General features: G+C 40.7%; 6 gene segments (V, D, J or C); all 6 read left to right on the top strand.

Moving 5' to 3' along the window:
- Positions 1-9,775: 9,775 nt before the first annotated feature.
- LOC101132759 (immunoglobulin heavy variable 3-74-like) lies at positions 9,776-10,363 on the top strand. The segment is given in 2 exon segments: positions 9,776-9,891; positions 9,995-10,363. Coding segments are annotated over 2 exon segments (411 nt in total).
- Positions 10,364-17,529: 7,166 nt separating this feature from the next.
- On the top strand, positions 17,530-18,145 carry LOC109023159 (immunoglobulin heavy variable 3-73-like). The segment is given in 2 exon segments: positions 17,530-17,641; positions 17,745-18,145. Coding segments are annotated over 2 exon segments (447 nt in total).
- Positions 18,146-30,420: 12,275 nt separating this feature from the next.
- LOC101132386 (immunoglobulin heavy variable 3-72-like) lies at positions 30,421-31,042 on the top strand. The segment is given in 2 exon segments: positions 30,421-30,538; positions 30,642-31,042. Coding segments are annotated over 2 exon segments (447 nt in total).
- Positions 31,043-46,078: 15,036 nt separating this feature from the next.
- LOC115930561 (immunoglobulin heavy variable 3-49-like) lies at positions 46,079-49,156 on the top strand. The segment is given in 3 exon segments: positions 46,079-46,124; positions 46,228-46,648; positions 49,021-49,156. Coding segments are annotated over 3 exon segments (603 nt in total).
- Positions 49,157-50,609: 1,453 nt separating this feature from the next.
- Positions 50,610-51,206, top strand: LOC101131658 (immunoglobulin heavy variable 2-70D-like). The segment is given in 2 exon segments: positions 50,610-50,719; positions 50,806-51,206. Coding segments are annotated over 2 exon segments (447 nt in total).
- An 8,457-nt stretch (positions 51,207-59,663) lies between these two features.
- Positions 59,664-60,207, top strand: LOC101146493 (immunoglobulin heavy variable 1-69D-like). The segment is given in 2 exon segments: positions 59,664-59,758; positions 59,845-60,207. Coding segments are annotated over 2 exon segments (363 nt in total).
- Positions 60,208-72,089: the final 11,882 nt, after the last annotated feature.

The following is a 72,089-nucleotide window of genomic DNA, read 5'->3' as shown; positions in this document are numbered from 1 at the left end:
TAGTGTACCCAGATGGTCTTTCTCTCAGAAATGAAAGAGAAATAAACTATTTCTCAGGTGAGATAAACTAAGGTATTTTCTTCACACTTGACCAGTCATACAAGAAATATTCAAGGGAATTTTTGTATAAAAGCCAGCATATGAAAACCATCAGCTTGGAAAAAAACACACAAAAATTATATTTCAATGGTAGAAACAATTAAAAAAGAAAAGAAACAAACATTATTACTACAAAACAACATCAAATCATAAAACCAAACAGAAAGAGAATAAACAAAGATAGAGATATATACATATATACAAACAATCATAAAACAATAAAGAAAATAATTTGAGTAAATACTTATAAATAATAACCTTATGTAATAAAATTCCTCAATTAAAAATACACTATAAAAATTGATTTTATTAAAGTCCCAACTCTATGCTGCTTACAAGAGACTCAAATCATCTGAGAATCTACACACAGACTGAAAGTGAGTGGGTGGAAAAAAGATATGCTACAAAAATAGAAACCAACAGCACAAACAGCTCTACTCATATCAGACACAAATTTTAAGTCAAATGCTGCAAAGGGAGACCAAAATGGACATTATATAATAAAAAATGATCAATGTAGCAAGAATACGTAACAACTGTAAATATATATATACATATATATAATGTTATATATATGTAACAAGCACACATAATTGTATAGATATACATATATAAATACATATATATACACACACATATATATATATGTACCCACACCTGAGAACTCAGATATGTAAAGCAAATCTATTACATAGTAAGGGATAGATACTAACCTTATATAATTATAGTTGGAGAATTTAACACGTTACTTAGCATTGGATATGTTACCTAGCCAAAAATTAACAGACAAACATTGGATTTAAACTGCACTATATTCCAAATGGACCTGAATTTACAGACCATTGCACCAAACAACTTCAGAACACATATTCTTTTTTTTTTTAAGAATTAAATGGATGTGTTTATTTATCTTTTTTTATTATTATTATACTTTAAGTTTTAGGGTACATGTGCACAATGTGCAGGTTAGTTACATATGTATACATGTGCCATGCTGGTGTGCTGCACCCACTAACTCGTCATTTAGCATTAGGTATATCTCCCAATGCTATCCCTCCCCCCTCCCCCCACCCCACAACAGTCCCCAGAGTGTGATGTTCCCCTTCCTGTGTCCATGTGTTCTCATTGTTCAATTCCCACCTGTGAGTGAGAATATGTTTGGTTTTTTGTTCTTGTGATAGTTTACTGAGAATGATGATTTCCAGTTTCATCCATGTCCCTACAAAGGACATGAACTCATCCTCTTTTATGGCTGCATAGTATTCCATGGTGTATATGTGCCACATTTTCTTAATCCAGTCTATCATTGTTGGACATTTGAGTTGGTTCCAAGTCTTTGCTATTGTGAATAGTGCCGCAATAAACATACGTGTGCATGTGTCTTTATAGCAGCATGATTTATAGTCCTTTGGGTATATACCCAGTAATGGGATGGCTGGGTCAAATGGTATTTCTAGTTCTAGATCCCTGAGGAATCACCACACTGACTTCCACAATGGTTGAACTAGTTTACAGTCCCACCAACAGTGTCAAAGTGTTCCTATTTCTCCACATCCTCTCCAGCACCTGTTGTTTCCTGACTTTTTAATGATCACCATTCTAACTGGTGTGAGATGGTATCTCATTGTGGTTTTGATTTGCATTTCTCTGGTGGCCAGTGATGGTGAGCATTTTTCCATGCAGAACACATATTCTTTTCTTCAGCGCATGTGATACTCTTCAGAGTTGATCATATATTAATACAGAAAATGTATCAAAAAATTTAAATAAAATTATACCGACTTTTTATCTGACTAAGAGTCAAAGATGGAATCAAACTAAACATCAGTAACTGGAGGAACTTCTTTTTTTTTTTTTTTTTTTGAGATAGACTCTTTCTCTGTATCCCAGGCTGGAGTACAGTGACAGAATTTCGCCTCACTACAACCTCCACCTTCCAAGTTCAAACCATTCTCCTGCCTCAGCCTCCTGATAAGCTGAAATTACAGGCACCTGCCACCACTCCTGGCTAATTTTGGTATGTTTAGTAGAGAGGGGGTTTCACCATGTTGGCCAGGCTGGTCTTGAAATCCTGACCTAAAGTCATCCACCAGCCTCGGCTTCCAAAGTGCCAGGACTACAGGCATGAGCCACCACCCAGCCTGGAGAAAATTTCAAAAAAATATAAACACAAAAATTAAACAAAACACTCTTACATGGCCAATGGGTGAAAGAAGACATTAAGAAGAAAATACAAAAATGTATGAAACAAACAGAAACACAACATACCAAATCTTATGGCATTTAGTCAAATCACTATTATGAGGCAAGTTTAGAGCAATAAATGCCCACGTCAAAAAGTAGAAATATCTTAATTAATCAAAATAACAATGCATGTTAGAGAACTTGAAGAACAAGAAAAAGCTAAATTCAAAATTATTTTTAAAAACAATACAGAGCAGATTAGATATAAATGGAATTAAGACTAAAAATACCAGAAAATATTAAAGTAGCAATAGTCTTTTTAAAAAAGATAGGCAAAATTGAAAGCCATTAGCTGGGCTAACAAAAAAAATATAAAGAGCTAAGACATGAATAAATGAGATAGAAACAGAAGGTGTCTCAACTGATATCCCAGAATTAAAATAAATTAGGAAATACTATAATAAATTATGTGATAAATGTGAAAACCTAGAGGAATTGGATACATTCCTGGCCATATACTACCTAACAAGATTGAAAAAGGAAAAAATAGAAAGCCTTAACAGAGCAATAAAAATTAATGAGAGGGACTCACTTAAAAAATCTGTATCCTATTGAACATAAATAAAAAAACCCAAATTACTAGCACAGCAAATCAAACAGCATCTAAATACTAATACTAATACTAATACAGCATGACAAAGTAGAATTCAACCCAGGGATTCAATTATGCTTCAATATACACAAGTGAATAAACATGATATATCACATATATACGACAAGGATGAAAAACATATTTTTACTTTAATAGATGCAGAATAAGTACTTTATAAAACTCAAAACCTCTTCATGAAAAAAACTCTCAATTATGTGTAGAAAGAACAACACAATAAGACCACATGACAAGTTCATAGCTGACATCATACTTAACAGAAAAAAAGTTTAATGCTTTTCTTCTGAAAACTGGAAAAGACAAGGAAGCCAACTCTCAGCACTTATTCAACACAGTACTGAAGGTACTAGCCAGAGTAGTTAGACAAGAGAAAGAAATAAAGGGGATTACAATTAGAAAAAAGGTAGCCAAATTACCTCTAATTTCAGATGACATAATCATATATATACTAAAGACTCTTGTAAATGCTCTTAGAGCTGATGAATTTAGTAAAGTTTCAAGATACAATATCAACATAGAAATCTCAGTGGGGTTTCTATACACAAACAATAAACTAGGTAAAAAAAATCAAGAAATCCCATTTTCAATAACTACAAAAACTATTAAACACCTAGGAATACATTTCACCAAGGAGGTGAAAATCCGTAAATGAACAAACTATGAAACACTGATATAACTAATTGAATGAGACAAACACAAAATAAGAAGGACAATCTATATTCATGAACTGGAATAATTTATATTGTTAGAATGACCATAATGCACATGACAATCTACATATTCAATGTCATCTCTATGAAAATACCAGTGGTATTATTCACAGAAATATTAAAAAGCATTATTAAAATTTGTATACAATTGAAAATACCCCAAATGACTAATGCAGTCTTGTGGATAAAAAACAGAGGTGGAGGTATCAACAACCAGATTTCAAAAAAATTATAAAACTGTAATAACAAAAACAGCGTAGTGCTGGCATAAAAATCCATGGAAAAAAGTAGAGAAACCAAGACATTAATCCATATATTTATAGATAACTTATTTGCAACAGAGGCACCAAAAATATTTATTGTGAAAAGAAAAGTATCCTCAGTAAATTGTTTTGGGAAAAACTGAATATCCATATGCAGATGAATGAACTTACATTCCCACATTTAACTGTATATAAAAATGAAATAAAAATAAGTTAAATACTCAAATGGAAGACCCAAAACTATAAAGCTGCTCTTAAAAACTTAGAAATAATGCTTCATGAAATCTGTCTGGAAAACAATTTTATAAATAAGACCTCAAAAGTACAGCCAACTAAATAAAACACAAAAGAATTAAATTTTATCAAACTAAACAGTGTTTACACAGTAAAATAATCCAAATATTGAATAGATAACATAAAAGTGGTAAAATGTATTTTAAACTATTAATTAAACAGGCTATTAATATCCAGAATATACCAGAAAAATAAATGTCTCAACCACAAAAATATAAATAATCTTATTTTATAACAGACAATTAATCCAAATAAGCAGACGTTTCTCAAAGAAACACATACAAGATGCCAGAAAATATTTGAGAAAAAATGCTCACCATCACTAATAATCAGGAAAGCACAAATTTAAACTACAATGAAATATTATCTCACCCCAGACAGAATAGCCATATTCAAATACATACAAATAGAGCTAATGTGGATGAAGATAAAATGGGACATGTATACACTGTTGATGAGAATGTACACTCATACAGCCAGTATGGAGAGACGTATAGAAGTTAGTAAAACCGCAAATGCAACAATCATATAATACAGAAATTTTATGACTGAACATTTGTCCCAAGGACAGGAAATTAATATATTGAAGAGGAAAATCAATATTTTGATGAGATTTCTTCACTCCCATGTTTATTGCAGCCCTGTTCACAGTAGCCAAGTAATTGAATCAACCGAAGTGTTCAATATAAGGTGAGTAGAGAAAGACGATGTGGAATACGTACATAATGGAATTCTACACAGCCATGAAAGATTAAATTGTGTCACTCATAGAAACTTGCATGTAACATATAAGACCCTATGTTAATTGAAAGAGCCAGGAACAGAAAGCTAAACACCACATGTTTTCACTCCCATAAAATAGTCAAGAAATATCCATAAAACATAAATAATTGAAATTGGACATGAACTATAGAAACAATAATTGTCACCTGAATATTTATTTTCCTTCAAATAATATATAATTCAATGATAGTAAGAAGAGTCCTGATAAATAAATCATGTTGAGATAAAGAGCTACTGAATTGTGCATTCCACAGTAAATGGAAACAATGCCATAAGATCCAGTGTTGTGTAGGATCTGTTTACCTTTTTACCTCAAATACTACAAGTCACTTCCTTGTTCTAATCACCCCGCAAAACTGATATTTTGTTGCTTTATGTTATGTCAGTAAAAATGATTCCACATTGGAAGCTTCATGTGTTGCTCAGAAATCACCCTGTTGATAAAATGAGCACAACTACAGTTACAACCTTTCTGTAGATATTTTCTGCACATGATCCTCACTTTTTATTTGTTGTTTTTGTTCACAGTTTCTTTAAGCACTCAGAGTTATATAGCATATTTTCAGCATATTTTAATTATTTTCCATTGTTATGGTCAGTGCTCCTGTGGGCTCAAGAGTCAGGTGTTGTGTGACTGTCAGTTGACTTCACTGCCACCTTTACCTACACAAAACACTGCAAGATGAACCATGATGTGTAAGAACCCATCCACAAAGTGCTTCAAATAAAGACAGGGTGACTTGTGTATAGATTTAGTAAGACTGGGGAACAGTTCACGGTGTTATGTTAGAGAGGAGCAGAAATGTGAATCTCTCTCGGAGTTATTGAGGGTGTAAGAGCTGCAGTTTTGGAGGGTGGTGAAAGGCACTTTTGAGTGTGAAGCCCTAGAGCATGTGTGAAAGCTGAAGGAATGATCACCATGCACATGGACGCTGATGAGGCATGTGGTAGGGTCCATTCCCTCCAGATGTTCCTGGATGGGCAGTTGTAGGATGGCTCATGTATATGAAAATGTGGGCAGGGATGAAATAGGAACAAGGCCATCATCCCACGGGAATGCGAGAAAGCAAAACAGAGATGGACACCCATGAAGAGAGCTCATTAGACCTGGTGAAGGAAAGATAGGAATCTCTTCCAAAGGCTCCACTGTTCTTGGCTAAATATGAATTGTGGTGATAGACTGAAAATGAGGAGGGGAAGGGAGATATGACTCAAGAGAGGAAAAACCCTAAGACAGCATAAAGCAAATCTACACAGAACAATCACATGGTAGATGCCAGGGTGGGGCTGAAACAGGAGCTTCAATCTACTGGGTACCTAGTCGAGATCCTTTGACATTTCTTGTGAGGTAATTCTAGTGATGATGAATTTCTTCAGTTTTCCTTTGTCTGGGAAGTATTTCTCTATCCTTCATTTCATAAGAGATGTTTTATCAATTTTAGGTTCTTGGTTGGCTGCTTTTTCCCCCCAGAAATTTAAATCCAGTTATTTGCTGTGTAACAAAGTTTCTGCCAGTAACAGATGGTGGTTCCACAATGCTATACTTTCTGCCAGTAACAGACGGCATAAACCATGGTGGTTCCACAGTGCTATACTTCCTTACTTATCTATATCTTTTTATGTTTAGATACACAAATAATTACTACTATGTTTCCATGGCCAACAGTATTCACTACGGTTGTTTCTGAGTCACTGGGGTGTTGCTTTTTCTGGCCAGAACCCTCTGTGGCCAGTGGCACTTTTGCCTGAGTTCTTGCCCTACATGTGGAAAGAATGAAGTATGCAGCCATGTGGAGGGTAAGCAAGACAAAGCCTAGCTTCATTAAGCATTAGAGCATCTCAGAGGAGACCCCCAGTGAGTAGCTCCTCTCTGTAGGCAGGTAGACTGGTTGAGTGTTCAGCTCTAAGCAGAGAGGGTAGCTCCTCTCTGCAGCCGGTTTTCCTGTGGTCTTCCCAGTTCTCAGGAGAGAGGGTAGCTCCTCCCTGCAGCTGGTCGTCCTGTCGTCTTCCCAGTTCTGAGGAGAGAGGGTAGCTCCTCCCTGGAGCTGGTCGTCCTGTCTCCATCCTCTGTCCTGCTCCAGCTGAGCCCAGGGGTTTTTACGGACCTCCGAGGGGAGGAAGTGCACGCCCATTGGTCCGTGGGTGGTCATGGGTGGGCCGTAGGAAGCACCACAAATCCAGACTCTGGTCTGAGGATCTGGGAGCCCCGGCCCAGCCTTCAGGCCCTTCCTGGGGACCCGCCCCTGTGCACAGGAATCTTCCTGCCTCCTGTTGCAGTTCATGGTCCCCGGGGCTCCGCCCTGACTTTGCTCCAAGATCAGAGCAGGCACCAACAGCAGGAAGAAGCCAGGAAGTGGGAGCAGGCACTTCGGAGCTTGCAAGAGCACAGGACTTTTCCTGGGGACCCCGAGAGTGCAGGGACGCCTGAGGCTGCAGCCCCCGGTTTGCGGAGCAGGGGCTTCTGCCGGCTTCATGGAGCCAGAGGCCCGTGTCTCCAGCCGCGGTTTGGGTGGCTGCTGCCTGCTCCCGACTCCCACTGGCTCCGTGGAGCATCAGCCCCCTCCACCGCTCCTTGCAGCCTGGGCAGGGGCTCCTGATCCTCTCCGGGCCCTGGCCGGCGTCCAAGGCAGGAGTGACATCTCCACAAGCTCCCCCCATTGCCCCGGTGCTCAGGGAGGCCCGGGCAGAGCTGATCACGACCCCGGCCGGTAGTCGGGAGTGGCGGCCTCCATGGTCACCCTGACATGTGGCTGAACCCTGGGGACGCGGCCCAAGCAGCCTGCACGGAACCTCCCAAGGCCCAGGAGCCCCGCACCCTTGGCGGGGTGGGCACAGCGGCTGCTCCGCTGCCCGGGTTTTCAAGGCGGCGCCACTTCCACTTCCCTCCCTGGAACCCCGAAGTTTGACATGGGGGCTCCTTTCTGCCTTGCTCCGCAGCTCCCCCTCCCCTGGAGTAGAGCCCCCTGTTTCCCCGGGTGTTCCCTCCCACAGCTGCAGTGTTCTCCATCGGTGTCATCGCCTTCCAGATCTGCTGCCCTGCTCTGCAGACTAAGGCTCTGATTCCATAAGAGAGAGGAGCTGCTTCCCGGTAGAACCTTGCTGGGGAGCTCTGTTCCCATCTCAGTTCCTGAGGGGTTAAACCAGTGCATTTAGGATACTGGTTTTGGTGGTTTGCCCCTGTTGAGTAATTTCTTAGTTCTCTAGTGGGTGTAAGAGACTTGCCTCTGGAAGCATTTCAGAAGTGTGGGCTCTGATACACCCCAGACAGACACTTTGGGAAGGGAAGATTTTTGTGACTATTCTCATTATAAGGGAAAGGCATTCAAAAGAATAGAAAAACTCTCCAGTATGTGGTTCCTGAGAATTTCTCACTAAAAACATGCTTATCACACTCGACTCAAAACAGTTCAATGTATATTAGTGTATTTTATCTTGTACTAGCCTTTATTGCATTTGGTGAACTCTGCCCCAGTTCAGCTCATACTCTAGCTTTGATTCTCCCTACAAAAACTTGTCTCTCTCTAGATTTCAGGTTTGTTGATTGTCTTAAAATTTCAATGATCTGAAGTATTAAAGAAAATTTGCAAAACTCCATTTTCTCTGATTAACAGTTATTGTTGATTTTATTCTTGTTGTAAAAAAAGAAATTCTCATCTATGTACATTTCAAATCTGAATAACAAAATTTTTATTAACACCAAAAATAATAAAAGAATCCAAATATTTATCAGCTGCCTAATAGAAAAACAAATCACGGTAACATTGTTCACTGGAATATTATCCATCATTCATAATAAGGGAATGTCTGATACACAAAATAAGAAGATAAAATTATCAAGTATTTAAATTGAGTAAAATAAGCCAAACAAATAAGAGTATATATGATTCTATTTTTAAAAATTCTGGAAAATGAAAACTGATCTAAAGTAATATAAAGAAAATTAGTAGTTGCCTGGGAATATGTTGGCAGAAGGGAAGGAGAAAGGATAAGGAAATAGAAATAGGAAGTAGAAGGACAGAAAAGAAGTTGAGGGAATTTCACTTGTCCACCTTCCTTATAATGGTAATAGTATGTCGTGATTATCAATTTTACACTTTAAATATGTAAAGTTTATAATCTGTCAATCAAGTCATAAAATGTATTATGAGGAAACAAGTTGAAAATTAGGCAATGTAGGAGTGACAGAAAGATAGATACGAGTATGTTAAATGTCAGAGATACCTGAAAGTTTATCTACCTGAACCCTAGTTCTCTCAATAGTTTAAGGTAAACAGGAGAGTGCAGCAAAATCACACATATTCTGATTAGGCAGTGGCTTCTGCAAACCACACTAGGCATGTCCAGCTCTGTTCTGGAGTTGGGTAAGGGAGGAGTAAGGGCCAGTTGTGAGAAGCGCAGGTACCCAGATACCAGAACTCACTCATCCCAGACATGAGCTCTTAGATACATACAGAGCCCATCCATGTGTGGATTTATTTTACATCTGTAAATAGAGAACATTGACTCTTACAGAACATAATTTACACACGTAGGTAAATCTGAAATAAGGTGATCAGTGCGAAGATTTTATCACAGCACAGTTTCATAATAAGCACAATTTCTCAAATCCCATTGTTGTCGCCCATCTTCCTCAGGACACTTTCATCTGCCCTGGGTCCTGCTCTCTCTTCAGGTGTCTCACCCCAGAGCTTGCTATATAGTAGGATATATGCAAATAGGGCCCTCACTCTGCTGAAGAAAACCAGCCCAGCCCTGATCCTGCAACTCTGGGAGAGGAGCCCCAGCCCTGGGATTCCCAGCTGTTTCTGCTTGCTGATCAGGACTGCACACAGAGAACTCACCATGGAGTTTGGGCTGAGCTGGGTTTTCCTTGTTGCTGTTTTAAAAGGTGATTTATGGAGAACTGGAGACATGGAGTGTGAATGGACATGAGTGAGATAAGCAGTGGATTTGTATGGCAGTTTCTGACCAGGGTGTCTCTGTGTTTGCAGGTGTCCAGTGTGAGGTGCAGCTGTTGGAGTCTGGGGGAGGCTTAGTACAGCCTGGGGGGTCCCTGAGGCTCTCCTGTGCAGCCTCTGGATTCACCTTCAGTAGCTACTGGATGCACTGGGTCCGCCAGGCTCCAGGGAAGGGGCTGGAGTGGGTCTCACGTATTAATAGTGATGGGAGTAGCACAAGCTACGCGGACTCCGTGAAGGGCCGATTCACCATCTCCAGAGACAACGCCAAGAACACGCTGTATCTGCAAATGAACAGCCTGAGAGCCGAGGACACGGCTGTGTATTACTGTGCAAGAGACACAGTGAGGGGAAGTCAATGTGAGCCCAGACAAAAACCTCGCTGCAGGGGCATCTGAGACCACGAGGGGGTGTCCTGGGCCCTATGAACTGGGCTGTTCTCCGTGGCAGGGGCTGGTGGTGCTAAAGGCTGATTTTCTCTCAGCATCTGGGGCTGATTCATCAAGTTTCCTCAGAGAACCTTTCAGATTTACAATTCTGTACTTACGTTTAATGTCTCTGAATGTGACACTTTCCTTCCCTGGTGTGTCTTTGTTTTTGTGACAGAAGGACACATTCTCACCTCCACAGAAGCCCGAGTATCACTTTGGGAACAGAAATGACCCTGCCCTGGTCACCAGAATCAGAGTCCCGAGGAAGCCCAGGAGGACCTGGGAAGTGTTTTTCAATCAGACTCAGGGCAGGCGTCTCCATGGGAATCTCTGATTGGAACAGGCTTTGGGATTCAGATTGGGACCAAGAGGGAGGCTCACCCAGGGCCAGGGTCCTTAGAATCCTGACAGTTTTCACAGTAACCCCATCGTCCGTTAAAACTGAACATCTAACTCAGAACTGACCCATTTGGTCCTTTCTCTGTGATCCATTTTCCTTTTCTCTAGGCTTCATTCTTACACTTCCCTTTTCACCTTCATTCTGAAAATGGAGAGTGTGCTTCCTGTGGTCTAAACCACAGGCCTCAGATGCATTACCTGGAACTCAGGTGTGGCTCTGGCTGGGCTCCTGTGGACCTGGCAGGCTAAGGGATCTTTCTCATTCCCTGGTGCCTGGATGCCCCTGCTGTCTTCTATGTGTGGATGCATTTGGGAAATGCAAGTGGACACTCATAGTCGTTTCCTCAAATGGGATACTGTTGTAGAGCTGATCTTGTGCTCCTCACCCTGTCACAGAGCCCCCACTCTCACTTGTGGATTTTTGGGAGAGCTGAGGATGGACACTTTATTGGGCTGTGAGCTCTGCATGATGGCAATCGTGAGGTCTGGGTAGGCACAGCCAGAGCCAATGGAGCTGGCCAAAAGGAAAGACAGGACGGACTTCCTGGGAAGTCCTACAGCTGCTGTCTACCATAGAGTTCCATTGCCTTCTCCTCTGCTAGGATTAAATCAGACCGACCAAGTTCATCTAGGACAATCTTCCTGACCTAGAGAAGTGATGACAGGCTTTAATAACACCTGTATTATACATCAGAGCAACACCTAGATTAGTGTTTGATTGAATAACTGAGACTATGTCCTAGTCAAGGTGACACACAAAATCGATTATTACCATGATTAATATTTTATATTGATTAATATTTTAATACTAATATTAATCAATGCAATATTGCTTTAATATTAATTAATATTTTATATTTGACAATAGAATCAGACTCATGTTATAAATAATTTTGCAAATATATGTGTATTATTATTGGTCTTCTCAGCATAAATCTCCATTAGCCGATTAAGTGTGCATGCACTGGTCGAAGGAGGGCATCCACCCTTTTGAGGGAAAATGCATGGAGGGTAAATGAGGCTGGGAAGCTGATGGCATATGATGGAAGCCTGTCCCTGAGTGAAGGAGAGAGGGAGGCAGGATTGGGTGGAACTTTCCTACATTTCTGTGCTGTGCAAAGAAAGTCCAGATTATCACTGAGTCTCCTGCAAGTCAAAGTTGCCCCTCAGGAAACCCCCATCACTCCCAGCAATGACTCTGCCCCAGATGAGTGCAAGGCTCACTCTATTCCTGAGAATGGAGCACAGGATATGGGATTTAGCATGAGCCATGTCATGGACGTCAGAGAGCAGGAGCTGGGTGCATGATCCAAGTGCACTGTTCTGCCTGTAGGTGGAGGGAGGAAGGTGCATTCCCAGAGCTAACACACTGTGGATTTTTATACAGAATACACGTTTTCACCTGATTTATTGGAAGACATATGAAAAAATGTGCAGTCCACAAACAATTGTAATTTCCAAATTTACCACAATTGCATTATTTCTTCATTCTGCATGATGTCCTGGAACAGAGTTGCATTTTTCATGGGTATTGCTTCATGGATTGAGGACATGAATTTCACACCTGCATTCTTAGCCATGTGCAGAGACCTTGAGTAGAGCATGTCTGGACTTCATCTACACTATTTCTCATGCCCCAAGGGAAAGAGTGGAGACTTGACTGACTGCAGACTTTGGGGTGGGAGCTGCTCCTGCACACCTCAGAGGCTGCAGAGACCCCAAGTGCAGTTTTATTGAGTTGGGGTGTCTTTCTATGTGGGGGAATTATGGGCTGCCCCACTCCTGGTGATTGCTGGTCAGCTCTAAAGACAGGTTCAGAATGAGGTCACCTGGTAACCTTTCTCACTGCAGCTTCATTATATAAATTACCACTACCAGATTCCAGGTAATAATGCAAGCTCTATTTTTGCGACCTCATTTTCTTATCTTTTTTGTTCATAAGTTTGGTTATAGAAAATGTTACCACCTAGTTTGCTGATTCAAATCCTATAATTTGCTGAACTACTCAGGATTTTTTTTAATGTGCCCAGTATTTGGGAAATATAAATGAACAGCCATGTGTGGTTCACTGAGTGGACATAGTCAGTTAAGTACATTAGTAAAAACATGATTGCTGAATTGTATAGTGAAACTACAATTAGATTTGCAGAAAATTGCCTCCAGTAATGTCTGAAGGGAGAGCCCAGCCAATCCCGTCTCTGGGCTTGGAGGAAGCTCACTACACAGGCCAGGTCACATGGGTGATATCCAAGGTGCAGCTCCCAGCGTTACTGTGCTATTTTCCAGGAACCAGACATACAACTTGGCATCTCAGAAGAAGATCTCCAAGACTTCCTTTACCTGGGCTTCATGAGCAGCACAGGACCAGCAGGAGATGCTCAGAACTCACCCAAGGCAGAACCCCAGTGAAGAGCAGGTGCGGAGAGGAACCAGCCAGGGAGCCTCTGACCACCATCTAGGGTTGTCTTCTTTTCCTTCACAGCATGGAGCCCTCAGGAGACCACCCACTAGGTTGTCTGTAACTCACATCCTTCTTGTCTTGAAGGAAAACAGAGATAAATATGAATTTGCAGTTAGCCCCTTGAACCTGGGTCAATTTTTTCTGAGAATGCCAACTTAATCGTCAACATCATGGGCATTATATCAAAATCAAGATGGATATTTAGTCACCAGGAAGACAGTTTGTCTCATGGTAGAAATGCTTATTCAATTAAAAATTACATTTTAATGAAAAGGTCTCTAAGTGAGGACTGTTCAAATAATAAAGTATTAGTGAAGTATCAGAAAAATAAATGGCACCATTATCTTTGGTATCCAGTTAATCTATAAAGCATATCAATATTCATGTTGTAAGTGGCCTAGGACAAGTTATGGCAGTATTTAGGCTATAAGGAGACAGTGCTTTCCTTCTTAGATAGGAATGTCCTTTTTTATCATACTTTAAGTTCTGGGGTACATGTGCAGAATGTGCATGTTTGTTACATAGGTATACAAGTGCCATGGTGGTTTGCTGCACTCATCAACCCGTCATCGACATTAGGTATTTCTCCTAATGCTATCCCTCCCCTAGCCCTCCACCCCCCGACAGGCCCCAGTGTGTGATGTTCCCCTCCCTGTGTCCATGTGTTCTCATTCTTCAACTCCCACTTATGAGTGAGAACATGCAGTGTTTGGTTTTCTGTTCCTGTGTTAGTTTGCTGAGGATGATGGTTTCCAGCTTCATCAATGTCCCTGCAAAGGACATGAACAGGAAATTCCTTCTAAATGAACTGTGTTTTGACAAATATTATCCAGTGACTCTTCCTACGTGGGGCTTCTACATGATCTATTTTTCTTTTCCAAAAACAAATCACTCAAGTTTCTCATCTCCTGAGTGAGAAAAATTTTCACCAAACACAATCTCAGTCTAGGTAGACACCTTCATGAATGAGCCTTCATTCTCAGACAGGCACACACTGTCCCCATGTGGATGCTTCTCTCAGACAGGCACACATATCCCCACATGGTTGGGATCATCTCCTGGGACTCTGCCCCATGGGGATCTCTATTATCACTGGGGCAAGTTAGCACCTCGATCCTCATCCACACTGTGGCCTTTGATGTCTGTGACCTGCCACACCCTGTCTGTCCCTCAGTGTCTAGAATGGTGAAGTAGTCCACCCCAGGGATGGAGGAAGATCCCAGATTTTCCTGTGAAGGAGACAGAATGCCAATCACAGAGATGGAAATCTCTCACATCCCTCCTGGGTCATATTCTGGGCAGGGTCTCTGAAGTCACCCCTGGATCAGTGTCCTAAGATGTCTCCCTCTATTTCCATGGGAAGAACCCATAGAAAGACAAATAAGTTTTTCTATTAGGGCATCGTAGAACTTGTGCTTTCTTGTGTGACAAATATAGATATTTTGACTATTTTAAAAATTAGATATAATATTAAGTCTACCAAATATGTAAATATATAAACTTTATAATGTATCCCTACAGGGATGTCTCCTGGAATTGAGAATTGAATATATATATATATATAATATATATATTATATATATATATATATTCCAAGATAAATCTTGGTGAACATTATAAAATTGACTCTAATATTTATGTTCGAGATGATCATTTCAAAAAAGTTTTAACAACAGAGACCAGATGTATCTTTCCACCAGAAATAACTGTAAAACACAGTGAAATTTTTTAAACATGATTTTAAGGTATTTGACATCAAATAACAAGGACAGTGATTGCTGAGGTGGGGAAAATATACAAAAGGAGCCCTCTGATGAACGCATGCTTTGCTACTTTTTTAAGAGAGTTTCCAGGCCACAGTGCTGAAGAGGAACCAGGTAGATTTGAAGTTGAGGAAAAGGAGCTGAGATCCCAGACAGGCCAAGAAGTGTGGAGACCACAGACTAGACAGTGGATAGCAGAACACTGTTCAGAGAGTGAGCCCCGTAGATGGCCGGAGAGAGACCCAGCCTTGGTAGAGTGTGGATCAGTGTATGTGAACCCTGGAAAGTTGTACATGAGAACACACCTTACTATAGGGGGCTTGCCTTAAAATCTAAAATTACCCTAAAATTTAAACATAATCACTTACAAATTTTAAAACATAAAGAAAGACACCATGTTAAAGAAAGATAAAGGAAAGTTGGATTTGCAATATTAAAATATAAAAAGTGTATTTCTGAACAAATGATAATACTGATGAGGGGGGACAAGTTTATTCCATCACGGCAAATGATTTAAGAGAAGAACATTCCAAATGCTTATGGCCCTAATGAGGAAGCTTCAATCACGAATATAAATAGAGTTATCTCGTTACCAGTGTGATGGTGTGAGAAACTTCAAGATTTCCAAAGAGACAACCTAATCTGGTAAAAATTATAGAAACCCAACCTGTACTATCAAGGAAAATTATTCTGAGAACACACAGTAAATGAAATCCATTGACTGACATAAAGTCCTCCTGTTGACTGAAGGGTTATGACCCCCCACAAGGCATCTGTTGGAATCTCAACTCCATCGTGACGGTGGCAGGAGGTGGGGCCTTTGGTCTCCTTTGAAAGGTGTTGAGGCTCCGTTTCATGAATGGAATCAGTGTCCTGATACAATACCCCAGAGAGCTCCCTCTTTCCTTCCACCAGGTGTGGTCACAGTAGGAAGGTGGCAATCTATAAATAAAGAATTGGGACATCACCAGATACCAATCTTTAAGTCATCTTTATCTTGAACTTCCCAGCCTTGAAAATTGGGACAAATGCATTTATGTTATTTCTGAGCCACCCAGTCCATGATACCCTCTTATAGCAACTCAAACAGTCTTAGCAAGTGCAGTGAGGATCACAATACTTGGGAGAAGAGCATTACCTCTTCTTTACATCTCAGGATCACAGAATCTTGACCTTGGGCTGAACTGACAAGAAGGTGGTTCTTCCCTCTCCCCCAGATCTCAGTTGAGGTCATGATGTCAGATCTTTATGGTGGAGACTAAATTCCAGCCTGTGATTTGATGGATGCCTTTCTCCTCCCCGCCTCACTCACAAGACATAGTTTCCATGTCAGGTGTTATAGACCAAGAACAGGTGGACCCCGATTATTCTCACCCCAGCTCACTTGTAGGGCAGAGGTTCTGGGAGCTTCCTGGGAGAGGCACAGTGAGATCATAGGAGTTCATCACTCCCATGCAGTTTTCTGTACTTAAAGCAGGAGTGTCCTTCTGAGATGCTTGAACCCTTTCTTCTGCACCAAGGCAGAGACTGGCATGTTTTTCTAGTGATAGAGTCAGGGCATAAAAACAGTGATAGAAAGCTCTCTCTAAAGGGCGTGACTAGATTTGCAGTAGAATGATAATGATTTCAATCCTAAAGTTCATCTAAAATGTTAGCGGTTTTCATGGTAAGTAATTAACAGAAATCTGACAGCTCCATGACAGCAATATAGAAATCAATAGTCCACTCATTTTAACAGAGAGAATTACAAAACCTATAATTTAAGAATAACCAGCTGGGCACTGTGGCTCTGCCTGCAGTTGAATTTACTTGGGAGTTTGAGGTGAGAGGATCACTTGAGCCCAGGATTTCAAGCGCAGCCTGGAAACATAGCTAGACTTAATTTCTTGAAAAAAATCAGTGCTATTTTGGGGTCAGAACAATCCTCAAAAATGGTCCCCGGAAAAAAGCCCAAATTTAATTGCACCAGATTGTTGAACGATTTATGCTACAAAGCAGTGTCACACGTCAGAAATGAGCACAGTGTAACATCTACATGGTTTGTTAAGAGACACAAATGGTCAAGTAGAACAATCAGGTAATTAGGCTGTCGAAGGCAATACTGCCAAATGACAGCATTTCCGTGGAAACTGCGTGTACAGCCAGGACTGCAGCTGTGAACGATAACATCATACCCTTCACATTGTAGAGGAAAGAGACATCACTCAAACAGACAAGCCAAGGGACTTCAGAAAATATAAGGGGAAATACAGTGTGCAAATATGTAAAAAGTGCAATAAGATGATTACTCCTAAATGAATATCAAGGCACAATCACATAATATGAAATTAAATTTTCCTGAATGATAGGATTACTACCAATCACCCCCCAGGACACCCTCATCTACTCTGTGCACAGCCTTCTCGTCAGGCGTCCCAGCCCAGACCTTGCTATGTAGCAGAAGACATGCAAATAAGACCCCCCTTTTTGCTGATGAAAAGCAGCCCAGCCCTGACCCTGCAGCTCTGGGAGAGGAGCTCCAGCCTTGGGATCCCCAGGTGTCTCCACTCGGTGATCGGCACTGAATACAGGAGACTCACCATGGAGTTTGGGCTGAGCTGGGTTTTCCTTGTTGCTATTTTAAAAGGTGATTCATGGGGAACTAGAGATACTGAGTGTGAGTGGACATGAGTGAGAGAAACAGTGGATGTGTGTGGCACTTTCTGACCAGGGTGTCTCTGTGTTTGCAGGTGTCCAGTGTGAGGTGCAGCTGGTGGAGTCTGGGGGAGGCTTGGTCCAGCCTGGGGGGTCCCTGAGACTCTCCTGTGCAGCCTCTGGGTTCACCTTCAGTGGCTCTGCTATGCACTGGGTCCGCCAGGCTTCCGGGAAAGGGCTAGAGTGGGTTGGCCGTATTAGAAGCAAAGCTAACAGTTACGCGACAGCATATGCTGCGTCGGTGAAAGGCAGGTTCACCATCTCCAGAGATGATTCCAAGAACACGGCGTATCTGCAAATGAACAGCCTGAAAACCGAGGACACGGCCGTGTATTACTGTACCACAGACACAGTGACGGGAGGTCAGTGTGAGCCCAGACACAAACCTCCCTGCAGGGGCGCGCGGGGCCACCAGGGGGCGCTCGAGACTCACTGAGGGCGGGACAGGTCCCAGGAGCAGGTGCAGCGGTAGGTTTTCTTTCTCTTCAGCTGGAGAAGTCAGGTTTGTGTTTTCAGAACTCTGGAGTCTTACAGGTTGCTACATTTTCATACAGTTATTAGTATGTATTTATTATCATTGTATTTAAGTTTTAATAATTTTAAACCTTTTATGTAGTGTTATTTTAAAAAACTGTTTACTTTCATTTGCAGTTATTCTTCCAGAGTTTCATTAACATCTATTGCTATGAGCAACTACATAGCTATGAGAGCATAAATTTACACCTATAGACATAGGTCTAAATGCCACAAACCTGTGCATAAATGTATAGTGACTTATATTTAACATTATAATAAGATAATTTTTAAAATATATCCTAAACGATCAAACTTATTGATGAACTAAATATAAATTATCGGAGTAATGCATAATTGATTTCAATAATTTTATATTGTTTATATTAATTAATATCTATTTCTTTACTGAAACGTAATATATTGGTCATTTCAAAATAGCTACGATACATTTCAAATGGCCTTGATGCTAATAATGAAAAGATTTTGAGGTGATTAATATGCTAATTAGTTATATTTAATTATTCCATATTGTATTAATATATCAAAACATTGCTTTGTACCTCATAAATAGATACAGTCGTAATTTGTCAATTTTCAAGACAGTTATTTAATCCATCCTGGGTCATAATCTTTTTTTCCCCTGTCCATGGCTGATTGGATTGTCCTGATAAACCCATCCACACGCCTGCCTCCCGCAGGCTTCTGAGACGGGCTCCATGAAGGCCAGAAGCAGGCACCCTGTGAGAGTCCACACGACCTGGAGCCTCCCTCTCCTTGGATTAGGCCATCTCCTCGGGATCGCAGGGCTCTTCATTATCCTCACCCCCTTGTTGTACCAAACAAGCAACATCACACTTTAATTCGTCACGCTTTGCTTTAATTTTCCCCCAAAAAATCAAGGTAATAATTTTAGCAATAAACATCACAACCTACTATGAGTAAGTCCTTTCCAACGTACTAAGGTTTCTTCTGAGGACTTTACATGTATTACACAGTTTAAATTTCTTTATGAAATGAGATACCAATATCTCTATATTAGAGATTGTTTTTCTAAGTCGTTTCTGACAATTAATTTGTCCAAGGGCCTGTAAGGATTCTGTTAGAAATCCAGGATAAAATTTGAAATTTCAGCAGTAATATCTGGAAAAACATTGAGACTATATTTAACTTCGTACACGTGCTCTCAAATATCCTTATTTCCCTAAAGGTTGTTCTCAGTTATTATTTCACACATGATATCTATAAGTAATACTAATAACACAAGTTAAAATATTATCTCAATTATTTAACAACTTTTGATAATAACAAAATACATATTCCACATATTTTTGACCAGTTTGTTTTCTCTATGAAACACGTGTTTATTAACTTATTATTATCAGATGTCACCCTTATCTTTCTGATTTCTGGGATTTAATTCCAGCAGGTATCGTTTAGTATATTTTATTAATTCATATTATATTGTTCACATTTTCAGTATGATTTTATTTGCATTGTTTATTGAATTTGAAACTTTCTTACATAATTTTTTTAAATTTTTATTTTCATGAGATGTAATTTCAATATAAGTAATAATGCATAGATCTGCAATGTACCATTACAGGATTTCTGGCAAATGTAAACACACTTGCCCCCAACAGCCAAGGTTGGATGTAGAGGAGGCCCATCCCCCCAGCACAAGCGACCTTCTCTGTGCTTCCAGTCAGCTCCCACATTTAACACAATGTTTTGATTTCTGCCACTGTAGATTCACTGTTCATGTTTTGATTTTCATACAAACGGATTCAAACATTATAGACCCCTTTTCTGGTAAGGGGCTACTTTTGTTATTTTTGACGTTTATTTATGCTATTTCATATGTAAAATTGCATCTGTATATTGTCATTTATTCACTTAACAGACTGCCTCTGATATAAAATCTCAAAGTTTTGATATATATGGAGAAAGAGAGAGGGAGAAAGAGAGAGAGAGAGAGAAATTTTATACTTGAGTCAGTCCATTTAGCAATAAACGACAGTAAGCTGATCCATTTCCCTGTCAATGCACTTTGAATTTGTTTCTGGTTTATTAACATCACAAGCAAAGCTGCTGCAAATATTTTTTGTTTTTCTATTTACCTTTTCTCATTTTTATTGAGAAGATATGTGGAAATATGCATTTCTTCATCATAAAAGTAAACTTAATTTGTTCAGCTTCATGGAACTATGATTGACAATAAAATTGCATATATTTGAGGTGCACCACTTGATATTTTGGTATAAATTGTGAAATTTTCACTATGCCCAAGAGTTAGCATGTCTGTTACCTTACAGTTACCATTTTCTTCCTTTAATTTATTATGTGTGTGTCTGATGAGAGCACCTGAGATCTGTCCCTTTACCAGAGATCAAGTTTGCAATACAGTGTTGACAGCTATAGTCCCATTGCTTTACATTAGACCTCCAGAACCCATTCAACCTGCACAACTGAAACTTTATGCCCTTGACAAGCATCACTCTATTTCCACTCCTCCCAGCCCTGGGAACCACTTTTCTACTCTCTGCTTCTAAGAATTTGAATATTTTAGATTCCCCATATAAACGAGATCCTGCAGCATTTGTCTTTCTGTGTCTGGCTTATTCCACTTAGCATCATGTTCTCCAGGCCCATCCATGTTGTTGGAAATGTTATAATTTCCTTATTTTTAGAGGTCACATAATATTCCATTGTATGTGTATACATTTCCTTTATACACCCATTTACCTATGGTCACTAACTTTAAAAAAATTCTAGGCCATTATGAATAATCTTGTAATAAACATATTTTTTACTTACTGATTTTATTTCCTTTGAATACACAGCCAGAAGTGGGATCACCAGATCACATAATAGTTTTACTTTCAATTTATAAAATAACTTTTACTACCACTCCACTGAATAATTCCCTTTTCACCAGCTAACTGTCAGCATTTTGTTATCTTTTGTGTCTGTGATAATAATCACGGTAACTAACGTGAGGTGATATCTCATTGTAGTTTTGATTTGGATTCCCCTGATGATTAGCAATGTGGAGCACCTTTCCATGTCCTGCTGGCCATGCATATGTCTTCCCTTGAATACAATGTCTATGTACAGTTTTGCCCTCTTAAAAATCAGGTTATTTTTTGCTATTGTAAGGGTTCTTTACACATTTAGATAGATCCCTTTGTCAGATATATAGTTTCAAATAATTTATTTGTCTATGATTTTGGTGTCAAATCCAAATAAATCGTTTTCCAGATCAATTCCAGAAAGCTTCCTTTTTCCCTATTTTCTTCTATGAGTTTACAATTTTAGATATCATATTATATCCAAGCCTTGAGTACATTTTTAGGTGATTTTTGTATACGAGATGAGATAAGGTCTCATTATTTTCTGCATATGGATGCCCAGTTTTTACACCATTTGTTAAAAAGGCAATCTTTTCCTCATTGTGTGTCCTCAGAACACAAAATCTGGAAGATACACAAAAGAGGAAAATCTTAGACCAATATTCCTGAGGATAGACCTAAAAATCTTCAAGAAAATACTAGCAAATTGAATATAGCAGCACATTAAAAAGTTATTACATTATGATCCAGTAGATTTTACTCCTTTCATGCAAGGCTACTTCAACATACACAAATCAATAAAAGTGATTCACCACATAAGCAGAATCAAAAGCAAAAACTGTATAATTATCTCAATAGATCCAGAGAAACTTTCAATAAGATTCAACATTCTTCATGATAAAAACCCTCAACAGACTAGACATCAAAGAAACTTAGCTTAAAATGATAAGAGCCATGTATGACAAACCCACAACTGACATCATACTGAATCAACAAAAGCTCAAATCATTCCCCTTCATAACTGGAACAAAACAAGAATAACCACTCCTCACCACTCCTATTCAATGTAGTAGTGGATGTTCTAGCCAGAGAAACCAAACAAGAGAAAGAAATAAAAGGCATCCACACAAGTAAATAAGAATTCAAACTATCTCTTTTTGCTGTTGATAGGATCCTATGCATAGAAAATTCTATAGACTCTGCCAAAGAATCCTAGAATTGATAAACAACTTTAGTAATGTTTCAGGATACAGAATAAATATACGAAAATCAGTAGCTTTTTTATACACCAACGACATCCAGGCATAGAGAAAAATAAATGACACGATCCCACTTACAACATCTACAAAAAAAGAAATACCTAGGAATACAGCTAACCAAGGAGGTGAAAGATCTCTAGAAGAAGAACTACAACCTCTCCAGCACATGTTGTTTCCTGACATTTTAATGATCGCCATTCTAGCTGGTGTGAGATGGTATCTCATTGTGGTTTTGATTTGCATTTCTCTGATGGTGAGTGATGACGAGCAGTTTTTCATGTGTCTGTTGACTGCATAAATGTCTTCTTTCGAGAAGTGTCTGTTCATATCCTTCACCCACTTTTTGATGGGGTTGTTTGTTTTTTTCTTGTAAATTTGTTTGAGTTCATTGTAGATTCTGGACATTAGCCCTTTGTCAGATGAGTAGATTGCAAACATTTTCTCCCATTCTGTAGGTTGCTTGTTCACTCTGTTGGTAGTTTCTTTTGCTGTGCAGAAGCTCTTTAGTTTAATTAGATCCCATTTGTCAATTTTGGCTTGTGTTGCCATTGCTTTTGGTGTTTTAGACATGAAGTCCTTGCCCATGCCTATGTCCTGAATGGTATTGCCTAGATTTTCTTCTAGGGTTTCTATGGTTTTAGGTCTAACATTTAAGTTTTTAATCCATCTTGAATTAATTTTTCTATAAGGTGTAAGGAAGAGATCCAGTTTCAGCTTTCTACATATGGCTAGCCAGTTTTCCCAGCACCATTTATTAAATAGGGAATCCTTTCCCCATTTCTTGTTTTTGTCAGGTTTGTCAAAGATCAGATAGTTGTAGATATGTGGCATTATTTCTGAGGGCTCTGTTCTGTTCCATTGGTCTATATCTCTGGTTTGGTACCAGTACCATGCTGTTTTGGTTACTGTAGCCTTGGAAACAACAGGTAACAACAGGTGCTGGAGAGGATGTGGAGAAATAGGAACACTTTTACACTGTTGGTGGGACTGTAAACTAGTTCAACCATTGTGGAAGTCAGTGTGGCGATTCCTCAGGGATCTAGAACTGGAAATACCATTTGACCCAGCCATTCCATTACTGGGTGTATACCAAAAGGATTATAAACCATGCTGCTATAAAGACACATGCACACGTATGTTTATTGTGGCACTATTCACAATAGCAAAGACTTGGAACCAACTCAGATGTCCAACAATGATAGACTGGATTAAGAAAATGTGGCACATATACACCATGGAATACTATGCAGCCATAAAAAATGATGAGTTCATGTCCTCTGTAGGGACATGGATGAAGCTGGAAACCATCATTCTCAGCAAACTATCGCAAGGACAAAAAACCAAACACCGCATGTGCTCACTCATAGATGAGAATTGAACAATGAGAACACATGGACACAGGAAGGGGAACATCACACACCGGGGCCTGTTGTGGGGTGGGGGGAGGAGGGAGGGATAGCATTAGGAGATACACGTAATGCTAAATGATGAGTTAATGGGTGCAGCAGACCAACATGGCACATGTATACGTATGTAACAAACCTGCACGTTGTGCACATGTACCCTAAGACTTAAAGTATAATTAAAAAAAAAACAATTACAACGAAAATCCTTAATGTCTCTTGAGTAGGTAGAGAACTTATATTTTATCTAAGTAACTTGCTCTAAACTGCAAACCACAATAAGATGATTCAATAAAGTATTTTGTAAACTAGTCTTTAGCAAAAAAAAAAAAAGAACTACAAAAGACTGAAGAAAGAAATCAGAAAGTAAACAAATAAATTGAAAAAAAATTCCATGCTCATGGAATGGAAGAAATAATATTGCAAAAATGGCAATATTATCATTCAATTTTTACCGATTCAATGTTATTATCAAAATACCAGTTTTATTCTTCTAGAAATATAAGAAAAGTATTCTAAAATTTGTATGTAACCAAAAAAGAACAAAAACAGCCAAAGTAATCCTCAGCCAAAAGAACAATGCCAGGGACATCACACTATTTGACTTTAAACTCTACTATAAAGCCACGGTAAAAAAATACTGTTTGGTACTTGTACAAGAATAAACACATAGACTAATGAAATAGAATAGAAAACTCAGAAATAAAACTGCACACCCACAACCATCTGTTTTTTGACAACCCTGAAAAAAACAAACAAGCAATGGGGAAAAGACAACCTAGTCAATAAATGGTGCTGGGATAACTTGCTAGCCATATGCAGAAGATGGGAACTTGACTCGTGACTATCACCATATGAAAAAGAAAATTAACTCAAAATGGATTATAGCTTTAACTAAGACTTCAAACTACAAAAAACTAGGAAGGCAACCTAGGAATACTCTTCTCTGCATTGGCCTTGGCAAAGAATTACTGGCTCTGAGACCAGGCATTTTTTATAACAGTGATTTATTTTCTGGGGTACATATCATGGAGTGGGATTGCTGATTGAACGATAGATCTATTTTAGTTGCTTGATAAGCCTTTACAAGGCTTATCAAACCTTTGAAGCTTAAAGGGAGTAATAATTTGTCTCATGTGCCAAAGTCTATGCCATAATCCACAGACGCAGGTTAAACTCCAACTTTTTGAATGAAGAAATATCAACAAAATTTTGTGTAATTATACTGTTTTAGATAAACATCCTTCTTCTCTCATAAATTTTTTCATTTATTAATAACAGGATGTTTTTATAAATATTAAATACTTTGGTCAAAATCTAATTCCATGTTATTTATTATATTATTCAAAATGTTCCAGCTCTTTGGAAATTGGGAGCTTCTTCGAGTTGCCCCCTTCATCTTTTTGACATATCCCATTTTTTGTGTGTTTTTTTTTGTCTTTTTAAGTTTTTAAATAATTATGTGGGGTACATTTGTGTTACATAAATATATTGTATAGTGATGAAGTCTGAGTTTTTAAAGTAAGCTCACCAGATATAATACCTTGGAACCATTAGTGATTATTGATCTCATTCTCAAGTCTTATGAGTCTTCCATGTCTATTATTCTACTCTCTATGTCTATGTGTACCCATTATTTAGCTCCTACTGATAAGTGAGAAAAAGACATATTTGGCTTTCTGTTTATGAGTTGTTCGACTTAAGACAATGACCTCCAGTTCCATCCATATTGCTGCCAGAGATATAATTTCATGCTTTTTTATGATGAAATTATTTTTCATGGTGTATATATTCCACATTCTCTTTATCCAATTATCCATTACTAGACACTTAGGTTAAATCTATGTCCTTGTTATCGTAAATAGTGCTGCAATGAACATATGAGTGCAGGCATTTTTTGACACAGTGATTTATTTTCTGGGGTACATATCATGGAGTGGGATTGCTGATTGAACGATAGATCTATTTTAGTTGCTTGATAAGCCTTTACAATTTTTTTCACATAGGTTGCACTAATTTACATTATCAACAACAGTGTATAAATGCATTTTCTCTGAATTCTCATCCATATCTATAATGTTTTGACTTCATAATAATAGGCACTTTGACTGATGTAAAGTTGTGTCTCACTGTTGTTTTAATATTAATTTATCTAATGATTAATGTTGTTCAGCTTTTTATTTCCATATGCTTTTTGGCCATTTGAATATCTTCTTCACAAAATGTCTGTTGATGTCTTTTGCCCACATTTTAATGGTGTAATTTATTTATTTCTTGTTGTTGCTGAGTTGTCTGTGTTCTTGTTAGATTCTAGATATTAGTTATTTATTGCACAGTAATGTAATAAATCTAAAAGTCAGGAAACAACAGGTGCTGGAGAGGATGTGGAGAAATAGGAACACTTTTACACTGTTGGTGGGATTGTAAACTAGTTCAACCATTGTGGAAGTCACTGTGGCGATTCCTCAGGGATCTAGAACTAGAAATATCATTTGACCCAGCAATCCCATTACTGAGTATATACCATCCCATTACTGGGTATATACCCAAAGGATTATAAATCATGCTGCTATAAAGACACATGCACACATATGTTTATTGTGGCACTATTCACAATAGCAAAGACTTGGAACTAACCCAAATGTCCAACAATGATAGACTGGATTAAGAAAATGTGGCACATATACACCATGGAATACTATGCAGCCATAAAAGATGATGAGTTCATGTCCTTTGTAGGGACATGGATGAAGCTGGAAACCATCACTCTCAGCAAACTATCGCAAGGACAAAAAAACCAAACACCACATGTTCTCACTCATAGGTGGGAATTGAACAATGAGAGCACATGGACACAGGAAGGGGAACATCACACACTGGGGTCTGTTGTGGGGTGGGGGTAGGGGGGATGGATAGCATTAGGAGAAATACCTAATGTTAAATGATGAGTTAATGGGTGCAGCACACCAACATGGCACACATATGCATATGCAACAAACCTGCACATTGTGCACACATACCCTAAAACTTAAAGTGTAACAAGAAAAATTAAAATGAAAAAAAATCAATTGCAAAAAAACTGTTGAAACTATAAAAATACGAGGTAATTAAACAACACAATTTTGACCAATCATTGGCTCACCAATAAAATTAAGATATTAATTTTTAAAAATACAAAGAAAAATGAAGCCACAACATACCAAACCCTCTGAGATACAGGAAGAGCAGTACTAAGAGAGAAGCTTATAGTTCTAAATGTCTATGAAAAAATAGAAAGATTATAAACTAGCAATCTATTGATTTACTTCAAGGAACTAGATATTTTAGAACAAACCAACCCAAGAGCTAGAAGAAGAAAATAAATAAAGATCATGGCAGATTTCAAAAATATTGAAACAAAAAAGCAAAATATAAGGAATCAACAAAACAAAATGTGGTTATTTTAAAACATGAACACAATTGATAGAGCACTAACTAGGTCAACAACAAAAAAAAAGACAGAAGATTCAAGTTAGCACAAGCAGAAATGATAAAGGTGGTATTACAACTGACCCAACGGAAACACAGAAGATTATCAAGACATACTGAATATGTCTATGCTCACAAACTAGAAAATCTAGAGGAAATCAATAAATTTCTGGAAATATTCAACTACCCCAAATTGAACCAGGAAGGAAAAGAAATCCTAAATAGACCAATGCGAGTAATAAGACTGAATCAGAAACTGAAAATCTCCCAACCCCAAAAGCCCAGAAACAGATAAATTCAAGGTCTAATTTTACCAGATGTACCATTCTTACTGGAACTATTCCAAAGGATTAAAGAGAAGAGATTCTTTCCCACCTTTGTCTAAAATACTCGTATCACCTAATACCAAAATCAGGCAAGGATACAACTACAACAACAAAAAGCTACAGGGAAATATCCCTAATGAACATAGATACAAAATAGTAAACAGAATACTAGCTAGCTGAAACCAACAGCACAGTAAAAGATAATACATCATGACCAATTGGGTTTTATTCCAGGGATGCAAAGCTTGTCTAAAATAAACACATCAATAAATATGATTCAACATATAACATAATTAAAAACAGAAAACATAAGACCATCTCAATGAATGCAAAAAAGTCATTCAATAAAATTCAATATCCCTTCATGAAAAATTCCTCAACAAGCTTAGCATCAAAGAAACCTACCTCAAAATTATAAAAGCCACATACAGCAACCAACAAAAAACTCTTAAATAAATCAATAGAACAGGGATCTTCTTAAATTTAGTAAAAACCTATGCAACTGATTTATTCAATATGCTGGACTTGGTAGTGAAGAAATGAATGACTTTAAAAAAAAGCCACATATAACAAAACAACATTATATGGAATGAGAAAAAGTTGCAAAAATATTCCTGAAGAACGTGAGCAAGAATGCACACTTTCACCACTCCTACTGGACGTATTACTGAAAGTCCTAGCCAGAATAATCAGAAAGGAAAAAAGAAATGTGTGTTTCAAGTTCCAAGCTAAGGAATCCAGGAGTGGCAGACCCAGAGACTTGTTTTTTAATCTATGAATAACATCCAAACCCCTGACCTATCCCTTGGAACACAGGATTTAGGGGTGATTGAGGCTCTTTCTTTTGGGTTAAATGGAAGTTGCTAGGTGGAGGGTGTTAAGTAAAAATTACTACATAAGCTGCATAGTTTTGTCAAATGGTTGTAGTTTTCTTGTCCAGCCTGCTGTTCCTGAACCACCCTATATGAAAGCCCTCAATAAACTATATGTCTTGTTCACTGGTTTGGCCTGTTGTACAAGATGCCAGTCCTATTGGAGTCCATATTGGTCTGGCGTGACATCCAGTCAACCTGGTAAAAGGTCCAAAAAAAATCTCATGAGCACCCAGACAATGGAATCTAAAAAGAGGAGACCCCTGCCGAAACCCTGGGCAGGCTGTTAATTTCTACGTGGGGCCCAACAGCCGCTATCCATGATGGATGGGGCACAGTGAGTGAGTATGGGGATACTGCCACAATGCCAAAAGTTCTGGAAGAACCACTTCAGTGGGTGCATCTTACAAAGTGAAAGTCAGATGTCCAGGCTGTTGCATTATCAGGTGGGTGGTTCCTCCTGACTGCACTCTGAGCAGCCACTGAGACAGTGCTCACTGTGTAGGCTACAGTGTGTCAGTCACAAGAAGAGCTACTCCTAGAAAAACATGCCAGACTAGCTCAGACTAATCAGAGACCTTTCTGTCCTGCCTGTGGAAGCAGAATGGCAAATTGGGGACCGCGGCTTGTGGAGCAGCACATTTGAAGGATTTCTGGCCATCACACGAATTAGTTACGGCTGTGATGACTAAACTGTCATGGGACCCTAAGACCTAGTTCCCATGAAGAGCTCTAGGGGAGGAGGATGAAGTTTGGGGTAAGCCCATGGGGTTCCTGTCCTCTCTACACATCTGGTGGCTACCAGCAAGGTAAAAATGGGCCAACTGCACCAGCAGAGGCGAGCCCCAGAGACATTTCCCACCTGAAATAAGGAAACACACCACAATGTGGGATTCCACCACTGCGGAATTGCTGACACTTAGAAATGGGTTCAGACAGAAGAAGAGAGAGTTGATCACAGGGTGGCTTCTTCATCTGTGAGGCATGCGGGAGGAGGGCATTATACTCCCTGAACTCAAGATTAGTAAAGTGACATCCATCACAAACCATCTGGGCCTGAGGCAGCACCTCGATGGTGTCAGTCATGGAGATTGGACCACCCCTCTCCTTAGCTGGGTGGTTGCAGACTGCAAGGGACCCTGGTGAAACAAGGGAGATGTCTGCTTTATTAGTGTGTTCTCGTATTGCTAGAAACAAATACCTGAAACTGAGTAATTCACATAGAAAATAGGTTTAATTTACTCATGATTCTGCCGGCTGTATGGGAAGCATGATGAAAAATCTGTTCAGCTTCTGGAGAGGCCTCAGGAAATTTACAATGATAGTGAAAGGCAAAAGGGGAGCAGCCACTTTATATGGTGGGAGCAGGAGCAAAGAAAGAGTGAGGGTGGAGGTCCCACACACTGTTAAACAACCAAATCTCATGAGAACTCATTTACTATCATAGCAAGGGGACGGTGCTAACCATTATTCATAAATCTGGACCCATGATACAACCACCGGGCCCTGCCTCAAACATTAGGGAAGCAAAATCACATACAGTTGTTATGACAGGTGGGACATCCTGAAAACCTCTCTAGACATGTCCCACACCGCCCTGGAGCTGTCTCAGGGGAGCAGTCTCCTCCAGTGTTTAGAGGCACAGGCACGGATAATAGGGCTGACGCTGTCCAGATGTGTGATATTCAACACATTGCACAACTGCTCTGTTCTGTAGGTAATTTATCTTCTTTAAAGTGTAACATTGACACTTCAATTAAATATATTCTGCAAATATGTAAAAATAAAATAAGATGATGATTGCTAAACGATTATCAAGGCACAATCACATAATCCGAAGTTATAATTTCCTGAGAGATAGGATTACTGCCCATGCTTACCAGGACACTCACATCTGCTCTGGGCACTGCCCTCTCCTCAGGCGTCCCACCCCAGAGCTTGCTATATAGTAGGAGACATGCAAATAGGGTCCTCCCTCTGCTGATGAAAACCAGCCCAGCCCTGACCCTGCAGCTCTGAGAGCGGAGCCTGGCCCCAGAATTCCCAGGTGTTTTCATTTGGTGATCAGCACAAAACACAGAAGACTCACTATGGAGTTTGGGCTGAGCTGGGTTTTCCTTGTTGTTATTTTACAAGGTGATTTATGGAGAACTAGAGATGTTAAGTGTGAGTGGACGTGAGTGAGAGAAACAGTGGATTTGTGTGGCAGTTTCTGATTACAGTGTCTCTGTGTTTGCAGGTGTCCAGTGTGAGGTGCAGCTGCTGGAGTCTGGGGGAGGCTTGGTACAGCCTGGGGGGTCCCTGAGACTCTCCTGTGCAGCCTCTGGATTCACCTTCAGTGACCACTACATGGACTGGGTCCGCCAGGCTCCAGGGAAGGGGCCGGAGTGGGTTGGCCGTATTAGAAACAAAGCTAACAGTTACACCACAGAATACGCCGCGTCTGTGAAAGGCAGATTCACCATCTCAAGAGATGATTCAAAGAACTCACTGTATCTGCAAATGAACAGCCTGAAAACCGAGGACACGGCCGTGTATTACTGTACCACAGACACAGTGAGGGGAGGTCAGTGTGAGCCCAGACACAAACCTCCCTGCAGGGGCGCGCGGGGCCACCAGGGGGCGGTCGGGAACCACTGAGGACGGGACAGGTCCCAGGAGCAGGTGCAGGGGGAGGTTTCCTGTCTCAGCTGCAGGAGGTGGGTTTGTTTTTGCAGGACTCTGGAGCCTTATGAGGTTGCACTATTTTATTATGGTTATTTATTATGTGTTTTTTATTGATATTTGTGTTTTAGTAATTTTTACATTTATATGTAGGGGTATTTTTTAAAAATACATAACTTCAAGAAATAATTCTTCCTAATAATTTGCACTTATTCCTCTAAAGTTTTATTAACATCTGTTGATATCAGCAACTACATAGCTATGCGACATTAATTTATGTCTATAAACATGTGTGAATACATGAAACTATGCATACATGTGTAGTCATTTATATTTAACGTTATAATAAAACAATAAATTAAATAAAATAATTGAATTAAATTAAAAGAATTAAACTTAATGATGAACTAAATATAAATTAGAGTAATCCATAATTGATTTCAATCCTTGTCTATGGTTTACATAAATCGATGTCTACTTGTAAGCTTAAGTATAGTGAATTGGTCATTTTAAAATAGCCAAGAACAAATTTCAAATGTTCTTGTCACCAAAAAATGATAAGGATTTGAAGATTTGAGGTGATATATATGTCAATTAGCTCGATTCAATTATTCCACATTGCATTCATAAATCATAACATAGCTTTGTACCCCATCAGTATATGGGGTACAACCAAAATTTCTCAATTTCCAATGAAATTTTAATTACATATTTTTTAATTTGATGCCTCTCTATGCATCAGGCCACCTCCTCAGGATTACAGTGCTGTTCAGTTTTCTCAACATGCTGTTGTACCAGATAAGCACAAAACACTTAATTTCATTATGCTTTGCTTTAGTTTTTCAAAACAACATAAAGGTAATAATTTTCCCAACAAACATATTACAGCCTATTTTACACTTTTTTATTTTTTGTTTTTATGAGATGAAACTTACATGTAAGAAAAAATTTATAGATCTGAAATGTGTCACTAGAGAGTTTCTGGAAAATGTGAATACCCTTGTCCCGAACACCTGAGGTAGACTAAAGAGCAAGTCCGTACCCACAACATGCGTCTTTCTCTGTGCCTGCGGTCAACCCCTACATGGGGAAGTGTTTTGATTTCTGACACCATAGATCCATTTTTTTCTGTTTTGAGCTTTATACAAATGGAATCAAACATTATAGACCTTTTTTTGGTAAGGGACTACTTTGCTATTTTTTAGGTTAATTCATGCTATTTAATGTATGAAATTAGGTCATCATAGTGTCATTTACTCAATTAATGGGCTGACTCTGATATGAAACCTCAAAGTCTTCATGTACATATGGAGAGAGAGAGAGGGAGGAAGGACAGAGATTTTATATCTGAGACAGTCCGTTGAGTAAATATATGACAATATATTGATCTATTTTTTTGTCGGTGGATTTTACGTTTGTTTCCAGTATATGAATATTATAAGCAAAGCTGTTACAAATACATTAGTGTAAGTTTTTCTATCTATGTTGTCTCAATTTTGTTGAGAAAATATGAAGTACGTTTTTCTTTATTGTAAGAGGAAGTTTAATTTTTTTCAGTTTTATTGAGGTAAAAATAAAATATTTTTTTAAATGTATAGGTTTAAGGTGCCCCACTTGACTTTTTGATGTTGTATTAGTCCATTCTCACACTGCTATAAAAAATGCCTGAGACTGAGTAATTTGAAAAAAAATATGTTTAATTGGCTCACGGTTCTGCAGGCTGTACAGGAAGTGTAGTGGCTTCTCCTTCTGGGGAGAGTCAGGAAAGTTAGGATCATGGCAGAGGACAAAGGGGAGCAGGTGCGTCACATGGCCAGAGCGGAAGCCACAGGAAGCGGACCGGGGTGTGGGGGGACTGCACACTGTTAGACAACTAGATCTTGTGAGAACTCAGGCACTGTAGTGAGAACAGCACCAGGAGTCGGTGCTGAACCACTCATGAAAGACCCACCCCACGAGCCAGTCATCTCCCACCAGGTCCCACCCCAGGACTGAGGATTATAATATAACATGAGATTTGGTCCAAGACACAGATCCAAACCATATCATATGCACATTGTGAAATGCCCATCATGGTTAAGGTAATTTGTATATTCATCTTCTCACTATTTTTTGTTTGATTTTTGAGACAGAGTTTTGCTCTTGTCGTCCAGGCTGGAGTTCAATGTCACCATCTCAGCTCACTGCAACCTCCAACCCCTGGGTTCAAGGGATTCTCCTGCCTCAGCTTCCCGAGTAGCTGGGAGTACAGGAGCTCAACACCACACCCCGCTATTTTTTTTTTTTTTGTACTTTTAGTAAAGACAGAGTTTCGCCACGTTGGCCAGGCTGGCCTCGAATAGCTGACCTCAAGAGATCTGTCCGCCTCGGCCTCCCAAAGTGCTGGGATTACAGTTGCAAGCCACTGCGCCCAGCCAATTTTATTATTTTAAAAATGTACTGCGTGTGAGTGTGTGCGTGTGCGTGTGTGTCTCATGAGAACACCTAAGATCTGCCCTTTTAGCAAAAATCACTTTTACAGTACAGTATTAAATACAGGAAAATTGGTGTACGTTAGATCTCCAGAACTCATTCACCCTGCACAGCTGAAACTCTGTACCCTCTGACCAACTTCACCCGATTTCCCTCTCCTCCCAGGTCCTGGGACCCACTAGTCTACTCTCTGCTTTCAAGAGCTTGGGTGTTTTAGATCCCACATGTAAATGAGATCCTGCAGCATTTGTCTTTCTGCATCTGGCTTATTCCACTCAGCATCATGTCCTCCAGGCCCATCCGTGTTGCAAAAGCCAGAACTTCCTTCTTTTCAAAGCTGAATAAAATTCAGTTTTATGTGTACCCATTTTCTTTATACATTCTTTAATCTATGGTCCTTAAAATCTTTCACAAATCTACACTATTATAAATAATCTGGCAGTGAACATGTGTTTAACATAATAATTTTATTTCATTTGAATATATAACAAGAAGTGGGATCACCAGATCATACGATAACTTTATTTTTCAATTTATTGAGTAACCAATCCTACCACACCATATCATGATTTCCTTTCCCAGCACTCTTGCGAATACTTCTTATATTTTGTCTTGCTGATAATAGTCATTTTAAGTGGTTTGAGGCGATATTTCATCGTGCTTTAGATTTGAATTTCTCTGAAAATTAGTAATGTTGGGAACCTTTTTAGGCTCTGTTTTTCATGAGTGGGTTATCTGAAAAAAAAGTCTATCCAGGTTTTTTCCCTTTTATCAGGTGGTTTGTAATGTGCACATAGTTTTTTTTCCTGTGCTTTTGGTATTAAATTCAAATAAAGCATTTCTGAATCAACAACAGGAAGTTTTTCCATGTTGTCTATGAGTTTGTGGTTTCAGGTTTTGCTCATTTTTAGTTGATTTTTGTACATGGTGTGAGAGAAGGTCTAATTTTATTTCTTTTGCATATAGATGTCCAGTTATACATCATCTGTTGAGGAGACTGTCTTTCTTCACTGTGTCTTCTTGGCATACAAAATCAGGAAGAGACATAATTAAAAAAGAAAATATCAGATGAATATTCCTGATGAACATAGACCTAAAAGTTCTCAACAAAATACTAGCAAATAGAATCCAGAAGCACTTTAAAATATAATACATCATGATCAAGTGGGCTTTACCCTGGGATGCAAGGTTCATTCAACATCCTCAAATCAGTAACTGTGATTCATTGTGTGAGCAGAACAAAAGAAAAAACCATATGTTATCTCAATAGATGCTGAGAAAGCTTTTGATATGATCCAACACTCACTCATAATAAAAACCCTCGGCAGACTAGGCATCAAAAAACATACCTCAAAATAATAAGAGCCATCTATGACCAACCCACAGTCAACATTATACTGAGTGAGCAAAAGCTCAAACCCTGTGAGAACTGAAACAAGACAAGGATGCCCTCTCACCACTCCTATTGAACATAGCACTGAAAATCCTAGTCAGGGCAACCAGGCAATAGCAAAAATAAAAGACAGCCGATATGGTTTGTACTAGTGCCCCCATTCAAATTTCATGTCAAATTGTAATTCCCAGGGTTGGGGCTGGGGCCTGGTGAAAGGTGATTATGTCATGAGGATGGGTCTCCATCTCTTGTGCTGTTCTCGTGATGGTCCTCAGGAGATCTGGTTTCAAAGTATGTGTCATCTCCCTCCTCTCTCTTCCTCCTGCTCCTGCCCTGTAAGACATGATGCTTCCCTTTCTGTCATGACTGTCATGTTCCTGAGGCCCCCCCACCAGCCATAATTCCTGTACAGCCTGCAGAACCATGAGACAATTAAAAACCTTTATACATTACACAGTCTCAGGTGTTTCTTTAGAGTGTGTGAATGGACTAATACAGAATCAAAATAGGAAAAGAAGTCAATGTATCTGTCCAAATTGATGATATAATTCTATACCTAGAAAATTCTAAAGACTCTGCCAAAATAATTCTAGAATAGATAAACAACTTTGGTAAAGTGTCGGGATACAAAATCAATGTACAAAAATCACTAGCATTTCTATACCCCAACTACATCCAAGCTGAGAGTGAAATCAAGAACACAATCCTATCCCACTTACAATATCCACAAAGAAAAGGAAATGCCTGGGAATACACATAACAAATAAGATGAAAGATCCCTGCAAGATGAACGACAAAACACAGCAGAAATAAGCCATAAATGACACAAAAAATGGGAAAACATTTCATGCTCATGATTGGAATAATCAATATTGTAAAAATTGTCATACTGCCAATAGAAATTTACAGATTCAATGCTATTCACATAAAACTATCACCATCATTCTTCACAGAATTAGAAAAAAAAAGTATATATATTCTAAAAGTTATATGGAACCAAAAAGCCCCTGAGTAGCCAAAGCAATTCTAAGCAGAAATAACCATGACAGAGGCAACATGATACCTGACTTTAAACTACACCATAAAGTCACAGTAACCAAAACAGGTTGGAACTGGTACATGAGCAGACATGCAGAAAAATGGAACAAAAGAGAAAACAGAAATAAACCTGCACACATAAACCATCTGATATTTGATAAGGCTGACAAAAACAAGCAATGGAGATAAAACTCTGTATTCACTAAATGGTGCTGGGATAACTGGATTCTGTCAGATATACAGAATGCAAAAGTGAAGGAGGCTGGGCAGCTTCGACTTAGATTTCAGAGGATATGTAGAGGGCCCTGCAGGCCCAGCAGGAGGCCGGCTGCAGCAGTGCAGCCACCACAGACAGCCTCTACTAGGACAGTGCCAAAGATGGGGAAAGAGAGGGTTGGAGCCCCATTTCACAATCCCCACTAGGGCATTTTACACTAAAGCTGTGGGAATGTGGCCACGACCCTCAAGGTCCCTGAATGGTAGAACCAAAGGCAGCTTGCACTCTCAGCCCGGAAAAACTTCTGGTACTCGACTCTAACCTGTGAATGCGGGCCGATAAGCTGTGCTCAGCTATAAGGATGAAATGCCTGAGGTTTCTGGGACTCCTTCAACCCAGGGTGCCCTGGCTGAAGTACATCAAGTGAAGCGAGATTATTTTGTAGCTTTAAGATTTAATATCTGCCCAGACAGGCTTTAGGTGTGTGGGGGGCCTATTGGCCATTCCTTTGAACATTTTTTTCCTTTTGTATTAACAATATTTAACCAATGTCTGTGGCAGTCTTGCATGTTGGAAGTAAATAACTCTCTAAAACATTTTGCCAGCTCATAGCTGGAGGGAAATTGCCTTAAGACTCGATGAGACTTTGGAATTTTCAGTTGGAGGTTGACCAAGTTAAGACTTTCAGAAACTATTAAAAAAAAAAAGATCATTTTGCAACCTATGAAGGACGTAAAATCAGGGGGCACAAGAGTGAAATGATATAGTTTAGATGATGGTCCCCTCCAAATCTCATGGCGAAATGTGCTCCACAATATTTGAGGTGGGGCCGACTGGGAGATTTTGGGACATGGGGAAAGATCCTTCAGGAATGGCTCAATAACCACCCCATGGCAGTAGGTGAATTATTCCTGTATTAACTACTGGGAGATCTGATTATTAAAAGGAGTCTGATGACCCTCCTCCCCTCTCACGTCCCCCCCTCACCATATGACACCGCCTGCTCCCCCTTTGCCTTCCACCATAACTGTAAGCTTCCTGAGGCCCTCACAAGAAGCAGATGCTGGTGCCATGCTCCTCACACAGCCTGCCGAACTTTAAGCCAAATGAGCCTCTTTTATTTGTAAATTACTTGGCCTCAGGCATTAATTTAGAGCAATGCAAAATAGACTAAAACACACTGCCCAAAGCAATATACAGAGTCAACGCAGTTTCCGTCAAATAACCAATATAATTAAGTACATTATTTTTAAATGTCCTAAAATTTATATGGAAGCAAAAAAGAGCCTTTTGATTCCATATAATAGCAAAAGCCATCCTAAGACAAGGAAACAAAGCTGAAAGCCCCACATTCCCTGACTTCAAATTATACTACACAGATATAGGAAGAAAGACAGCATGGTACTGGTACCAAAACAAAACAAAAAATATCAGACCAGGTGTGCCTGTAATCCCAGCACTTTAGGTGGCAGAGGCTGGTGGATCACCTGAGGTCAGGAGCTCAAAACCAGCCTGACCAACATGGTGAACCCCTGTCTCTAGTAAAAATATGAAAAACTAGCCGGGCCTAGTGGCCCGTACCTGTAATCTCAGCTACATCGGAAGCTGAGGCAGGAGAATCACTTGAACCCGGGAGGTGGAGGTTTCAGTGAGCTGAGATCTTGCCATTGCACTCCAGCCTGGGCGACAAGAGCAAAACTCCATCTCAAAAAAAAATTAATGTAACAGAACAGAGAGCCCAGAAATAAAGCCAAATATCTACAACCAACTGTTCTTTGACAAAACTGACAAAAATATACACTGGAGAAATAGTCCTCTATTCAGTAAGTGGTGCTGGGAAAATTGGATGGCCACTTGTAGAAGAATAAAACCAGGCTTCTGTCTCACCACAGACAAAAAATAACTGAATATGGATTCAATAATTAAATGTATAAACTGAAACTATAAAAATACTTGAAGAAAATGTATGGAGAATTCTCGGGACATTGGCCTAGGCAGATAAAATATGACTAAGACTTCAAAAGCAAATGCAACGAAAACAAAAATAGAAGAAGAGGACTTAATTGAACTAAAGATCTTCTGCAGAGAAAAAGAAATAATCAACATGGTGAACAAACAGCCTACACAATGGTAGAAGGTATCACTTCATCTCAGTTAAGAGGGTTCTTATCAAAAAAGAAAAAAAAAAAAAGCCGGGCGTGGTGGCTCATGCCTGTAATCCCAGCACTTTGGGAGGCCGAGGCAGGTGGATCACTTGAGATCAGGAGTTTAAGACCAACTTGTCCAACATGGCAAAACCCCATCCCTCCTAAAAATGCAAAAATTAGCTAGGCGTGTTGGCCGGCACCTGTAGTCCCAGCTGCTAGGTAGGTTGAGGTAAGATAATCGATTGAACCTGGGAGTTGGAGGTTGCAGTGAGGTGAGATCACGCCACTACACTCCAGCCTGGGTGACAGGAGTGAAACTCCGTCTCAAAAAGAAGGAAGGAAGGAAGGCAGGAAGGAAGGAAGGAAGGGAAAGAAAGAAAGAAAGAAAGAAAGAAAGAAAGAAAGAAAGAAAGAAAGAAAGAAAGAAAGAAAGAAAGAAAGAAAGAAAGGAAGAAAGAAATTAAGAAAGAAAGAAATTAAGAAAGAAAGAAGAAAGAAAGAAAAAGAAAGAAGGAAAGAGAGAGAAAAAAGTAAAGGAGAGAGAAAAAAGGAAGGAAGGATGGATGGAAGGAAGGATAGAACGAAAGAAGGAAGGAAGGAAAGGAGAAAGAAAGGGAAAAAGGAAGGAAGGATGGAAGGACAGGAGGAGGGATACAAGGAAGAAAAGGAAAGGAGAAAGAAAGAAAAAAGAGAAAGAGATAAAGAGAAATAAAGAGAGAAAGAAAGAAAGAAAACTAACAAATGCAGGTAAGGTTGGGGAGAAGGTAAACTAGTACAGTCAGTCACTATGGAGAGCAGCGTGGAGGTACCTCAAACAACTACAAATACAACTACCAAATGACCCAGCAATTCCACTACTGCAAATGTATCCAAAGGCATGAAAATAATTATGTCAGAGATTTCTCACTCCCAGTGTATATGGCAGGACCTTTCACAATAACCAAGATATGAAATCAAACCAGGTGTCAGAGCAGATGAATGGTTAAAGATTATGTGGTGCATATACATGATGAGATGCTCATCATCCATAAGAAAGGAAATCGTGTTGTTTTTGGCAACGAAGATGGACCTGGAGGACATTATGTGAAATGAAATAAGCCAGGAACTGCAGGTAATACACCTTGTTTTCTCACTCATACGTGGAAGGAAAAAGAAAATTTGTCTCATAGAAATAAAGAGTAGAACAGACGACACTAGAATCTGGGAAGTGTAGGGGAAGAGACAGGCAGAGATTTGTGAAGGAATACATTAGAGTTAGGTGGGAGGAATAGATTAGAATGTTCTTTACCACTGTGGGATAAATGTATTAAACAATTATATGTAGTTTCAAATAGTTAGAAGAAGGATATTGAGTGTTCCCAACAAAAAGAAACTGTTTCAGACGACGGATATATTAATTATCCTTATCTGACCCCTACACACTGTTTCACAACGTCGCTATGTACCTCATGAATATTTACAGTCATTTTGTCTATTAAAATTATATTAGAAAACACAAAATTCACTGGAAGTGACATAAATGGAGGCTCTGGGATAGACCTGGAGATAACGGAGGGTCTGGGATACATTACAGGCCTAGCATTCAATGGTCAGAGGAGCTCCCATTAGCTTTTTGTATTTGTAGCACTGAGTAAATCTAACATTTCTCAAAGCTTCCCTTTGCAATAGAGACGTGAGGCCTAGGGAGATCTTGCAGATGGTCAGATATGCAGAGGGAAGAAGCAGGGGTAGAGGGTTGCTGGCCCATTCAACAATAGTTGGAATGATAATTATGCATGTAGAGAAGCCAACATTGATTTAAATAAGTTGCCTCACTGAAAGCCATGAAAAAAAATCCAAAGGAAATCTTTAAATAAAATTGAGAGTGAAACTGTTTTGGGTGAAGAAATGTTCACTGAAGTTAAGTGTGCCAGTAAAGCTGTTAAGAACTACAGTAACCACTGGATTGGATTCAGCTTTGTCTGAATTCAGTGTGATTATTACTGGCTCAGGCAGGGGTCAGAAATCAACATGGATAGGTGGTAGCAACCCAAAAAAGCCAGGGACCAGAAAGATTCACAGCCGAATTTTTTCAGATGTATAAAGAAGTGTTGCTACCAATCCTAGTGTAACTATTTCCCAAAAATGAGGATAAAGGACTCCTCCCTAAATTATTCCATGAAGCCAGCATCATTCTGATAACAAAACCTGGCAGAGACTTAATTAAAAAAGATGACTTTAGACCAATATACCTGATGCAAAAATGCTCAATGAAATACTCACAAACTGAACACAGCAGCACATCAAAAACCCTAACCTACCAACACTTTGTTCCTGGGATGCAAGGTTGGTTCAACATATGCAAATCAGTAAATGTGATTCATCACATAAACAGAACGAAAAACAAAAACCATGTTAACAGGCAGGGCACGGTGGCTCACGCCTGTAGTCCCAGCACTTTGGGAGGCTGAGGCAGGCGGATCATAAGGTCAGGAGCTCGAGACCATCCTGGTTAACATGACGAAACCCCGTCTCTACTAAAAATACAAAAAAATTAGCCAGGCGTGCTGGCGGGCGCCTGTAGTCCCAGCTACTCGAGAGGCTGAGGCAGGAGAATGGCGTGAATCCAGGAGGTGGAGCTTGCAGTGAGCCGAGATCACGCCACTGCACTTCAGCCTGGGCAACAGAGTGAGGCCCTGTCTCAAAAAAAAAAAGAAAAAAAATGTTAACCATAGACACAGAAAAGGTTTTGAATAAACTTTAAGATTCTTTCATGTTAAAAACCATCAACTAGGCATGAAGGAATACACCACAAAATAATAAGGGCCATCTATGACAAACTCACAGCCAACATTATACTGACTGAGCAAAAGCTGGAAGCATTTCCTCCTGAAAACTAGAACAAGAAAAGGACACCCATTCTAACCACTCCTGTTCATCATTGTCATGGAAGTCCCAGCCAGAGCATGCAGGCAAGAGAAAGAAATAAAAAGCGTCAAATCAGGAAGAGAGGGTGTCAAACTATCCCTGCAGATGAAATGATCACATTCCTGAGTCTGTAGTTTGGTGACTGACATTAATTTAAAATATTGTCAGTCATCATTGTTTAAACATTTCTTCTTAGCCTTTCTCTATTTTTTTCTATTTCCCATTATGTGCATGTTATACCTCTGTCACTGTCTTACCGTTCTTGGGTAAGCTGTTCTGATTTTGTATATGTGTGTGTGTGTGTATATATATATATATATGTATATATGTGTGTATATATGTATATATGTGTATATATGTATATATGTGTATATGTGTGTGTGTGTGTGTCTGTGTGTGTGTATATTTGTATTTGTGTGTTTACTGTTCTAACAATATATTTTTTCTTTTAGCTTTTCAGTTTGGGAAATTTCTATTGAGATAGTTTTAAGTTCAGATTTTTGTCCGCAGCTATGCCCCATCTACATATAAGTCAATTGAAAGCATTACTTAATTCTGTTACAAAATTCTTGATATCTACTTTTTTTTCCTTTTTTGGAATTTGCTTCATTCTACTTGCATGACACAGCTGTTCCAGCATGCTGTCTGCTTAATTCATTACAGACCTTAGCATATTAATCATAGTGGTCTTAAATTCTTTGTTTGGTAATTCCAAATTAAATGGCATAGCTGAATCTCATTTTAATGCTTGTTTTGTCTTGTCACACTATGATATATTTCTTTTAGTTATATATCATGATTTTTATAGGGAGAAATTATGTATCAGGTGAAAGAAACTGCTGTAAAGAGGCCTTTAGTGATATCATTGTAAGTTGTGGAGAGAAACGTGTTTCATAATCCTCTGGCCATGGCTTCATCTAGGAAGCTTAGGCCTTCGAAAATAAATCCTTACATGAACGTGAAAAGATAAGCTACAGATATGGAGAATTTCCTCACAAATCAAATATTTGGAAAAGGACTTTTATCAGGAATAATAAAAATTACCTTACAATTGAACAACGACAAAACCACATGATCTAATTTTAAAATACACAAAGACCTGAATAGAAAGAAGCCTCATCTAAAAATAAATATAAAAAGTGATCAGCATGATTTTCAGGTATTTGTATGTTTAATATTCAAAAAATACTATATCCTGTTAGAATGGGTAAAATACACATTTTAGACAGTACCAAATGGTGATGAGGAAGTTGAAAAACAGGAACGTTCACTCCTTGCGGGTGGGAAGGGGATGCTGAAGAGGCACATACACAACTACAGTTAATACTTTATTGTATATTTCAGAATAGCTAGAAGAGAAGATTTAGAATGTTCTTAACACAAAGAAGTAATCAGTGATGGAGGTGAGGGATATCCCAGGTATCCGGATTTGATCATTGCAGATAACATGCTTTTATCAAAATATCATGTGTATCCCTTAAAGGTTTTGAACTGTTATGTATCTATATAAATTAAACATTTTAAAAAAAACAGTGCAGGGGAATCCAGCTAATTGCAGACTCCCGTTAGAGGGGATGTGCTGCATAATCTGTAAACTAATCAGAGTCTGTGGGTTTGTAAAGGACTTTAGAAATCAGCTGGACTACTTGTTTCTGAAGATAAGTCTCCCAAGTTTAATTATTTTCTTAATCGGTGGCGATTTTGAACATTGAAGAAATGTTAATATTTGTTTCTGGTTGAGTTTTCTTCTTCTAGTCTCAGGAGAAAAGGTTTGCAGGGAGGAATCTGGGACCATCTTTCAAGTCTCAACTTCAATGTGATTATCTCAGTACATATTTTCTGATACCCCTGAGCAGGGTAAGTCTCATATATGTCCTAGAAACTGCAAGTAGAATTCTAGGCACCCCAACTGACTGAATGGAACTTTTCTCTTCAACGAGGAGTTCCATGGACACTAGAAAACCTAGTTTAGGCCGTGTCAGAAATGGAGGATCAGAAATGCCTCATTATACACTCCTCCCTTTGGAATTTAAGCACAAGTAACCAGCATTTTCCTTAAAACAGATTTAAGGCTCAGAAAACAGATTCCGTGTAGCAGTAAAACACCAAATTCTAACCTGACTCAAGAATAGCATCACATGACAGAGAAAAGGCCTTGGAAGGAATCAAAGTCTTTTACCCTAAAATATATGTCTTTGACGTATTTTTAAATCACCGTGCACAGTTATCTTTTTGCAAGAGAAATTTACATTCTGTAGAGAATCTGCTTCCCTTTGAAGGTGTTTGTGTTATACTGAGGTATCGGGGGAAATTCAGCCAGATATTGGGTGAAATTCACCCCCAATATTTCATGCAGGTTCTTTTCTATTTTCCTTAAGTGTCAGCCGGTCTGAGAAATAAAGGGACAAAGTACAAAAGAGAGAAATTTTAAAGCTGGGTGTCCGGGGGAGACATCACAGGTCGGCAGGTTCCGTGATGCCCCCTGAGCCGCAAAACCAGCAGGTTTTTATTAGTGATTTTCAAAAGGGCAGGGAGTGTACGAATAGGGTGTGGGTCACAGAGATCACTGCTTCACAAGGTAATAGAATATCACAAGGCAAAAGGAGGCAGGGCAAGATCACAGGACCACAGGACCGGGGCGAAAGTAAAATTGCTAATGAAGTTTCGGGCACGCATTGTCATCGATAACATCTTATCAGGAGACAGGGTTTGAGAGCAGACAACCGGTCTGACCAAAATTTATTGGGCGGGAATTTCCTCGTCCTAACAAGCCTGGGAGTGCTACGGGAGACTGGGGCTTATTTCATCCCCCCGCTGCAACCGTAAAAGACAGCCACCCCCGAAGCAGCCACTTTAGAGGCGTTTAGAGCGTTTCTGTCTTCTCTCCCAGTTTCTATGAGTTCCTCCAGTGCCTGTAACACAGAGCTGTCAGTGGCTTTGCCCCTGCATGTTAATTCTTTGGTCATGTAGTGGTGGTGAGGGAGCTGGGTCTGGATGCATTTCAGCCACAGCTGCTGTTCCATTTCCCACACAGAACCGTCTCGGGAGGAAGAGGTTGGAGATTTTTCTGATGTGTCCTCAATCCTGGCAGAAAAGGTTTCAATAGCAATAGGAATCCCTCAGTTGTACGTCCTCTGATAATTTAAACAACAACTTCTTTATTATACTCAACTCTAAACAGTCTAAAGAGTATGTCTAAGTTAACCCTGCATTCGCTTGTATGACATTTGCTCTACCCCAGATAAGGTCATATTCTCTTTCTGTTTGTTCCTGCAAGTCACTGATTTTCACAAGACGTAAGGTCCCTTGTTTGTCCTATAACATCAATAATCTGATCTTTTAAAGAAAATGTGCTAATTTGCAGCTCAGTAAGTTTAGTTGTAAAAATAATACATTTTTTTCTGAGATGCCTACATCTCCATGCTGAGTTGGAGCTTTATTTGTAACACTCAGAAACTGGAAATAACAAAAATAGTAAGGAGCTTTATAAATAGTAGGGGCACACTCATTAACTGGAATTCTGTTCCTCATTACAAGGAACATATTCTTTATACACAACCAAACTACTGACTCACAAGTAATTCTGCTGAGCAAGAAGCCACACAAATGAAATGGAAACTGTAAGGTTTCACTTCAACCAAATTTTGAAAAATAGACCTGAAGTAGCAAACATGAGAGACTGACTCAGTGTAGTGACTGAAAAATGACTGGGAGGCAGGAATTAGAGGAAACCAGGGAAACCTTGAAGTGTAATTCAACGTTATCTTGATTGTTATTTTGGATGCACAGGTAAGCACATGTGAAACTGCATTTTTTCCTTTGGAGACATGGTCTTGCTTTGTCATCCAGGCTGGAGCTCAGTGGTGAGATCATAGCTCTCTCCAGCGTCAGACCCTGCATCTCCACCAACCTTCCTCCCTCTGCCATACGTAGCTGGGACTACTGGTATGTAAGACCATGCTTGGCTTCAGTGCTTATTAAAATGCACACTTTAATTAAGCAGTATTTGTTATATAGCAATCATGCCTCAATAAGAGTATTGCAAATAAGTGGATAGATAATTTGTTCAATAAAGATTGATGGAAAGATAGATGCTAACATGAGAAAATGCATGACACCCAAGAAAATAACACTGTAGGAAACATGCTTTTCTTTACAATTGTTAGGTAATCACAACAGAGCATACACATCACATCATGTTCTCGTTACAGAGAAAAGGTTCTGCAAACCTCACTAGCTGCGACCCCTGTGTGCTGGGCTTGCTTCAGGGAGAAGTCAGGTCCAGTGGTGAGAAGCACAAGCCCAGATAACCAAGCTCACTCTGACCAAATGTGAGCACTGGGTACATTGTACAACCCATCTGTGCTTCTGCTGGTAATTTTTGATCTGTAACATGGAAATGACATTGATACTATATACCATGTTTCCTCTGCATATGTAAAAATAAAAGGTGATTGGTGCTAACTTTAAATATACACAGTTTATGTACATTGATTGCACCACAATACAACTGTTTTAAACAGATATTACAACATTATAAGTTTTATAGGTTTAATATTTTATCACAGAACAAACTTTCAATAAGAAACCACAATTTCCAAATGCTATCAATATCACAAATCTCCCCCAGGACGCTCTCACATGCTCTGAGCCCCACTCTCTCCTCAGGCGTCCCATCCCAGAGCTTGCCATGTAGTAGGAGACATGCAAATACAGCCCTCCCTCTGCTTATGAAAACCAGCCCAGCCCTGACCCTGCAGCTCTGGAAGAGGAGCCCCAGCCCTGGGATTTTCAGGTGTTTTCATTTGGTGATCAGGACTGAACACAGAGGACTCACCATGGAGCCATGGCTGAGCTGGGTTTTTCTTGCCACTATTTTAAAAGGTAATTCATTGAGAACTATTGAAATTGAGTGTGAGTGGATAAGAGTGAGATAAACAGTGGATACGTGTGGAAGTTTCTGACCAGGGTTTCTTTTTGTTTGCAGGTGTCCAGTGTGAGGTGCAGCTGGTGGAGTCTGGGGGAGGCTTGGTACAGCCTGGGGGGTCCCTGAGACTCTCCTGTGCAGCCTCTGGATTCACATTCAGTAACTACTACAAGAGCTGGGTCTGCCAGGCTCCAGGGAAGGGGCTGGAATGGGTACGTTTCATTAGAAACAAAGCTAATGGTGGGACAACAGAATACACCACGTCTGTGAAAGGCAGATTCACAATCTCAAGAGATGATTCCAAAAGCATCACCTATCTGCAAATGAACAGCCTGAAAACCGAGGACACGGCCGTGTATTACTGTTCCAGAGACACAGTGAGGGGAGGTCAGTGTGAGCCCAGACACAAACCTCCCTGCAGGGGTTCCCAGGACCACCAAGGGGCGCCAGGACACTGTGCACGGGGCTGTCTCCAGGGCAGGTGCAGGTGCTGCTGAGGGCTGGCTTCCTGTCATGGCCTGGGGCTGCCTCATTGTCAAATTTCTCCAGGGAACTTCTCCAGATTTACAATTCTGCACTGACATTTCATGTCTCTAAATGCAAAACTTTTTTGTTCTTTTTGTATTTTTGTTTTTGTAACAGGAGGACACATTCTCGCCTCCACAGAAGCCACAGTGTCACTTTGGGGGCAGATGATCCTTCTGCGGTCAGCAGGATGAAAGTGCCGAGGAATCTCAGTGGAACCTGGGAAGTCTTTTCCAATTAGACTCAGGGCAGAGACCTCCACGGGAATCTCTGATTAGAACAGGTTTTGAGTTCTGATAGGAGCCAAGAGAGAGGCTCACCCAGGGTCAGAGTCCTTAAAACCTGGTGGTTTTCACAGCTATCCCACCTCGTCTTGAAAAACTGTGCACATCTGACTCACACTGATTCAGTTGACCCTATTTCTGCTAATCTATTTTCCTTCTCTGCAGACTTGATTCTCACAGTTCCCTTTCTTCTTCTCTTTCCTGAAAACAGAGGATGTGTTTTCTGTAGTCAAAATCCCAGGGATCAGGTCTGCAGGACCTGGGTAGGCTGAGGGGACTTTCTCACTCACCATAGCCTGGTGACACTCCTGCTGTATTTTGTGTGTGGAGGTGTTTGGAAAATGAAGTGAACATTAGTCATGAAGGGAATAATACTGGTTTCCTCCAAAGGGATGTTGATGTAGAGCTGATCTTGTGCTTCTCACACTGTCACAGAGTTTATGCTCTCCCCTGTGACTTTAGGAGAGCTGAGGATGGACACTCCATTGTGCTGTGAGCTCTGGTAATAGTAATTATAGGGTCTGGCTAGGCAGCCTAAGGTCAATACTGCTGGCCTTCAGGAAAGGCAGGCTGGGATTCCTAGGAAAACCTGCATCTGCCCTCCAGCATGGAGTCCCATCGTCTTCTGTTATGCTCTGATTGAATCAGGCCCACCTAGGTTATCTAGAACACTCTTCGTGACTTGGGAAAAAATAGTGGCAGGCTCTACTAAGACCTGCATTATGCCATGGGAGCAACACCTAGGCTAGTGTGTGACTGAGTAGCTGAGACTGTGGTCTAGTCAAGGTGACAGGGAAAATTGTTGCCATTATTATGTTTTATTTTATATTTGGCAATATAGTCATGCTCATATTACAGATATGTTTCTACATTTTTCGTGTCAGAAGCTTTTGAACAAGAGCAACTTCATCTTGAATAGAGGCTAGGAAAAATAAGACTGAGACCTGCTGGGCTACATTTCCAGTAAGCTAAGGCATTCTTAGTGACAGGATGAGATAGGAGGTCTGCACAGGATCCAGGTTACAAAGACCTTGCTGGTAAAGGTTACAGTAAAGAAGCTGGCCACAGCCCACTAAAACCAAGATGGCGACAAAAGTGATTTCTGTTCGTCCTCACTGCTCGTTATAATGTCTTAACATGCTAAAAGCCACTCCCCCAAGCGCCATGGCAGTTTACAAACGCCATGGCAACATCAGGAAGTTTCCACAGATGGTCTACAAAGGAGGGGAGGAAACCTCAGCTTTGGGAATTGCCCAGGGGACTCATGAATAATCCATCCGTTGTGAGAAATACATTCATCCCTTTGAGAGAAAATGCACAGGGTGTGGAGTGAGGCTGGGAAGCTGATGGCACGTGGTGGAAGCCTGTCCCTGAGTGAAAGAGAGGGGGAAGCTGGATTGGGTGGAAGGTCCCTATATTTCTGTGCTGTGCAAGGGAGGGGCAAAATATAATTGAGTCTTGTGCAAGTCAGTGCTGCCTCTCAGGGGATCCCCATGACTCCCAGAAATAATGGCTCTGCTTAGGAATCCCTGCGGAGTCACTCCTTTCATTAGAGTAGACCACAGTACATGGGCCTCAGCACCCGCCATGCCACAGATGTCAGAAAGCAGCTGCTGGGAACCTGACCCACCTGCATTTCGCTGCCTGTAGGAGGAGGGAGGGACGTGTATTCTCAGGGCCAACACACTGTTTTTTGGATTTTTATAGAGAACACCAGCTTTTATTTTACTGGAAAAATATATGAACAAATGTGCACCTGCAAACAATTGTAATTTTCACATTTATTTTAATTGCATTTGTTTATAATTGTGCATGAGGTCCTGGCATAGAGTTGAGTTTTTCATGGGAATTGTTCCAAGGATTGAGAACATGCATTTTCTACTTTCACTGGTTCTTCTCCATGTGCAGAGACCTTGAGTAGAGCACGTCTTGCCCTTATCCACACTATCTCTTGTGTCCCCGAGAAAGAGCAGGGATTTGCCTGACTGCAGAATCTAGGGTAGGAGTCTGCACACCTCTGAGCCTGCAGAGAAGCCCAGTGAAGTTTTATGGAGTCAGAGAGCTTTCCCGTGTGGGGAACCTCTAGCTTCCTCACTCTCGGAGATTGCTGGTCAGCTGTAATTGAGGGGTTAAGAATTAGAGCACCTGGGAGCCTGTCTCATCACAGCTGCATTATGTAACTCACCACCATTAGACTGCGGGTAATAACTCAATCTTGACTTTTCTGACCCCGTCTTATTCATTTGTAAGTTTCGTTATAGAAAATGTTACATTTTAGTTTCTGATTCGAACCTCAGAATTTTATGAATTCATTAGGAATAATTAAAAATGTGTCCGGTTTTTGGGAAATGTAAATTAATGTCCATTCTGTTTATGTGTGTGTGCGTGTGTGTGGGGGGGGTGGATATGTCAGTCGCTTACACCCCAGTAAAAATGATTCCTTAATTATATAGTCAAACTACAATTAGATTTGCTGAAAATTGTCTACAGTAATTTCTGTGAAGCTGACCTTGCCACCTTGCTGTGAGGATGCTCAGTGCACAGGTGAGGTCTCACAGGAGAGATCCAAGGTTCAGTCCCCAGGACTGGCTGAGCTCCTGGCTTGGAGCCAGACAGGACTGGGCATCTCAGAAGCAGAACTCCTGGCCCTCCTTTATCTGGGCTGCATGGGCAGCAGAGGACAAGCAGAAGAAACTCAGAACTCAGTCAAGACAGAGCCCCATTTAGGAGCAGGTGCAGCAAGGAACCAGCCAGAGAACCTCTGACTACAATCTAGGGTTGTCTTCTTTTGCTTGACAGCATCCAATCCTAAGGAGACTACCCACTATATCATCTGTAACTCAGAACTTTCTTGTTACAAAGAAAAACACAAATGAATATAACTCTGCAGTTAACTCCTTGAACCTGGATTGATGAGTTTCCATGGCCTCATGAGCACAGAGACCACATCCAGTGCAGGTACAGAGCAAGGCTGCAACAGTCAGCCTGCTGCTCCCTCAGGAGTCTTCCAATTCCCTTGTCCAAAGCATCTGCTCATTCATGGGCTGAGAAAAGGGAAGTCATGCATGCAGTCTACTCTCTCCACAGAGCTGACGGGGCACAAGGACAACATCGATTATTCATGGAACATGCCTCTAGGAATGCAGCTGTGTGCACACACACTGCTAATCAGACACTTCTTTACATAATTATTTGTAACTGTATTTTCTTATTTATTCTCTCCAATTTTTTACACAAATTCATCACTTTTCCCCATAATCAAAGAGGATTTTGATCAGAATGCTTGTGGGGAGCCCCTTGCCCCCCAGATGCCCAACATCACTACTCTTGAAGGGAGGAGGAACAGCAGCTCTCTTGATTTCTACTCTAATCCTCTAGTACTAAAACCAGAAGGTTGCATGTCTGGTGCGGGAGCATCCAAGAAGATCCCGTCTGTAGAAGCAGGAGCCTCAAGACTTGACTGAGAGCCATGATCCTGAAATGAGATGGATTCCCTGATGGAGAGCACACGTGGACCCCCACACCTGAGGGCTCACTGCTCCTCACCGCAGATGCACTCCCCTACTGAGTCCTGAGACCTCAGTGCACCCCATAGAGTAGGGCTCAGACGAGGGGATGCAAATCTCCACCAGCTCCACCCTCCTCTGGGTTCAAAAGACGAGGACGGGGCCTTGCTCAGTGAATCCTGCTCTCCACCATGGACATGCTTTGTTCCACGCTCCTGCTACTGACTGTCCCGTCCTGTGAGTGCTGTGGTCAGGTAGTACTTCAGAAGCGAAAAATCTATTCTCTCCTTTGTGGGCTTCATCTTCTTATGTCTTCTCCACAGGGGTCTTATCCCAGGTCACCTTGAAGGAGTCTGGTCCTGCGCTGGTGAAACCCACACAGACCCTCACGCTGACCTGCACCTTCTCTGGGTTCTCACTCAGCACTAGTGGAATGAGTGTGGGCTGGATCCGTCAGCCCCTAGGGAAGGCCCTGGAGTGGCTTGCACGCATTGATTGGGATGATGATAAATACTACAGCCCATCTCTGAAGAGCAGGCTCACCATCTCCAAGGACACCTCGAAAAACCAGGTGGTCCTTACAATGACCAACATGGACCCTGTGGACACAGCCACATATTACTGTGCACGGATACCACAGAGACACAGCCCAGGGCGCCTCCTGTACAGGAACCCAGGCTGCTTCTCAGTGGTGCTCCCTCCCCACCTCTGCAGAACAGGATAGTGTGGCTGAGATGCCATTTCCTGCCAGGGCCTGTGTTTCCCATCCCCATCTGACTCAGAGCCTTGTTTTCCTCCCTCTTCTTTGCTAATAAATGGCATGTCCCCTGTTAGTGGTTCATGCAAGCAGAAGCTGTATCCTGTTTGACAAAGATTCAGCATGAAAGGTCCTGCTACCTGAAAAAAAAATAGGCAGCTGAGACTTAATTAACCTAAATAATTTTTTTCACAACAATGGCGTGAATACGCAATTTGCAGAATGACAGAAAACTTTTGCACACTTTGCCTGTGACAGGGAACTAATATGAAGAATTTGCAAGGAACTCAAACAACTCTACAACAACAACAGCAAAAAGAACCAAATAACCCCGTTAAAATGAGCAAAGGACATGAGTAGACATTTTCAAAAGAACACATACAAATGGATAATAAATATATAAACAATGCTCAACATCACTAACCATCAGGGAAATGCAAATTAAAACCACAATAAGATATCATCTTCCACCAGTCACAATGACTGTTACTAAAACCTCAAAAAATATCAGATGTTGCTGAGGATGGGAAATAAAGGCAACTCTTAGACATTGTTGATGAGGATGTAGATGAGTACAACCTCTATGGAAAATGGTATGGAGACTTCCCAGAAAACTAGAAATAGAACTGCCATTTGGTCCAGCAATCCCACTACTGGGTAACTACCCAAAGGAAAATAAACTATTATTTCAAAAAGATACCCACCTTCTATGCTTACCATAAAACTACTCTCAATAGCACATATGTCAAACTGAGTGTCTGCCAACAGATGATTTTATAAAAGAATATAGCATGTATGCACAATTCAATACTAGTCAGCCACAATAAGCAATGAAACTGTGTCTTTTGCAGCAAGATGCATAGAAGTGGGGGACAATATAATTAGTGAACTAACTCACAAACAGAATGTCACATGTCACATGTTGTTACTTGTAAGTGGGAGGTAAACAGTGTGTACACAAGGATTTGTAGAGAGAAATTATACACATTGGAGACTTAGAAGGATGGGCGGGCAGAAGGTGGGAGCATGATGAGACATTACATAACAGGCACAATATAAAATAATTAAGAATTGACCAATGATCTTAAAATTAAAATGTAGAATATGATCAATAAATGAACTTGATATTAGTTGACCTCATTAAATTTAAAAACTTTTTCTACTCAAGTGACTGTAAGAAAATGAATGCCCGGTTACTGATGAGAAACTGTTTGCGAGTCATATAACCACCAATGTAATTATAATAAGAAACTTCAGAACTCAACTGTGAATAAAAAAGAAACAACTGATGGATAAATTAGGCAAGGGTTTGTACAGACATTTCATCAAATAAGAAGTGCAGATGACACTGAAGCATATAAACAGGCTCTCAACAGGATTTTCCATTAGAGAAATTCAAATCAAGCCCACAATGAGACACCACTGTACACTTTTTAAAATGGCTGAAATTAAGAAGAAATACAGATAACATCAGTGCTGCTGAGCATACCAGTTTGCTAGAGGCTAAAACATTGCTAATGGAAATGCAAAATGAAACAGATACTCAGGAAAATAATTTTTAGTTTCCTTTAAAATCAAACATACCCTTAAAACCTGAATATTTGCATCAGAGAAAAACAGTCTTATATTCACGCATAACTTCTATTCAAATATTCAAGATATTGTGTGTGTGTGTGTGTTAGAAAGTAAAAATAACATAAATGTCTCAAAATTTGAATAGGTGAAGAATTAGGAAGCATCTATAAATTGAATACCACCAGCAATAAAAAAATAACAAGTGACCAATACATAAACCATTACAGGTGAACTCCAGACATTGTGTTAAGTGAGAGAAGCCAGTCTCAAAGATCAAAGGGACACAGCTGTAAGCACCACGGTCATCCTCAGGTGTCGGTGGTTTGGGCTGGGCTTTCTCTGCCTCTTTCCTGACCAGACCCAGATGTTGAGCTCCACCACTTGCAGATGGAAAATCCTGTTTTCAACCATGCACTGAGGTTTGAATTGCTTCACAGACTGAACGAAACAAACACGGGCTCCTTTGAACAGTGTCCGGCATTTGTTCCAACCACAAGAGGACGTCCCTCAGCTCTGCCCCTCCTCAGTTCTCTCCTGGAAGCCAGCAGCCCTGCAGTTTAGTCTGCATCTCCCCTGCATCCAGCCCTCTCCTTCCAAGGGCCTGTCACCACACCCTCCACTGTTTCTGAGAGCACAGGCAGGCTTTGCACTTTTCCGCATTCTGTTGTTATTGAAGTTAGGATGTTTAGGACTAAATTAAGGATCATATTTTATGACTGAATTCCAGTGCCCCCTCTCTCCTGGGACAGAGCGCATAACCAAGTTTTTGCAGGTGGAGACGAAGTTGAGCTTTTTTCTTCCTCAGCCTAGGAGCTGAGCGCTGAGTGGAGGGTTGGGCAGGAGCTTCCCACCATCCCAGCACTTTGGTTCTGGTGGGACGGAACCTGTGCCATAGGACAGAGCTAGAAACCATGGACTGAATGTTTCCAGTGGCACTGGACCCAGGGCAGAGCCTCCATCCATGAGTGGGGATCTGTGGAATAAGTGAGTCTCTGGCTCTCAGTAGCTCTCGTCCAGCACTGAGCCTCAGCATCATGTGCTGTGTGCAGGGTCAGAGGGCCAACGTACTGGCCCCTGGGGAAGAGTTTCCTCTGGTGGGAGTTGGTAGAAGGTGTCCTGTCTTCTTGGCTGCATCTGTCCGCAGTGGAGTTTACATCATGCTGAGCTGAGATGTGGAAGGAAGGAAGAGCATCTTAGATCAAATATGATGATTGGCCTTACTGAGTTTTCTAGATGTTCCTGAATAAATGTTTCTTCAGTCGCTGTGTGCTGTTAGAGTCTTTCCAAACCTGTAATTTCCCAAAATAATTTTCACTGGTCTCATGAGGGCATGGATTCATTGAGCCCCTCATGCTGTCAAAGAGAAATAGAACTGTTTTTTTTTCCCTTCATAGCGAACATCCACGGGTTATCAAATAATGGGTTGGCTTTTCTTCCAACACTTTACAGACACCATCAATTTTCTTCTTGATTATAAGATTTTAACCAGAAGAATGCTGTCATCATCTTTTCTGTTCTTTTGGAAGGAATGCCCCCTCTACTCACCTCCACTTGTCTGCATGTATTTCTATTTGTCTTTGGTTTTCAACAATTTTAATAAGATTTACCTAAATGTGTGTGGGGGGAGCATGGGGTGTTATTCTGCTCTTCTGTGTTCTCTGAGATGCATGGATTCACCATTTACTCTGTCTCTATTTTTGTGAAAACAATTAGAAAAAATGTCAGTGTGAGCCCAGAAACAAGCCTCCCTGAAGTGGGCACTGGACCACCTGGGGGCGCTCAGGACCCACTGAGCACAAGAGCCAGCCCCAGGGCAGGTGCAGACGGGGGTTAGGGTCTGGTTTCCTGTCAACCCTGTGGCTTCCTCTCCATAAAACAGTTTCCTTTGTGGCACATCTCTGGATTCCTTATCCTGTTCTTCCTGTGAAGTCTCTGAAGAAGAAACATTTGTCATAACAAGAGAAAAACTTTCTCACATGCACCAAAGGCAGAGTTACCTACAGTCACTTACTCCTGTTTCTCAAAGTCAATAAGGTATCAATGCTTCTGAAGTTAATCAGCTAAATCTATAAAAGGTGCGGTGTTTAACTCAGCATGGCAGCCCAGCTCAATAGAACTCCAAACGCCAGCCAGCAGCAGCCAGGAAAAAGTGCATGCTGGGCCTTGGGGCAGAGGGAGTTACCATCCAGTGCAAGAGAAGAAAGCCCCCGTGGTGGTCATTGTCAGGACTCCAAGCCCACAGTTCCAATTGTAGGTGATGCCAGGCAAAGGAAGAGAGACCCCACCAATGGTTAGTGTGGATGTCGAGTTTGATGTTTCCACACTCACACTCCAGGTGAATATGAAAAGATTTATTAGCTCTATTTTTGAGGTGTCTGCTGAGAGCAGCACAGTCCTCTCAAGAAATTACAGACAGGAATTTCCTCGGTAGAGCAGGAAAGGAGGCTGGCTCAGGGTTTTATAATGATTTGGTGGTGGGGTTGGAGGGCGTTTCTACTCAGGAGAAGGAGCTTGTGTGATTTAAACCTCACACTGACATCACATGAGGGATCTTCCATGATTTCTTACTAGATTTCCCATGTGTGGGGGACAAGGACGAGGGAGAATAAACCTTAATTCATCAGCATCAAGGCACCAAAAATAGGACCTGACAATTTATTCTCCCTAGCAGCTTAAGAAAACGAGTGAAAAAGAGAGATAAGGGTCCACTATGTGTGAAAAGCAAGCAGGTCTAAAGAAAATAACAATGTTATTACCATAAGCACATCATAAAAAGAAAGAGAAGAATGAATGAGACAGGCAGCGGTGCTGAATCAATGTCCTGGGTGGGGCTTTTCATTATCCACAATCATCAGTTTATTCTGAAGGTCTCAGGTCAGCTTCCTGCTTCAAAATATCACAGGCCCTTACAGTATATGTGAAAATGCTCGGTTTGTCCTTCTTCACTAAAGTAGCCTTATAATTAGGTGAACTTCTGAATTTAATCTTCAGTTGCGTTAAATAAAAAATAACACAATCTACAATTTAGGAAAGTGAGAGTTTATTTTTATAAAGGGTTACAGCCATCCCATATGCTGGAAAGCATAGTTTTGGTAAAGACGAGAGAAAGGCACTCCCACGAAGAAGGGGTTGGGCAGAAGCTTTATGCTGAAGGGTTTGGCTAAACAGACATAATCAACAGGTTACAGGAGGGGCTATGGATGTTCATGGAGGTGGTCCTGACACATGCATACTGAACACACATGTCTGTAACGTATGACCCCTGTTCACTTACCAGTGGAGCCTTAGCATTTAAATTCATTACAGTCAGGCCCTATGTGCAAACAGCAGAAGCAGAAACACAAAGGCACTCAGGGTGCAGCTTCTGTAAACGGCCAGAGCGAGGCCATGGTCAGTGGTCTCGGATCAGGAGAAAGTTCCTGATATCACTCTAGTGTTCAATCAAAGCTGGGGTTATGGTTTGCGGAACAGGGGGTCAGTTCATCAGAGGATGGGCTGCAATTGTCTTCATAGTGCTTGTCTCAGTGCCAGTGCTTACTGGGCCACTAGAGAAAAAGGTTTAATTGAGCTTCTTTACAATCAACATTTTGAATTATTTATCAGACATTTCAAATATGTCATGTTGTTTAGATTCTATTGCTGGAGAGTTAAGGTGATATTTGGGGTTTTGTAACTCTGTTTTTTCATACTTCCTGAATTGTTTATCTATTTGCTTTTCATGAGCTAACCTATCGCTTCTTCTTATTTTTGAATTCATTCTGATTTTGATGAATATTTAATTCCCTTTAGAATGTGAATATAATGTACATTGTGTGGGTATTTTGATTTTGGTTCTTGGTTTACTTAGTGGCAAAGACTCTGTAAGAGTTCCTTGTCTATAGATAGCCATTATTTAGTGGCTTTCTGAAATGGTGGTTTTAGTACCAAAGTACTGGACCTGTGAGTAGGCTCACTGCCCGCTGCAGGTCCTAGATAGTGGAGGCCTCAGGAACTGTTTCTCATTTGGAATGCCTTTGTTTCAGCAGATTTTGTGTTGGGTTGTTAAGTTCACCCTCCACATTAGTAGATGTCCTTACAGATTAGAGCTGACCCTGGTAGAAGCAGTTGAGTACATGCTTGATATCTGTTCACAGGGAGAAGCTCTCTGTTGCCTCAGGCGATGGACTGGTCTATGAAGTGCACAGTGACCTGAGTTCCCTGCTCAGCCCCTGAGAGGTGTACCAAGCTGGACACACATGAGCCACCGAGCCTGGCAAGCAAAAGCGCCAGCCTTGATGGAAATGGCGAGCTGAGGGGCATCTACTCAGTGTGGTTTATTTTGTTATTAAGAGCTTTAGTGTGGTGGCTTTTTCAAATTCCCGTTGTAGTAGTAATATACTGGGCATGTGAGCAGGCCCGTGGTCTTTTGCGGGGCTGGAATCACAGAAGTAATGAGAAGCTAATCTGAATTTCAACTGCTGTACACTGGTGGTATTGACTCTTTATTAGGTCATGCAGTTTGAACGTCAGGCCAGTAGGTGGTGCTCGCAGGTAAGAGCCGGCTATGGTGGCAGCAGAAGGGTTTATGCTTTACCAGTGATTAAAGTGGGAAACTTGTCGTGTTCCAGATCTTAGAGAAAAGACTTTTAGTTATTTCTCATTCAACCTGATACTACCTGAAAGTCTCTCGAATGTAACTTTTATTTTGTCGAGATGGGTTCTTTCTATACACATTTTTTATGGTTTTTTTATGAAAGGATGTTGTTTCATCAAATGCGTTTTCAGCATCAATTGAAAAAAACTATATGTTGATTAAAGATCAAAATGTATAACCTAACACTGTAAAACCTCTGGATAATAACCTAGGAAACAGAATTTAGGAGGTAAGAACTGACAAAGTTTTATAATGAAAATGCTAGAAGTAGTTGCAACAAAATTGAAAATTGACAAATGGGACCTAAGTAAATTAAAGAGCTTCTGTACAGCAAAAGATACTATCAACAGAGAAAACAGGCAACCTACAGAATGGGAAATAAAATATTTGCAGCCTATACATCTGACAAAGGTCTGAAACTTAGTATATACATGGAAATTTAACAAACATTCAAGAAATAAAAAGTGACCAAGGAACATGAAAAGACACTTCAAAAAAGACCTACATGTGGCCAACAAGCATAGGAAAAAATGCTGAATATCACTATCATTAGAGAAATACATATCAAAACCTCAATGAGGTACCGTCTCACATCAGTCAGGATGGCTAATCTTAAAAAAAAAATAACAGATTTTTAAGGTTACAGAAAAAAGGGGAAATTTATACACTTCTGGCAGGAATATAAATGAGTTCAACCATTGTGGAAAGCAGTGTGGTGATCCCTCCAATAACCTAAAACAGAAGTTTCATTTGACCCAACAATCCTACAACTGGACATATACCTAAAGGAATACAAACATGTAGGTTCACTGCAGCACTATTCACAATAGCATAGACATGGAATTTACCTAAATCCCCATCACTGGCAGAATGATAGAGAAAAATGTGGTACATACAACCATGGAATACTATGCAGCTAAGGAAAGAATGAAATTATGTCGTTTGTAGGAACATGATGGAACTGGCAGTCAATACTCTTAGAAAACTAATTCAGGAACAGAAAAGCACATACTATATGGTCTCCCTTATTTGTTGGAGATAAATAAAGACAAGTATTCTTCCAGGGCCTGAGTCTTCCTTATTCAACAAGTCATTCTAAATTAAGTGTTCAACAAGTTGCTGATACTCATTTAAATATTCTATTTCATCTGGGCCACTTATATCACTCAAAAAGCAATGAGAACTATATTTCTAAGGGGGGTTCTAGGATAATAAATATCTGAATAGTGGGAATATGAAGGATATGGATGGTTTTTTTTTAATTCAATGGGCACATAACTGTGGGAGACACTATATTCCTATGAAGAAGGTATTCAGACTTCAGAGATAAGTAAACTTTCCTGCGTTGTGCTTGTGACTTGGAAGCGGTGGATTGAAGAGTGTGATAGGTGCCCAGACCAAGCGGAACAGAAATCAACATGTAAAGATGATGATCTATGGATATGATCTAAAACCATGTAAATACTTCAAATAATTCTATTTAATGCAGTTTGAAATAAAACACAAACTTATTCAAAATACAAATTACTTGGTAATTATTTTGGGAGCTATGAGTTCATCAAGAAACTCAAATTCCTATTTCTATTTCAACCCCTGATTCCTACTGTCAATGGGAGGGAAGTCTCAGAACCAATCACACATCAGACGGCAAATCTGTCAACCAAGAGTCTTTCCCTTGAAGGGCCTGGGAGGTCAGGACCCTCAGGAAAGTGCTGGGGACTCTGTCTTGGGAGTGTCCAGCAGATCTCAGAACTCTCCATGGGTCCTGCTGGACACTCATGTAGGGTAACGAGTGGCCACCTTTTCAGTGTTACCAGTGAGCTCTGAGTGTTCCTAATGGGACCAGGATGGGTCAAGGTGCCTGCTCAATGTCAGAGACAGCAATGGTCCCACAAACAACCCAGGTAATCTCTAGGCCAATAAAATGTGGGTTCACAGTCAGGAGCACATCCTGGGGTTGGGGTTTGTTCTTCAGCGGGAAGAGTGCTGTGCACAGAAAGCTTAGAAATGGGGCAGGGGATGCGTTTCCTCAGGCAGGATTTAGGGCTTGGTCTCTCAGCATCCCACACTTGTACAGCTGATGTGGCATCTGTGTTTTCTTTCTCATCCTAGATCAGGCTTTGAGCTGTGAAATACCCTGCCTCATGCATATGCAAATAACCTGAGGTCTTCTGAGATAAATATAAATATATTGGTGCCCTGAGAGCATCACATAACAACCAGATTCCTCCCCTAAAGAAGCCCCTGGGAGCACAGCTCATCACCATGGACTGGACCTGGAGGTTCCTCTTTGTGGTGGCAGCAGCTACAGGTAAGGGGCTTCCTAGTCCTAAGGCTGAGGAAGGGATCCTGGTTTAGTTAAAGAGGATTTTATTCACTCCTGTGTCCTCTCCACAGGTGTCCAGTCCCAGGTCCAGCTGGTGCAGTCCGGGGCTGAGGTGAAGAAGCCTGGGTCCTCAGTGAAGGTCTCCTGCAAGCTTTCTGGAGGCACCTTCAGCAGCTATGCTATCAGCTGGGTGCGACAGGCCCCTGGACAAGGGCTTGAGTGGATGGGAGGGTTCATCCCTATCCTTGGTACAGCAAACTACGCACAGAAGTTCCAGGGCAGAGTCACGATTACCGCGGACGAATCCACGAGCACAGCCTACATGGAGCTGAGCAGCCTGAGATCTGAGGACACGGCCGTGTATTACTGTGCGACAGACACAGTGTGAAAACCCACATCCTGAGAGTGTCAGAAACCCTGAGGGAGAAGGCAGCTGTGCTGAGCTGAGGAGATGACAGGGGTTATTAGGTTTAAGGCTGTTTACAAAATGGGTTATATATTTGAGAAAAAAAAGAACAGTAGAAACCAGTACATACTCTAATTTTAAGATAAATATTCCATTCAAGAGTCGTAATATAAGCCAAATTCACAGAGTGGAAAAGGCCACACTCAATAAAGTTGATACAAACATTCCATGAAGGTGCTACTGTGAACAAGTTTTCAAATTGGATGAATACATGATTTGGAGCAAGCTTATTTGATCATGTGGTGAGACTAAGAATGATTCTTAAAAAGTGGCAAAAGTTTCCTTCAAATGTTTCTGTCACTCCTTATCATAAAGTTTATTTTACAGCAGTTTTAGGATTTCAGTGAAATTGCACAGGAGGCGTGAGAATTCCCATGACTCCCTGCCCTACACAGGCACAGCCTCCTCCGCTACGACCATCCTGCACCGCAGTCACAAATCAGTTACAATGGAGGAATCTCCAAGGACACTTGGTTCTTTCTTTTTCTGGTGATCTCCTAATATAACAAGCCTAAAGTATCTCAAGATTCCACGGTTTTTTCAGTGTTTTCTAGAACTGATATTAGTCAGAGGGAAAGTGGGTAAGGCTATTACTATTTGAACTCTTTCTTCCAAAATCCACAAAACATATATTAATTTAGAGCTTATCTTACTTCTGGTTTACAATGCTCCTTCCCAGAGATTAAGATTTTTTTAACCTTTTAGAGGCCAGTTCATGTCTCTAAAAGACCAGAAAGTTCTGGGGAATCCCATAATGAACATCCTTTCATGAGAATTGGAGACCCTGGCAATGAGAGACTCCATGTACAATGCCCTAGAGTTGGATTAGATGCTCTGTAAGCTCTTGGGTGGTGAGTCTGAGTAAGGGGGTTTGTGCAGCAAAACGCAAACACATGCATGGGACCCAGGTAGGAACAAAAGCTTCCCTGTACAAAGGGAGTGTGCACCTGAAGCAGCCCTCACAGAGGTGGGCACTGCTCACCCTTGATGAGTGCACATTAGCCAGAGGCATGATCGTGATTGATCTTGCAGACAAAAAGCACCACTGAGGTCATAGGTTATGAAAATGTTTGTCATCCTCCAGCTGAGCAAGTCGATCTGCTTGTTTGTGGGTGTCAACTCCATGGAGGGTGCACTTTGGGAGATGACAAGATGCACACAAACCTCCTCTCAGTAATTATCCACGACCACACACTCAAAACAACCCTGTGCTCCAGAAAGGGATACATGCCTGCCGAAATAAACAGAGCTTAAGGGTTTTATTACCTGGTAAATATACTGCCCAAAACCACACTTTTCAGGAAGATTAGCTCAGAAATGTTCACCAACTGAATGAAGGGCAGTGGCGGGTGAGGTGATGGGACAGCCTCAGGGCTGTACTTGAGGAGGGCTCCCTCCCCCATGCAGGCTTTTCTCCAGGAGCTTCACCAGGAACTCAAGGGGGATCAGGGAGAATTCCGAGAATACCTTACTGTGGAGCTGCCTAGAGAGGAAGAATAAATGATGAAAAATAAAACTCTGAGTAACGTATGGGCATTTGTTCATGAAAACTGTTTTTCTGAAAGCTTGTGAAGGTCTTGAAATGCCCCTGAGTAGCTGAGGGCAAATATTTAAACCCTCCTTCCACAGGGAGTTCAAGCAGGCTGGATGTGTCCTGCTATGGATGATCTTCCCCAGCCCCTTCCTCTTCCTAGCTCATCCCTGGCTCTCTGTGTAAAAAGTTCTCATCAGTGGAATGTGATTGATGAAGTGAGGTCTTCAATTTCCTCATCTTCTATGTGGTCATGTTATTTTTTTTCATCTGAGGGTTAAAACCTCACCTGCATGCAGCACATGACCGGCTAAAATCTCTTGTGGACAAAACGGTAACAAAGGCACCCACCAGGGTTGAGCACCCGTGTTGCTGACAGCGACCACCAGGGGTCAACGTCCTCTTCACAATCCTGTGTCAGAGCATCACTTCAGTGATTTCACTAGCAACTTCCCAGGAGAATCAGCTTAAAAAATACTTGTCCCATTTTCCATGCAGATATAACCCATCCCTTTTCCTGAAGAAACAGAGCTGAATACTAAATACACTGAATGTTGTTTTTGCTGGTTTTGTAAGTTTGTGACTTTATCACTTTCTAATTTCTGAGTTAGGGGGACCACTCTACATATTTCTCTCATGGGTGTGAACAGCCTTCTGGATGTCAAATATAACTGACTTTGTTCGTGTAAATGTCAACACAAGCTCTTCATGGTTTCGGTGCTCACTGACTACTCTAAACTTACACATGTGTTTCTTTATTAGCTTTGTTTTCTGGTATCTCTACTTGGCTTATTCATCATGTCCATTTTGTGTTATTTGTACAGGTAATGATTGTTATTTTTAAAATTTACTGTTGCTTACTTTAATTAAATAAGCAGGCAATAGCTTAGAATAGAAAACAAGGTAAAGTAAAAGTACATGCAGTAATATTTAATATAAGCAAGCAGGCAGCTGAAAGCAAGGGAAATCTACTCTGCTGTGTAAAAGGGTATGGAGACCTCATAGTATGATGATCTTCTGCAGTTTAATCCATACTGCTACATAAGTGACAGCGTCCACTCTGTTTATATCAGAGCTTTCCCTAATATGTATAATGAAGACTGAGCCCAGGTACCTCCAACCAGACTGACCAGCACCTTTTACCAAGTGCCTGAACTGACAGCGATAGAGATCACGTTTGTCTAAAAAAAAACTCACACTGTAAGGATACCCACCAGTCATATGGAGACAATTTGAAAAAATTAAAGCCCAAGTCTGATAGGTAGTAATTTATACTTAGAAGAATTAACTTTTATCTCCACATTTTTTTAATCATAGAGAAACTACTAGAGTCACTGTCCAAGTTACTGAATATCTTATTCCCTAGAATGAGACACTGCACAATGTGTTCTGACACGACGGAACGTAGCTGTAGTTAAGGGACAGGAGATGTGATCACGGGAACATGAGTCTGCGATCCAGCAGTTATTGCTCCTTCACATTTGCCCAGAAACAAAGACCCCAGCAGAACAATGGAAGCATTGACCTAGGTCTCCACAGTCTGATGTGAGATAAACAGCAGGTAGTTTATGCATCTGTTTTATAGCAGGAAATTTAATCTCTAAAGAAGGGCCATTTTGAGGATAATACTATTCTCCAGGAAGCTTAAATGCCACCAAACAGAGAGCACTGCAGAGCCCCCTGGCCAGGAGCTACAACACCTGGGTCTAGAAACCACTGGACAGAAATATGAGTTTCTCTTACCACATGTATGATGGAAATTTGAAAAATGTTTCCTTCCTTACCCATAATCATAGGCTGTGATGGACTGGAGGTCCCAGTACATAAAAAAACTGTGTCTGCATTGGATACAGAATTAGTCTCATAAAATAATTGTGCTACGGTGGTGCCCACACTGTTGGACCAGCTGACCGAGAAAGTGTTGTAATCAGTAGAGGCTGCAGTGTCTACTGATTCCTACCATATTTGGGGCTACATTCGCATCTTCCAAGGGAAAGAGAGATAAGAAAATCTCTCTAGGCCGGGCGCGGTGGCTCACGCCTGTAATCCCAGCACTTTGGGGGGCCAAGGTGGGCGGATCACGAGGTCAGGAGATCGGGACCATCCTGGCTAACATGGTGAAACCTCCATCTCTCCTAAAAATACAAAAAATTAGCTGGGCATGGTGGTGGGCGCCTGTAGTCCCAGCTACTCGGGAGGCTGAGGCAGGAGAATGGCATGAACCTGGGAGGCGTAGCTTGCAGTGAGCCGAGATTGTGCCACTTCACTCCAGCCTGGGGGACAGAGCGAGACTCCATAAAAAAAGAAAGAAAGGAAGAAAGGAAGAAAGAAAGAAAGAAAGAAAGAAAGATAGAGAGAGAGAGAGAGAAAGAGAAAGAAAGAAAGAGAGAGAGAGAGAAAGAGAAAGAAAGAAGAAAGAAAGAAGGAAGGAAGGAAGGAAGGAAGGAAGGAAGGAAGGAAGGAAAGAAGGAAAGAAAGAGAAAGAAAGAAAGAAGGAAGGAAGAAGGAAGGAAGGAAGAAGAAAGGAAGGAAGGAAAGAAAGAAAGAAGGAAGGAAGGAAGAAGGAAGGAAGGAAAGAAAGAAAGAAAGAAAGAAAGAAAGAAAGAAAGAGAGAGAAAGAAAATCTGGCCTAGATAGAGTCTACATAATTATTTTCATTTCTTCAAATGAAGTAAAAAAAAATCGCATCAACTAAAATGGGGACGATGATGAAGTGATCAAGGACAACAGCCATGCAGTGTTTCAGGTGTGTTTTAACCCAAAGTCACACAACATGTGAGAACCTGAACTCTGGAGTCCGGGGCATCTCTGGGGAGAATGTGGAAGGTGGGCGGGGGGAAACAGTGATTCATGTCTAGGGGAATTTCAGGGCTGCCTGCTCTAGGGGAAAGCAAAGCCTGAGCCTCTCCCACAGTGTGCTCTGTTAAAATTGTTGGCTGACTTATTGTATTCTTCGACACAAATATTTTTGTTTAGTCCTCTCTTAAATTTTTTTATCTCTATTAAAATTCTCACTTTGTTCTTGCATGCTGCCACTAGCTTACTAAACATGTTTCTAATATTTACTTCAAATTTTCTGCCAGGACATCAATATGTTTTATATTCATTGGTGCCAGATTCTGGACCTCTATGTTGTCTGTCTGTTTGGACCATGTTCCCGTGTTTCTTCATTTTCCTTGACGGTCTTTCTTGCTATCTGTTCATCATAACAAACAGCTCTTTGCTCATCATAATAAAGAGCCACACTCTTCAAAGACTAGGGTCATAGAGACAACCCTCACCAATCACCCCAGTCAATGACTGTGGATCTCTCAAAAATTCATAATAACTTCATAATATTCAAACTGCTGTCTCTGTTCTTAGTGGCCCCCAGGTTTAGAGAATGTTGGGTTGTGCCAGGACTCCCAAGTAGGAGAGGTAGAAACTATTTACTCAAGCAGCCTCTTGAAAAGGTGTACCATTAGACACAGTTTTATTATTGAGGTATGATTCATCAAAATAATGTTAGTTCAAGTTTCTTTCAACCAGTCATCTAACATTGAAATGTTATAATTTCTTACTTGGATCTCTCTGGAGTTTATCTTTGGGATATTTAGGTAAAATTACAAACTAGTATAAAGCTGCCTACTTGGCAAAATTATCTGCTGCAGAATTTTCATCTTCCATGTAACTCTTTTTGCACCTAAATCTAAGTTTTTATTAGTCATGTATCCAGAATATAGAAATATGTCTTAAAGTTCCTTCTTTTTTTTTTTAAGGTTATGGGGTTTCCAGAAGAGGTGAGAACATTCCTTATTTATAAAATACCTGATTCCACATTGCTGGATAGTTTCTTCTTTAATTTGTCTCCTCCTCTCACATTATACTATATTAAGCAAGGAGAAATCAAAACACACCATCCACACTTTGCTTAGAAATCCCCAAAGCTAAATTTTAAGTATCACTTACTAATTCTAATTTTACCCATTGTAACTTAATTAACATAAAATCTATAACAAGGTTACACATACTTTCCAGTATCCAGTACCATGTTTGTGACAGAAAAAAAGCAGGTGTCTTCTCTGCAATGTGGTCACCTGAGGTCTGAGATGAGGGGTCACACAGGTATTTTATAATATTTAAGGGTTTGGACAACAGTAGTGATAACAATTCTGAACAACACTGGCTCCTAATTGAAAGGTTATAGGTAAATTTAATGCTGCAATTTTATATTAACACCTTGTTCGAATGAAGCTCAGAGGAAGATGCCACAACCCAGGTCACACAGTGAGGAGGAATGGAGCTGTGCTCTGCTCTCCACACCACCTACAAATCCCAGGCCCCAGCCCAGGTTCCACTGATGCACGGCACCTAGAGCACAGTTCCCAGGGGATGATCTCAGGGCACCTGCTTCCTCGGGCAGGGCGCTACCTTCTCTCAGTTGTGCACTTGCTCCTTCTGCAGGCTCTGTAGTGAGCACTTGTATTGCCGTGATTTATACATGTTCTCTCCCCTAATATGGAAAAAATATTTATTAAATTTTCAACTCATTTTCTCTGATGCACATTGCATTAGCAGAAAGGAATAAATCACATTTCCTATCCTCCCATAAAGCCAAAGATTCCTGAAGACAGACTGATGTGATGTACTCATAGGTGGATCTCTGCCCCTCAGGGGTGGCCTTGGTCTTCAAGTTTCAGTAATTCTAGGAAGCGAAGGACACCTACATCTCCTGCTCCCTGCTCTGTAGCTCACCTGAGAACAGCTTTCTCATTGGAATGTCTTGTGTTTAAGGAATAAGAGTCCATGTTTCAGGTTCGGGAGCCCAGGTGCACCTACTGGATGCAGCCCAGGATTGGAGACACTTTCCAGAGGACAACATCACCTGAGACATGACCAGTCCCACTGTTTCACTTTCACAATTTCCACTTCCTCAGAAGAAAATTAAAATTGCTGAGACTTGTTCATAAGTGTTCTGCCATGTCCTTACTCTGTTTTCTTGCCTGTTCATTTATGTCATACCAGGTGCCTGTTATATGTAATAAGATCAAAATTCTGCCTCCAGTAACACATCAATGGAGACCTTTGATTGTACTTTTGGTTTATGCACTGACACATAGATTATGATGTTCATCACATTCATTTTTATGTCAAAGGAAATTTGCATAATCTGAATGCCAATACTTTTTGGAATCTACTAAGTAACTGAAATTGAAAAAAAATACCCACTCAAGAACCTGGATAGACAGCTATGTCCAGAATGGCAGTTGACACTTGTTTAACTGGAAGAGAATCTACAGAAGCCACAAGTTGTTGAGGGCACTTACGTGATAGGAACTATAGTTGTCTTAAAGACAGATGTGGACTCAGTAAATGTGACTGTTCCAGAGGGTCTTATATTTCTATGTTTTATGGACTTTCTCACCAGAAACCTCCAGATTCGAAAAAATACTATCCAAATACATTTCCTGTTTGTCAGATCGGAGAAGATTAATTACTGAAAAATAGTACAGGAGACTTTTTCAAAAGCTTCTACATGGAAGGACTTTTCGAGAACCTTGCCCTATGTAAAGGAAGACAAATCTCCCGTTCCAGATTTCTCTCCCATTCTTCCATTATTATACAAATGAGCAAAGTTAGCCAATAGGGGTAAGATGTAAGTAAATAGTCCAGGGACACTGAAACCACAAAAGGGAGTAATGGCCAAAGTAGCTTTTCCCCTGGAGCTTCCTGGTCAAAGTCACAGCCCAGAAGAGGAAGCCGATCACGTCTCTAGGTTTCCATTGTGAAAACAGGCAGTGCTTGCCTGCACTGCACAATCCATTCTAACCAGTGTGATAGCTCTGGATTAAAGATGGAAGTGTGGCAATGCACAGACTCTATGTGAGAAGAACACTGGAAAACTAAAGGACAAAGGCAGAGAGTAGGACAAGGACAGCAGAGCAATCTGAAGCCTCTGACATCACCATTTTTAAGATCAAGGTCTTGGAAATTCCCTCATTGACCTTTAGATCTCTAGGAGAAAAAAGTCAGATACCTCAGCCTAGTGTCAGTGTAGGAGGAATTTTCTATAGGCTGGGCATTAGGAAGAAGGGAAAATTCTTCCTTATTAGGAAGTTATTGTTATAGTGTTACAGTGTTATTGGAATAGTGGATATGGAGTGGGCTTTCATCTCGATCAATCTGCACCTGCTGGTATTTTCCAATGCTACATTCACCTGCAAGAGCCCAATGAAGAAAGGAGGCACTCCCAAATCTTTTGCAATTTTTTGTATTCACTGTGGGTCCACTACTTAAGTGCATCTGGAGCTTCAGAGAAGGGGCTCTGTCCTGCGTCATAGAACCCTTGCTTTGAGTCTCACGGCAGAGTTCAATCGGTTTAGTAAGGTTGGTCAATTATTTCAAGAGATGGTGTCACCAGCATATGGTGTCACTGAGGGAGTATTCTACACTAGCACACAGCCATTTCATGCTGGGCTAGAGAAGCTTGGGGGAAATGCTTTGTGAGTCCCAACAGGAACCTCCTTGCAAGGCAAGGGCTGGGCTGGAGGGGGCACTCAGGAGCCACTCAGCATGGGTTCCAGCCCTGCAGCTGGTGCACGGGAGGCTGCTGAGAAGGTTTCCTCTCAGGGGCTGGGTCTTCCTTTGGGAGAAAAAAGCTAAAATTCAATAAGTTGCTGGTGTGCCCTTAAATATTCTATCACATCTGAGCTGCTCCCACAATTCAAGGAATGAGAACTATCTTTTTAAATATTCTATCACATCTGAGCTGTTCCCACAATTCAAGACAATGAGAACTGTCTTTTTAAAGTCAGCTTCTAAGATTATAAATACCTTAATAGTGAGAATATGAAGAATAGGGATGGTCTTACTAATTCAATGGAGAGAGAATTATGGGAGTCACTATATTTCCATGAATAATAATTTCAGATTTCAGGCTGGGGCTGGTGGCTCATGCCTGTAATCCCAGCACTTTGCGAGGCCGAGGTGAGCGGGTCATGAGGTCAGGAGCTCGAGACCATCCTGGCTAACACCATGAAACCCTGTCTCTATTCAAAATACAAAAAATTAGCCAGGTGGGGTGGCACGAACCTGTAGTCCCAGCTACTCGGGAGGCTGAGGCAGGAGATTTAATCCTACAAGACCTACGGCCTCAGACAATGCTGCTGGCAGTGATCGTGGGAAGCGGAGTTTGTAGTGAGCTGAGATTGCGCCACTGCACTCCAGCTTGGGCAACATAGAGAGATTCCATCTCCAAAAAAGAAAAAATGCAGATTTCAGTGTTAAGTAAAGTTGCCTACATTGTGTGAGTGACAGGGCAGTGGTGGATCTGAGAGTGTGAATCTGAGAGTGAGTCAGAAATCAGCATGTAAAGATGAGGATCTATGCACATGAACTGAAAGTATGTAAACAGTTCATGAAATTCTAATAATTCCAGTAGGAAATAAAACCCAAACTTATCCAAAACACAAATTCCCTTGAAATTATTATGGGAGCATGAATTCATAAAGAACTCCTAACTCCTGTTTCAACTTCTGAATCCTAGTGTCCATGATATAAGAAAATCATCTCCAATTATGCATCACAGGGCAAATCTGTAAACTAAGAGTTTTTCTGTTGAAGATCCTGGGGAATCAGGACACCAGGGAGGTGCTGGAGAAACTGTCTCAGGAGCGCCCAAGGGATCTCAGAGGAACCTGCTCGACACTCACGTGTGACATCAGCGTCACTTGCTCAGAGTCATCAGTGAGCTGTGCTGGTGTCTGACGGGTCCAGCATAGGGCCAAGGCACCTGCTCTGTGTCATGGACCGAGATGGTCCCCAGAATGATCCAAGTGGTCTCTGTGCTAATCTAATGTAGTTTCACAGTGAGGGGCAGTTCTGAGGGGGCTTATTCTTCAGTGAAAGGACCTCTGTCCACAAGTATTCCTAAATGGACAGGGGCATGCATTTCCTCAAGCAGGATTAGGGCTTGGACCATCAGCATCTCACTCTTGCAAGGCTGATGTGTCATTTGTCTTCCCTTTCTTATCATGGATCAGGCTTTGAGCTATGAAATGCCCTGTCTCATGAATATGTAAATACCTGAGATCCACTGAGGTAAATATGGTCTGTGCCCTGAGAGCATCACCCAACAATCACATCCTGCCTCTAGAGAATCCCCCGAGAGCATGGCTCCTCACCATGGACAGGACCTAGAGCTAATCTTCCTGGTGGCAGCAGCTACAGGTAAGGTGCTCCCAAGTCCCAGTGTTGAGAAGGGGATTGAGTACAGTCAAGGAGGCTTTCATCCACTCCTGTGTCCCACCCTCCAATGGGTGTCTGCTCCCAGGTGCAGCTGGGGCAGTCTGAGGCTGAGGTGAAGAAGCCTGAGGCCTCAGTGAAGGTCTCCTGCAAGGCTTCCGGATACACCTTCACCTACTGATACTTGCACTGGTTGCAACAGGCCCCTGGACAAGGGCTTGAATGGATGAGATGGATCACACTTTACAATGGTAACACCAACTATGCAAAGAAGTTCCAGGGCAGAGTCACCATTACCAGGGACATGTCCCTGAGGACAGCCTACATGGAGCTGAGCAGCCTGAGATCTGAGGACTTGGCTGTGTATTACTGGGCAAGATACACGGTGTGAGAACCCACATCCTGAGAGAGTCAGGAACCCCAGGGAGGAAGCAGCTGTGCTGGCATGGAGGAGATGACAAAGATTATTAGATTGCAGACTTTCTTAGAAAATAGCATTAAGTCATTTATGAAAAGGAACAATATAAATGTGTATTTGAGAAATTGTAATTATTTGAGAGATTTCTTATACAACATTTATTCTGTAAGCAAATTCTAGGGATTGGAGAATTAATCAAATTAATAAAGCTGACATAGAAATTCCTCTGAAGGTATCTTTGTAAACATCCATTTCTGAATCAGTGTTATAAATGTTTTGGAACACAGACACAAATCACATTTTAACTCTACTTTTATCTCTATAAAAAATGCCAAAAAGAATCTCATTTTAACCATGTACCTCTTTGAATTCCCACCATCAATGAATGATTGTTCTTGGTTTTCCACATTATATTACCATTTATCATTATGAGAATTGTGTGTTTTAACCATTCTAGTAGGTAAGTAATGGTATCTAATTTTTGCTTAAATGCACATGCCCCTAATAAAATTCATATTTAACAATTTTCATATAATTTTTGGTGAGATGCCTCTCCTGATATTTGGTTCATTTTTAATAGCATTGTTTTCTTTTGATTAGTTGTAAGTTTACTTGCATATTGATTATAAAAATTAATTAACAAATTAAAAGAATTCATTTAACAAATATGTGACTTGGAAGTTGCAGGGGTCTGTCCTGCACACCCTGACACAATGACGAATGAATAAAGTGCACTGACACAAAGATATTCTGCTTTGCCAGCTCCACTGAGCATCTGGGCCACTTAGTCACAGCTACTGCCTCCATCAGTCAATGAGACTTGCATTTATTCAGTAAAGATTAATTGACAAAGGTCGTGAGTAAACACCACTAGAGGGTAATTGACATTGTGGACCTCTTGAGTAGAAAGCAATTAAGCACCCGCGGTACATCAAAGGTTAGTCTTAGAAACACATGAGTAAACAAGCTAGTTAGATAAGCTCCTCACATTCCTTTGTTTCTACTCTAATTTATGTACCTAAAGGTAAGGGGACTCGGCTGCCTTCAGCCAGTTTTATTACGAAAGTTATGCAAACTCCCAGGCCTTCCAAGAGGGTTTGTGGCTATTATAACTAAAATTTTTCCCACCAGCCTGACTGGACCACAACGTCTCCCCCTTTTTTGTTTTCTGCATGAGGTCTTTTGGATTGGAGAGCACAGATATGTGCAGCAACATGTCTGTCAGGTGTGGCAGTCATCGTTCTTATTCTGGCTTTGCATCCTAGAATTAGCAAATAACATAAAACAATCATGAGTAGATTTAGCAACATTCTTTTCCAGTCAGAGTGACCCCCAGGAGCGGAGTCTAACCAGGAGAGATGATCTCACACCCCTTCCACATGGCTGTTTGTTGGGGGTGTAGATCTATTGTGTGAAGAGATTCTAAAATTTTACTTTGAACTTACTTTACGTCTGCTGTTAAATTGTCATGAAAGGCTCCCCAGAGGTGTTGTTTTACCTCATCCTAACTATGTATTGATAGATTCCGTGGTAGAGAAGTGATACAGATATGTTCATGTTCCCAGTCACAGTTTAAATGCTGTCAGAATGCCACTGCATCTTGTCGCTCCCTGACATATTCTAAAGCAGCCTCGAGGGTGAGCAGACAGGCGAGAATTTTTTGATCTATACCTTGCTG

Source organism: Gorilla gorilla, chromosome 15 (assembly GCF_029281585.2).
Source record: "Gorilla gorilla gorilla isolate KB3781 chromosome 15, NHGRI_mGorGor1-v2.1_pri, whole genome shotgun sequence".
NCBI lineage: Eukaryota > Metazoa > Chordata > Mammalia > Primates > Hominidae > Gorilla > Gorilla gorilla.
The sequence above is the reverse complement of the archived record's forward strand: the minus strand, read 5'-3'. Positions and strand labels throughout refer to the sequence as shown.